Below are 72089 nucleotides of genomic sequence, written 5' to 3'. Positions count from 1 at the left end.
TCATATTCATCAGTAGACAACTCAAGGATAGAGAACTTAGGTGGGCTACTGTTGAAAAGGAGTGTTTTAGCATAGTTTGGAGCCTTAGGCGTTTTAGGCCCTACCTTACGAGGTCTACCTTCAAGGTCCAAACAGATCATAAGCCCCTGAAGTGGCTTATGCAGATGAAGGGTGAGAATCCGAAATTGCTCAGGTGGTCCATTAGCCTGCAAGGGCTAGACTTCACCATAGAGCACAGACCAGGGAAGAGTCACGATAATGCAGATGGCCTTTCCAGAAGGTATGTTGACCGTCTGGATGAGGGTGTCTATCCCGTGGGAGATTAGACACCCTCCACTTCAGTCTGGGGGGGGCGACTGTGATGCTGGAAATGCATCAGAGGGACAGGGCCTCTGAATCCTTGTCCTTTACTGCTTTTTATTGTGTGTTCTGTCGTGTTTTCTGCCCAGGAGTCCATGTGGGACTCCTGGCAGTGCAGCTCTCTCTTTTGGTTTGGTGAACAGACCCATGGGATACCCTTATGGCACCCATGGGTAGGGGTACAACCCTGTGCCCCTAGTGTATGTTTTTGGGCACCTGTGGGTGGCCCACAGAGCAGGGTATGGGCTAGTGGCAGCTCCATGCTGAATTTGACAGGTGCTCTGGGTGTCCTCCATTTTGGGATACCCAGGCCCTGCCATTGGGATCAGTTGATTCCTGAAAGGAAACAAGATGGCCCCTGTGGCCTCTTGCTTTCTATTGCCTGTTACCTTGTTTTCCCAAAGTCCTGGGAAGCCCTGACTCTGTCCCTTCCCCCTGACTGGCTGTTGGGTGGAAGTTCCATATATGGTGTTGTTGTGAAGGCCCAGCTAGACTTACTGGAGCCTTCCCAGTGACTGTATGTTGTGGGTACCTCCTGTGGGTGGGACCTGGGTGAATGGAGTGTGTGACCAATATACACTCCTTGTTGTGGTTGTCTGGTTTCTGGCATGAGAGACAAAGACTGAGACAGCCCTGCCCGAAACTGGCCTGAATGCAGTGTGTAGTGTTGAATGGCTGGGTACTTGTCCCAATCCACATTCCTTGGTGTGAGTATCTGAAAGGGAGGAGTGTGGCCTGAATGCACTGTGTGCCTGATTGGCTGACTGACTGCATGAATGCCCTTCTGTATGATTGGCTGCTGAGTGTGTGCCAGCAGTGTGGATGAGAGACAGAATAGTATATCTGGGGACCTCTCACCACTAGTAATTGTTCAGAAGCGTTCAGAAGCTGAGTCTCCACTCTAATAGTAACTGGAACTGCTGATCCTCGACGCCCAGCTGGAAGAAGACTTGCTGTTGCACTTGCTTCGACCGATCTGAAAGCTGCCGAATTCGTCGAGGACTGACCCGAGAGAGGACCTGGTAAGGCGCCCTCTTCCCGTGCTCCGAGGGATCATCGAGCACCGCTACATCTTCCCCAAAGCGCCCTGGAAGTCAGACCCTCGAAAGGCTGCCGACCCGAGACGGGACCACCGAGGAGATCGAAGTGAAGCACCCGGACATCGCGGCCGTCGAAGTCCATTGCCGTCGACCAGGGTTCGCAGGTCTGTGTAACCGCTGGAGGCCCGTCGAAGTTGTGTTGCCCAGCCGTGGGAGCCACTTGACGCCGTGCCGCCGACAACCGGAGGCGTCCGCTCCTTGCCTAAGAACAGTTGAATCGAAGGACTCCCTCGTCCGCACCGTCGGCCGCTTTATCCTGCCGGAGAAAGTCGAGGACGACCAACGCGCCGAGGAGAAACCTGCCGGTGGGTTTCCCGCCACCCGAAGACCACAAAGACTCGAACGACTCGACGCCCTTGCTGGGCCCCCATCTTCACAATCTTTGCGGTCCAGAACAATTGTCATCGAGGTGCCACGCACGCCTCTGCCTTGCAGGACGCCAACGCTCCGTCGTCGACGAGCACCGCTTGGATCGAAGCTGCCGCCTCATTGACGCCATTCTACCCTGTTTGTTGTCGGACGTTCGACGCCCCGTGTCTCCCGCTTGAAAGGGAAGGCATTCAAGAAGGGCCGTTGATTCCCCGCCGCCGAACGCCGAGTTCCTCGACGCTTCTCGACGCCTCTCGACGATCCGTGACTCCTGCTTGGAAGGGGGTCGCTCAAGAAGGATCTGTCGACGCCTCTTCGAAGAACTCGACTCCACCAGGTACATTGGGGGGTAAAAACATTATAGGAGGGAATAAGACTTGCAGAACAATATATGGACTGGGCTTGTGCTATATCTTTATTTTACAGGTTGCCCAGGTGGGGGGATCTCCACACAGAACTGTGTCTAGTGGTAGGGGCCAGTATTCTGCCTATTGCTAACCATCTTATTTTCTCTCCTCTCTCTATTGCTGGTTTCACTCTATTGATCTGTGTGACATTGTTACAGTATTGTTGATGCACTTTAATGAGATCTAATACAAAGGGTGGTACCACTTTAGAATTGTATATATATTGTATATATTTGCCATTGTTGATTTTCCTAAGTACAAAGTGAGTTATTATGATAAGTGTACATAACCTTGAATATTGATTATATAAAGACTGTGTTCTAACCAATACAGTGTGTGGACATTCCTTTGTGGGGGCTTGGGGACTACACTGTACTTAAGAACCAGCCTGCATCACCTCCTGAGAAGCTAGGCCTTGATTGCTCGACCATAGCTACCGAATAGAGAATCTAGGCTGGGGTCCTCTGTGCCTCCCCTCTACCATATAGAGAGCAGAAGTACAGATCACCCCCTACCAGTCTTTACACCCTCTGCCTTTGATCCCTGAACTCCTTGACCAGGTGAAGGACGCTTGCATATACACCAAGTTAGATCTCCGGGGGGCTTATCATCTGGTACGAGTAAAAGAAGGCGACGAATGGAAAACGGCCTTCCGTACAAAATATGGACTACTCGAATACCAGGTGATGCCTTTCGGGTTGTGCAACGCGCCTGCTGCCTTCCAATTCTTCATGAACGATGTCCTTTGGGAACTCATCGATGTCTGTGTTGTCCTGTATATCGATGACATTCTGGTGTACTCCTCTTCGGAATCTGATCACAGAAAACATGTCAGGGCCATCCTTGAGAAATTGCGCCAGCACAAACTGTTTGCAAAGCTGTAAAAATGTGTTTTCCATACCACCGAGGTTGAGTTTCTTGGATTCATCCTGACACCTAAAGGGGTCCGAATGGACTCACGGAAAGCGGATGCCATCCTCAAATGGCCATCACCTAGTTCGGTGAAAGGTGTCCAAAGCATGCTTGGTTTTGCCAATTTTTATCGCAGGTTAATCCCGGAATTTTCACGGGTGGTGCAACCCATCACTGCACTCTTGCGGAAGAATAAACATTTTGAATGGACCGAGGAAGCTGAACAGGCCTTTCAGGAATTAAAAGCTAAATTTACGTCCGCACCTATTTTGAAACACCCGCGTCCTGATCTCCCATATATAGTCGAAACCGACGCATCCAGTTTAGCCATGGGAGCTGTCCTGTCTCAGAGAGACCCCGAAACCAACCAACTGCACCCCGTAGCATTTTGGTCCAGAAAGTTCTCACCGCCGGAGATAAATTATGCAATCACCGATAAGGAATTATTAGCCATTAAGTCCGCCTTTAAGGCTTGGCGGCATTATCTTCTTGGCGCCAGGCATACCATCACCGTGATCACTGATCACCGAAATTTACAATATTTAAAAACTGCCAAGGCTCAGTCTTCACGACAGCTCCGATGGGCTTTATTCTTTGCTGAGTTCGATTTTGTAATCACCTACCCTCCCGGCTGTAAGAATGGGAAAGCGGACGCGCTATCTCGAATTGGAATGGGAGAAATGGACACAAACTCAGAACCTGTGCCGATAATTCCCGAACAAAGAATCTTGGGGATAACCACTTTACAAACCCTTGAAGACATCCAAACACGGGTAAAACTGTTCCTGGACTCTTCAGCCTTGCAGGATTGGATCAAAAGGGGGTCTGCCTTTTCAATCAACGATGACTTACCTTACTTCGAAGGACGTTTATTTTTGCCAGAAAAGGAATTGCAAGAACTGGTTATTTCCCGTCATCACGATACTCTGATGGAAGGACATCCTGGCATTGCCAAAACAGAGGAAAAAATTAAACGACAATTCTGGTGGCCTTCCTGGCGAAAGGATATTAAATCTTTCGTGATGTCCTGTGTTGTTTGCGCCCAAAACAAAGGTCAAAAAACAAAACCCGCCGGTCTTCTTCAACCCTTAGACATTCCACCAGCACCTTGGCACACCTTGTCACTAGATTTTATCACGGACCTGCCCTCTTGTAATGGATACAATACTATTCTGGTTGTGGTGGATTTATTTTCCAAGATGGCCCATTTTATTCCGTTGAAAGGATTACCTTCAGCTTTTGTTCTTGCCAAGGAATTCCTTGAAAATATCATCCGTTTGCATGGATTCCCGTCCATACTAATCTCCGATCGGGGAAGCCAGTTTATTTCTCATTTTTGGAAAAAGTGTTGTCAACTGGCACAAATCGACGTAAGACTCTCAACCAGCCACCACCCACAGATCGATGGTCAGACGGAGAGAACGAACCAGACCCTTGAACAATATCTACGATGTATGTTGCACCAATCGGAGGGTAATTGGAAGGATATTTTATGGGTGGCTGAATATGCATACAGTAACTTGATACACTCTGGAACTGGTCAGAGCCCCTTTTATACCCTACATGGACATCACCCTCGTACTTCAGACTTGGACTCACCTTTGAGCCTCGAAATGCCCGCAGTGGACCATTTGCATTCTACGATTACTCAAGCCTTCAAGGATGCTACTGCACACTTACAACATGCGAAAGGGAAATACAAAAAGAATGCGGATCTGCATCGAAAGGAGGCGCCTCCATACCAAGTAGGGGATCAAGTATGGTTGGCTACCAAACACTTATCGCTCAAGGGACCTCAGACTTTTAATCCAAGGTATTTAGGCCCTTACACGATCAAAGCTATAATTAACCCAGTGGCAGTTAAGCTAGATCTACCAGCTAACATGCGGATTCACCCCGTTTTTCATGTGTCGCTTTTGAAACCAGTGCAACCAGGAACCAGATTAATAAAGCCACCAGAACCAATCCAGATAGATGGGGAGCCTGAATTCGAGGTGATGAACATTTTGGACTCTAAGATCTCAAAATCAAAACTTTTCTATCTAATCGATTGGAAGGGGTATGGGCCTCAGGAAAGATCTTGGGAACCCAGCGACCACCTACATGCACCTCGGCTAGTAAAAAGGTTCCATCGGAATTTCCCGAACAAACCGAAACCTCCCGGAGAAACGACCTTCGGAGGGGCCTTGGGGGGGAGTGCTGTCATAATGCCTACCCCCGGAGCACCAGGCCAGGCCCAGCACCCCCGGGAGCAGGCATCACGCCCCCGGGTAAAAGCCCAGCGGCCCTTTATAGGGGCTCTTTGGACTCTGTCCTGGCGTCATTGGCGCCAGGCTCATGTTGGACATCAGTCCTGGCGCCATAGGCGCCAGGCTCATAAGGGGAAGTGTTTGGTGCACTTACCTGAAGCAGACCATGCTGCACACTCACCTGATGCAGACCATGCTGCATGAAGAACCAATCCAAATGAGGCTTAGGAGGGACTATTTTTCTGAAGGAACTATTTTGTTACTTGGGTGGGGCTGTGGAAGAATACTCTCCTGGAACTTCTTCCACAGCTATTTAAGCCACGCCCGGACAGCCACACGTGCTTCCCGTTGTTCTGCATCCCAGCAGCTGAACGCTTACCGTGTCTGCTCCTGCACCTGGACTCCAGCCACGCCCGCCTCGAACCTGGAACACCTGTAAGTGAATAAGAGAAGAGAAAGGTGAAAACCAAGAACTATTTCAACCTTCTTACCTGCATCCGGAATCTTCACGCCAGCATTCCTGAAGGAAGACTTCCATTTAAAAGCACTGCGTTGCTCGCTGCAGCGCCGCGCTACAATCACCTGTTCCCGAGACGCCGCCCGGCTCCATCGCGGCTCTCAGCACCGGTCGCCACATCTCTGCACCTAGGGGAGAGAAGAAGAGACAAAAGGTGAGCAAGGGAACACAAGAGGAAAGCCGAATTTTCAGCCATAATACTTACCGGCTTTTCTTGGTGAACCATTCCACATCTCGGGTCGGCGCCGCATCTTTGGCAGGTACCGCACCCCGACCCCTATGGGGAAAGGACAAAAGACATTACTGGGGAATTATAAAGACATTTAGAGGGGTCGCCCTCATAACTATCTCACCTGATTTTACCACCGGCAATTTAACCCCTCAACGCATCGCCTTTGTTCTGCACCTGAAATAAAGGACAGAAAAAACAACATAAAAGGAGGCTCACACTTGAACTTTGCATCTTCATACTTACGGCGTATCACTCAGAAAAGTCAAGTGGATGTGCCAGCGCCATTCTGAAAACCAGTGAAGTAACTGGACGAACGCGCGCCCCTGCACCAGAAGCAGGATGTAGAGTTCATCCTTCCAAACCATAAGGTGAGCTTAAACCGGGGGTTTTGGAGGAAGTCAGAGAAGAACGAAGGGGGGAAGGGGGGAGCAAGCACACTATTCAGCAGACAGTTAATCCCCTTTCTCATCTGCAGAAGGATATTCCTACGGGCCAGACAAGCAAGATTTGGGGGTCCTGTTCAATCGGTGGTCCGAATTCTGCACATCACGCTTGAAGAGGCCCCAGCAACCCATACCAGCGCCTCCGTGGGAGCCAGGTGAGCGTTATAAACTGCATCATTTTGGATGACTTCAAGATTATGAATAAAACATTTGTTAGGGCCACCCAAAAGAGCATTGCAATAGTCTAATCTAGGTAATTTAATGGAACGTGCTACCATAATGCTGTTTTACTCTGAAAGGAAAGGAGTTATTTGCCTAAGGAGTTTGAGAGGATAATGTACGTTATATTTACAAAATTAACCTTAAATTCTGCACCCAGTGTGAAGGCATCATGAAGCAAGACACAGACCACAGACTTAAAGTTCAAATAAAATACTTTATTAAATCAAATGTCAGGATGGTAGAATGCTTAACATGCCCTATGCTAAGGTGGGATTGCCCTGTCTGAACGAAACTAAGGAAAGTCTGAGTCAAAGAGTTCAACTTAAAAGTCTGTCTGTCTCCAAAACCTATAGTTGCCCTCACAACTAATGCTAACCAATGTTTAGGGATGTAAAAACCAAAAGAAATTGTGTTCAACTGAAAGTTCTGAGCTTACTCCAGCTCGCAGCTTTTTCTCAGCTCTCCTTTCCCAATTACAAGAAAGTTCCACGAAAAAGTCTCCAGATGACCTTTCTCCAGTTCAAGGTGACACAGTTCAAAACCAGTCCTCGGGGTTCCCTTCCCCAAGTTCCAAGTAACACAATTCACAGAAAACAAAATGTCTTGGGGCTTTGTTCTCAATACCACACATGTATCTCCTCAAGTCTCAGGGTTCCCTTCCCCAGGACTTCAACTTCATCATCACAATGTCTTTGGGTTTTCAACATTTTGGGCCTCATTACGAGTATGGAGGTAATGAAAAAAGGAAGGCGGAATGGCATTACCGGCATCGTTAAGGGGTCTGGGCCATTACGAGCCGACAACCCGCCAATCCCACCACCGCCCATAACGTGCCCCTTCTTACCGGCATGCGCGCGTACACGCGCCCCTTCACGGCGCCAATAGCGGGATGCCGCTAACAGGAGGACATCACAAGTTATGCGAGCATGCACTTACCGGCATCCCAAAGGCAATAATTAGGGCCTGCACAACGGCGGCAATACAGGCATTGCGTGCCACCCGCTAATAGCAACCTTCAGTGCAGGCAACTGCCACAGGTGCACACAATCACCACAGGTGGAGTCAATGGAGCATGTCCTAGTACAAAAGGAGTACATCCACACACCACACCCCTTCCTACACCAAAATGATCCCACTAGCTGTTGCAATCATGGGGCTGGAGGACATGCCTGTACTGCTACAACAACAGCAACAACAACTACAGCTACAACAACAGGCAGCACAGAGGAGACGCAGGAGGAGAAGGAGGGTGAGACAGGCCCAGCAAGTTCCATCAGTGCAGCCAGTGGTACCACGTAGGCAGCCACCAATCCCTCGCATCAGACCCAGTGCATTTAATCTAACCCCTGAGCAGATCCACACCCTGTACCAGTTGGACCAGGACACCATCACCACCATAGTGGACATGATACACAATGACATTGTCAGCCTGATAGAAATCCGCACTGCCATCCCCCTGAAAGGGGCCCCTAGGGGTCCCTCGCATTATGGAAATAAGGCAAGTCACCACACACGATAGATACGCCAGACACGAGGTTGTATTCCCAAAGCTAGGGTTTATTGCAAAGCAAATAGTCTCAGTTGGCCAACTCGGTCTCATGCCCTGCGATGTGTATCTCTAGACCTCGAGGGACGCAAGAGAGCGAATTACGTACATCAGTTACATATATACAAAATGCATATTATACAATCAGCTGTGACATGTTTAACACCCCCCTTTATTGGGTTTCTTTGAACTTGGTTTGATGATGGACACTTCCGACGAATATGACACCTTCAAATATCTATTCTAGTAACAATATGCAACCTTGCAAGTGCAGAGACATATTTTCTTTGTTGTACAGAACACAGTGCTTCTGTTCTTGTAAGCGAGCTACATACAGGGGAAGAGTCACATTCCAGACCTTGCTATCTATGAGGTGCTATTCGTGTCCTGGGAGCCGACATGCTCTACAGGGCTCGGAAAAGGGGGGCCGTAAGAAGAGCATAATTCAAGCCTTTAGCTGCTTTATTCTAACATATTCTGCCATATAACGAGACTGGCTGGCAGCTGTGAAATGATTAAATGCCCTGCAGCTCTGCTTCAAGGCTACATTCGGGAGGGAGCCGGGCATTCCTCTCCAGAGCTGCCTACGTTGTGTTTCAACAAACTCTTATTAGCCTCGCGGCCTTGCGGCCTTGTCCTTTCACATTCTGACAACAATGTTAACAGTCGGGCAGTGTAAGCAGAAATGTGCTGCGAAGCAATTTGATCAGAAAGCAATGAGAAATCATTAGAAAACAAAATGGCGATCCTTGTTACATCAAAATGGCCGTTCATTGGTCAAACTCGGAAACCTGTATTTCTATCGTTTCGTACATGAGACGGTTGGCCTTCGGCCACCAAAATGCGTTTGCCTTCCATCGTGAGAGGTGTCCATTTTTCCTAGACCGACAAACCTTCCTTTTGGCCGTATGCCAAACGTCTCATTCATTCATGGTATCCTCCTCTGATGACGATAAGTGTGAAGTACTTATGTCTGAATTTTTCATGCTATTATAAGCATCATCATCGTCATTAATATCTATAGCCATTAATTCTTTCAATGTTTTCATTTCATTTGTGTCTCTGTCATCCCGGCCATAAGTTTGTTTTCTTTTTGTTATAATATGCATACATCCCTTAGTACATCCCTCAGTTATCTCAGTGCAAACTATCGGTAGGCAGTGTATGCAACAACAGCACGTTATGAATATTCCAAACACTACTACTAATATCGCAATCAACTTCCATCCCCAAGAACGCAGTGTTCCCCAAAACCAGGACTCTATTCCCCAGCCCCCTTCTTCAGTAGGGAGTTCGGAGCTTAGGACATGCATTTTCTATATTGCTTCAGAAATCGTATGGGAGTAGTCATCTACGAAAACGCAGCACGCTGATCCCACAATCTTGCAAATTCCCCCACGATCCACCAGGATTACATCGAGAGCCAATCTATTTTGCAGCGTCATTAACCTAATTCCTTTTTCTTCCAACGTCATGTTAAATAGTATATCTGTCGTTGTGTTTATGGTATCTTTTAGTATTCTGGACAGCTGCCTTATGTTATAGGAGTTCACTATCTGGGACAAGAATGGAATGAATGATTTTGCTACGTCCTTCGCTATCAAAACACCTTTGCTACTCCTTTGGGTTCTAGATCTGGATAGCCTGGCCATGTCTGCTGTTTCTAAGAGGAACAGTAGACCTAGGTAACATGTACCTCCCCAGTTTCTGGGCAACCAAGGATATGCTTTTTCTCTACATATAAAATAGACTGGATCTCCCACATATACTGTTTCTATTTCCCATTTTAGTATCGCTGTATTCATGCATCCAGTAAATTTTCCTACTGAATAGGAGTCTTTCTTTTTTAGACAAAAAGGGACAGTTCTCGGGTTGTAATTCACTGTGTAAGAAGGGGGAATTGCATCTTTGTTCCCGTCTGTTCTTACACGAAACGTCATCACAGATGTTTTAACTGGTGGGGACAATCTATCTTGTCTATTTTGTCGTGTTATTTTTCGCGTACTTTTTGGCGTAGGTTCTGGGATCATCACTTGTGCTTTATGGAATATGGAACAACCCACAGGCCTCATAATTATTTCCTCAAACTCATTCATGTTTGTTCTATCTAATTGACCCGTACTGCTCTTATTCCACTTCCCATAAAACATTGCACTTAAAGATGCACTGCATGCAGAACTTAATGGCAATGGTTGTACATACCAACTTATTCCTTTCCCCGCATGCTGCGGTAAATGGGCCCATACCCAACAATTATTTTTCTTTAGAATTGCATGCGTCATGTTCATGATGAGTAATAGCGTATTGTTCCCATACCCTTCTCTGTGTCTCTCTTCCATTGGGGACACGGTATAAGTAATCACCTGAACCGGGCTTTCAGTAGTGGATATATTAACTATTGGTAAAAACATTCCCAATGGGTGTATAGATTCCACATACCATAACACAAAGGCTGTCGTTATTGGTGCTACCACACTCATGAAGCACATGATTATTGTCAAAGCCAGCATACAATTTCTTTTACCATGCGTTTTCCCTAAGAACTAACTCATTCTCAGCAGTGCTGCAGGAGGAGGCTGAAACCGGTCCCGCCATTTTTCTCACCGTCCTTCTTCTTCCTGACAAAGTTCGTAGTGGATATCTCTCTTCGTCGCACTTGTCCGGATGTCAATAAGTTCAAAGGAATGGTCAACAGTTTAGTCTGCCAGCCCTTTGCAGCCTGGTTTGCTTATTCGTTCTAGGCAAGATCACTTATCCTCTCTCATACTGCTCAGAGGACTTCTGAACAGTTCTCTATTGCCTTTGTACCATGTGCGCCCAGCTTGTCCGCTCTGGTTCAGGACACATGTACTTTTTATGATCGCACGAGGAGCCACGAGTCTTGAATTGTCCGACTTGCACAATTCTCACGCTTCTCTCCTCTACACCTCTAGTTCCTTCTCCGTCCATGAGCGGAACCAGAGGTTAGCATAAACACCAAAGAACTGTGGATCACTCTGTCTTTCGAGGCCGCAAATCATATCGCCTCACTCCTGGTATTGTGTGATCCGTGAACAGTGCCGGTGCACTTCCAGATCCAGGCTCAGAGTCAGCCTGAGGCGCAATGGCAGATGCTGGTGTGCGCCCTGACAGTGATGCGGATTTGGTCTTTGGCTCTGGCACAATGGCAAGTGCTGGTGGGCGCCAAAGGGGTACACATTTAATATCTGTCGTTATTTGCAATGCAGATTTTGTGTCGGCCAACAGTGATGTAAGTTCTGCTGGGCAACGTTGGGGCACTCTTTGCCCTTCCCCCTTTTTGGCAATCTTTTCAGGCTTTGTTTCGAGTTTCACTTCCCGCTCGGACAGATTTAGCGGCGGTGGACTGGCAGCAGTTTCTTTCGTTTATGGGACCGCTGTCTCTTTCCAGGCGTCCGGATTGGGCAAGTCTTTCAGTGAAGATGGGATCTTTTTGGCATGGGTGGCATGGATCCACGACTTCCTCCCATCCACCCGTATTGCCGTCTGCGTCGCCAGAAGCACTTGATAGGGGCCGCGCCACCTGGGTGCTAACAACGATTTTCTCTTAAAGTTCTTAAGCAGCACCCAGTCTCCTGGCTCCAGCACGTGCCCCGGACCAGTATATCTTACGGGTAGAGCCTCCTGCACCTGCTGATGAATCAAATGCAATTTCTGCATTAAAAGGCCACAATAAGTGCTAAGTACAGGATGTTCCACTTCACTCAGTCGCTTTGGCTGAGGTGCGCACCAAACATTCGCCGGCCTCCCCATCACAATCTCATACGGGAAGAGCCCAGTTCTAGCCTGTACAGATGTACCCATGCACAATAGAGCTATCGGTAATGCATCCACCCAACTCAACTTGCTCCCTGCACATATCTTGCTAATTTTTGACTTGAGGATTCCGTTGTGCCTCTCAACAAGACCGGCCGAACTCGGATGCCTCGAACTATGAAATCTCTTATCAATCTGAAGACCTGCACATATCTGTAATACCACTGCGCCCACAAAATGTGGACCGTTATCTGACCATATGACACGGGGCAAGCCAAAACAGGAAAAGTATTCTTTAAGCATTACTTTTGCTGTACTCATTGCTGTGCAGTCTTTTAAGGGATATGCCTCCACCCACTTGCTGAATGCACAGATCACCACTAAGACATATTTCAAGTTTTGGCACCTCTCCATCTCTATGAAATCAAAATGGATTACCTCAAAAGGCATAGAGGGCGGGCCAAAACTGCCTATCGGAGTCACTGTTCCCTTTCCTACATTTTGTTGTAAACCCGTAATGCAGTTCTGCACCAACCTCTCAGCATTCTTCTTTATGTTTACATTCTGCCATACCGTAGATAGGTGCTGTATTATTTTTTTTGCATAGATGTGGGTAGGGCTGTGAGCCTTTGTGACCATTGCAGTCACATAAGAATTTGGCAACATCCAGTTTTTAGTTCCCTTGTTCACCCAACAACCCTCTAAATCTAACTCAGCAGAGCCCTCTGCACACCCTTGTATCTCATCGGCCGTGGCTTTGGCCTGCATCTCTTTGACAGTGGCAATTCCATCTTCTATCATACAGGGTACTTCCTCAGTCTGGACTGTCATCATTTTATTATTCAAATCAGTGGCAGTTTGTTTCACAATTCTGTCTGCAAATGCGTTTCCCTCTCCCACTTTGCATGTTATCTTTTTATGTGCCCCGCATTTCACTATTGCTAGGCGCTTTGGAAACATGAGTGCAGACAGCAATCGTACAATCAAAGGGCCATGTTGAATTCTGGCCCCATGCGATGTCAAGAAACTCCTCTCAGCCCAGAGTTGACCAAAGTTATGAACCACCCCAAAAGCATACTGACTATCAGTATAGATATTCACGTTCAAACTTTCAGAAATCTCACAGGCTCTGGTCAATGCTATTATTCCTGCGGCTTGTGCCAAGTTGTGGGGGATTCTTTTGCTTTCTACAACGCTCTCTAAGGTAGTGATAGCGTAAGCGGCAGTTGACGTGCCATCAGGTAGTTTAAAACAAGAGCCGTCACAAAATAACTCTCCATCTGGCTCCTTTTGTGGGATGTCACTTAAATCAACTCTCCCCTTCGTTTCTTCCTCAGTGACCATTAAGCAATCATGGGGTGGTGATTCGTTGTCACCAATTTCTTTTATGGGCAGTGCCATTAATTCTGCAGGATTCAAAGCGCTACACCTCATAATTTGGATATGGGGCGCGAATAAGATAATTTCTTATCTTGTCAGTCTAGCAGAGGTGAGGTGTTGCGTCTGTGTCCTATTTAATAGGACATCTATGGCATGTGGTACCATCAGAATTAAAGTATGCCCCAATACCATCCCTTCCGTTTGTTTCACCGATGCAGCAGCCGCCGCGACAGATCGCAAACATTGTGGTAGTGCACGCGCTACAGGGTCCAGCGGAGAAGAAAAATAGCCCCACGGCCTATTTCTTCCACCTTGTTCCTGTGTCAAAACAGCTAATGCGCATCCTTCATTCTCGCATACAAATAATCTAAAAACGTTTTCATAATTTGGCGTGCCCAGAACTGGAGCAGAACATAATGCAGTTTTCAATTGATCAAACGCTCTCTGACATTCTTCATTCCACTGCAAAGGCATCACCGCATCCTTCTTAGTTAATATCACCAATGGCTTCACAATTAATGCAAAATTACCGATCCACTGCCGGCAATAAGAAGCCATGCCTATTATGTCTCTGACTCCTTTCTGTGTCTTTGGAATAGGCATACAAGAAATACCTTCTATGCATTCTGGCGTTAGCCTTCTCCCTTCTTTCGAAAGTAGGTAGCCCAAATAAGCTACCTCCTTTCGATTGTATTGAAACTTCTTCAAACTAGCTTTATGGCCATGTGCCGCTAGGTGTGACAGTAGTAATACGGTGCTCTTTTTACAAAACTCTTCTGTATCAGCAGCGATCAACAGATCATCTATGTATTGCAATAGTACACACCCCACTGGTAATTATAGCATGTCTAGCTGCTCTTTTAACGCTCTACTGTAAATGCTCAGACTTTCCGTATATCCTTGTGGAATGCGCGTGAATGTAAATGATCGTCCCCCTAATGTGAACGAGAACAAGTATCTACTGTCCTTGTCCACCGGAATGCTAAAGAAAGCGTTTTTTAGATCAATTACGCTAAAGTATTCTGCTGAGGCAGGTATCATTGTCAATATTGTAGTGACGTCTGGGATCAGAGGAAATTGTGGATCTACTACTTTGTTTAGCGCCCCCAAATCAATTATGAAACGATATGGTACTTCATTGCCTCCTTTCTTAAACACTGGAAGAATCGGGCTGTTACATGTACTGCCTGTAATTTCTTCAATTACCCCTAATTTCACCAAATCTGAAACAATACTTTTCAATCCTTTCTCTCCGTTTTCCGAAATTTTATACTGGGGAATTCTCGGCAGTGTAACTCCTTCTTTCAAAATGATCCTCACTGGCTCTATCTTCAAGCATCCTACATCGTTGTCATGCATTGCCCATATACAGGTTGGCACTTTTCTTAACTATCCTGGCAAGGTTTCAGACATGAATTCTGACACAGGGGCATCTTGTGGCCAAATCGTCAGAAACACCCTGTCTGACGTACAATGTATAATCGCACCTAGCTTTTTCAACAAGTTCAATCCCAACAAGTTCTCCCCACAATTTTCTGTTAGGAGAAAGGGACAATGTTCAGTGAATGGTCCTATAGTAACTGGGAGTGGTTGGGACACTGGGTTTATGACTGGTTTACCTGCAAACCCTACGGAAACATTCTTTTGCCCTGACAGTGGTATATCCGGAACCAAGTGATGGTCTATTGAACACTTTTGCGCTCCTGTATCTACACGGAAGCGGTGCTCCTTATTCCCGACTCCCATTTCTACGTAGGGTCCTCTCTGATTCACGGGAATAGACACTGGTTCCGGCCCTGGGCTGTCCTATTGGGGAAATAATACATCATCCGATGTGTAGTCACCACTATTACTGTAATACGTATTTGGCTGCGTATTGAAAATGTTCCCATTCTTTCCTCTATTTCCCCCACTTTGATTCCCATACTGTTGGTTTTGCTGACCCTGACTCTGGTTAGGAGCACTTTGGTTTTGGGCTTGGTTTTGATTACCTTCATTATTGTGGTGCTGCTGCATACTATTCCTATTTGGTCCATTCGCTCCTTGGTGCCCTCTGTGCTGTCTTCTCTGACCAGGTCTATTCTGTAAATGTGGACATTGCGCTCGCCAGTGTCCTTCCTCCTTACAGTATGCACACTGATTTGGTCCAAATGGCCCCCCATGCATATTCAAATTACTTCTCCTTTGTGCATTCCCTCTTCCTCTATTATGTCCTGCTACTTGCTGCAGTAACACCCTTGTTTTCAGATTTACTCTATCTTTCTCCTCCTGGTCCTTTCCCGCATTCACTCTCGTCTCATAACATTGGGCCATGTGCAATACTTCACCCAGCTTTTTTGCTTGCCATGCACTTTCTGATGTCATTATTAGGTTCTGAATTGGAAGTCTCAACCCCCTCACATATTTATCAACAAATAGCCTCTTCCCCGCTTCCGAACTCACATCCTTCCCACTGAAGTCTGCGAATACTTCTTCGAATTTATTGGAATAATCTGTTGCTAACTCATCCTTGTCTTGCACACATGCAGTCAACTTGTCCCATTGAATTCTTTTCTCTGGGACAATTTCTTTTAATTTCTGTATTATGCGTGCTGGTAATGCTACCATGTTCGCTCCTGGTGTCCCTCCAACCGCTTTATTCCTGTCTTCTATTATCAAGTCCGCCCATGTGGCGCCATAGGCCGTTACGTCATCCATCTTTCTTATATGCTTCCATATGTCTGTTGGCAGGATCACTGGGAATATTAGGTCTATGTCACCCATGGTAAGCACGGATGATTGCAGGCAGGACTCTACTTCCTTGTAAAATCCTGCAGTATTCTTTCTTATATCGGGAATCGTCTGCTTTATGTTGTTCACCTCCTGTCTGGAAAAGGGGACATGTACATACTGGGCGGTATAATGGGCTGGCGTTACCTGCGCCGCTACGGTGCCCGTTGCAGGAACCTCTGTTTTTGGCACAAAGGTAGGTGGGACCTCCCTCATAGGGAATGCCCCACTTACTGTCCCTCCCCCTTCTCTCATGTGTAATAATATTCCCAGATCAAGCGATAGGGCTGTTTCTCCTGTCCCTCGCTCTAGTGCTCTCTTATATACTGCCATTATTTCGGATGGGCTGGCCTTGCCGTTTTTGATATCTTTGTCTATTAAATGTTCAGCCATCGACTGCAGTGCTTTTCTTTTCATTGGCATGGAATATTCATCAAATATCTCATGTATCTTCATTGTGGGGATACTGGGATCCGACATCCATCTGAACGCCTTTCGTATACATACTTTCAATTTGTCGCCCCTATGTACTGACGACATTGAATGTCGTCGCTGTATATATGGCTCTACCGCTTCCTTCCTATCTCTCCCGATATCCTTACCCCTGTACCCAGGTGGAGTAAACATTTCAGCATAATCATTATCCAATTCATTTTTAAGCTCAAAAAGTCCATAACATGTTCCCTCACTTCTTCATCTCTTTGTCTACAGCGTGCTAATGCATTTAAGTCTAACAATCGCTGCGGTGGCAATTTCCCAACACTACCTGTCTTTCGTTGCTTCTTCGGAAGTCATACATCGAAGTCAATGCTGCCGTCCCATCATTCCCGTCTATATACATTTCTGCCTGTTGCTGCAATTCCACCTTCCTTTCTTTGCTGATCACACTGCGAGTTACCCTCGTGCATCCACTTTGTTCAGTCCCGCCTCTTGCCCCCGTGGTTTCAACTTCAACCCCTGGAGGGACGGACAGTCCGAGTCTGTATCTAAGGCGGGAGGTGCGGATGGGACAATAGGAACGGGGAGTGTCTGCTGTGGGCCTGGTTGGCTAATAGGAAGTGTTACGTGAGCGGTATGTGGCTGTGGGAGGGCTTGAGCTATGGGAGGGAGAGATTGAGCTACGGGAGGGGCTTGAGCAATAGTTACTGGCGTGTTTGGCCTCACTTCTGATCTTGGGCCTTGTTTTGTATGGATCAATATGTTTTCCATAACTTCATCTGCTATGTTCAATTCTCGTTGTGGGTATATTTATTCTATATTCAACTGGTCACGTCTACCTGACCTCCTTAGACACTCAGTCCACTCCTCCTCCTCCTCCTTTTCTTCCGCTACTTCACCTTTCGATTTATGCCTGCGCGCATGCTTCGCTCTACTTCTAAATCGGAGCATTGCTTCCCTCCTCCAGTCCTTAACGATATCAAATGCTGCGGGACGTGCTTTCTTTCTTATCAACACCCTTTCCAAATTATCTATTCTCACTATCTCAAAACTACCATTTATCTGCCACTGATGGTCTTGTTGCTTTCTGGTTTGCCTATGCCAAGTCTCACAGAATATTATCGCTCCGACACCATACTTCACATACATCTCATACGCCGGCGTTCCCCCAGGTGGTGCAATTTGGCCATCTTCCAAAGATTGTCTACCGCAGCAGAAAAACCCTGCTACGGTGGACAATACCCCAGGCATGTTTCAACCTTCCCCCTGGTTAATCAACCTTACCTAGGGCGTTTGATTTTGGAAAGTCAACTCTCAACCAATATCAGGATTATTTTGAATCGGGGTATGACTCACCTGATAAATCAATTTGTCCTCCAGGACACAATTCATCTGTATACTGACGCAACCAATGACGTCGTGTCTGCGTTTCTTGGCTTCTGCCTCGTTTCGGGACCCTCGCCTCCTTGTTCTCTAGCCAGATACGTCGATCAGGGATCAGATGTGTGCAGATCTGCAAAGGAATCTCTCATCACTTCTACAGGGCGCCCCGAACACCTCTTGATCCCAGCTCGATCGTCCCGTCCTCGTCGTTCTCCGCCTTTACTCAATTACAACGTAAACGATGGAACAAGTGGGGGAGGGTCCTTGTTCGGGCGCCATCTTGAAAGGGGCCCCTAGGGGTCCCTTGATTATGGAAACAAGGCAAATCACCACACACGATAGATATGCCAGACACGAGGTTGTATTCCCAAAGCTAGGGTTTATTGCAAAGCAAAAAGTCTCAGTTGGCCAACTCGGTCTCACGCCCCGCGACGTGTATCTCTAGACCTCGAGGGACGCAAGAGAGCGAATTACGTACATCAGTTACATATATACAAAATGCATATCATACAATCACCTGTGACATGTTTAACACCCCCCTTTATTGGGTTTCTTTGAACTCGGTTTGATGATGGACACTTCCGACGAATATGACACCTTCAAATATATATTCTAGTAACAATATGCAACCTTGCAAGTGCAGAGACATCTTTTCTTTATTGAACAGAACACAGTGCTTCTGTTCTTGTAAGCGAGCTACATACGGGGGAAGAGTCACATTCCAGACCTTGCTATCTATGAGGTGCTATTCGTGTCCTGGGAGCCAACACGCTCTACAGGGCTCGGAAAAGGGGGGCCGTAAGAAGAGTATAATTCAAGCCTTTAGCTGCTTTATTCTAACATATTCTACCATATAACGAGACTGGCTGGCAGCTGTGAAATGATTAAATGCCCTGCGGCTCTGCTTCAAGGCTACATTCGGGAGGGAGCCGGGCATTCCTCTCTGGAGCTGCCTACGTTGTGTTTCACCAAACTCTTATTAGCCTCGGGGCCTTGCGGCCTTGTCCTTTCACGTTCAGACAACAATGTTAACAGTCGAGCAGTGTAAGCAGAAATGTGCATGCGAAGCAATTTGAACAGAAAGCAATGAGCAATCGTTAGAAAACAAAATGGCGATCCTTGTTACATCAAAATGGCCGTTCATTGGTCAAACTCGGAAACCTGTATTTCTATCGTTTCGTACATGAGATGGTTGGCCTTCGGCCACCAAAATGCGTTTGCCCTCCATCGTGAGAGGTGTCCATTTTTCCTAGACCGACACCCCCTCTACTAAAGGTGGTGTCTGTGCTCCACTTCCTGGCCACAGGCACCTACCAGCACACAGTGGGGCAGCTGCATGGCATATCACAACCACTCCTGTCCTGCATGCTGACCCAAGTGCTTGATGCCCTCCTGAAGCATGCAAGCATCCACATTTCCTTACCAGGGACTGGCCAGGAGCTCGCTGACACCAAAGTAGGCTTCCATGCACTGGCAGGCATGCCCAATTGCGTTGGTGCCCTCGACTGCACCCATGTAGAATTGGTGGCCCCTCATGCTAATGAGGTGGTGTACAGCAATCGCAAGCAATACCACTCCATCAATGTGCAGATGGTATGTGACTCCAGCAAGATCATCACACATTGTTGCACCCGATATCCCGGATCTACACATGATGCCATGGTGCTGCGTAACTCCACGCTACCCTGTTACATGGAGCGACATGCTGGACGACGTGCCTGGCTGCTCGGTAAGTTGCCTGACTGGGCCATGGCAGTGCCTCAGGGTTGTGAGGTGGGGGGGATGCATACTCCACCTGGGTGGGATGGGGGGTGCATACTCCACCTGGGTGGTGAGTGGACAATGTACTCAGAGCTAAACACTGTTGTCCTGAACATCCCACCCTGACCATGACACATCAATGCCTTACATAAGACCAATGCTGTACATCAATGACAACATGCAAGACGCACAAGCAGGCCACCATGGGTATGTCAAGCGATGTATGACTAAACATGATTACAACTGTGCTGCTAGTGTGAATAGGTACAGAGTAGCATACACTGCAATTATGGTTGGCAAGACATCGTTCTGCATCCACAGTACATCCGCATTAGCATGCAAGTGAACACCCTGCATCATCTGTACAACCCAATCCACACTAGCAGACCATAGTGCAGTACACAATCCATCAAAATAACCTGTCTGCATACATCCAGGGACATGTGCATGTCGACACCAAATAGCTGCAGCCATGGCCGTGAATCCTAAAGGTGTCAGCACCTCTTGGTGCTCCCATGCAGGTGATGGAGGCTATCCCTTGAAGCCGTGGCTACTTACCCCTGTGCAGAACCCGTGGAACAGGCATGAAGAGGAGTACAATCGAGTGTTGAAGGTACGGTTCCGCTGCCTAAGCAGGTCTGGTGGAGCACTCCTTTATGGGCCTGAGAAAGTGGCAAAGATCACCATGGTCTGTGTCATGCTGCACAACATGTGCATCGAGAGAAATGTACCACTGCCACCTTACATTGACATGCATGCACCGGGTGAGGATGAGGATGGAGGAGAAGAAGCACCCCTGCCAGTACGTGAATCACAAGATGGCCGTGCTGTACGCCAATCACTGATTGACGATTACTTCTGAACCACAGGGATGTTGATGGTTATGTGTCAGTGCTACACTGCGCACTGGGACCGTGTGAACATGGACACAGGGTGTGTGGGGAGTTGGGCACTGTGCGCTGTCATGAATAGAATGAACACGCACGAAATGAACAATGTCCAGGCATTAAATGATTTTGAACACAATGGGTGTATTAAGAAAAATGACAACATAGTGCTTCCTCCCTCCAGCACTCACACGCCCTTCCCCTACCCCCAAAACACCCAAACACCCCATACCCCCCAAACACCCCATACCTCCCAATAAACACCCCACACCTCCCAATAAACACCCCATACCCCCAATTAACACCCCCTTAATCCCCTCAACACCACCTCCCACCTCACCCATTGTCATCCCACACTATTTCCAGACTTTTTGTGTGTCCGGGGGCAGCATTTCTGTCTGCCTTGCACTGCGCCTCGTCATCCGCACAGGGCTTGAGGGAGTGGAGCTTGCAGGTGTGGACGATGGGGTGGATGCGGATAGGATTTGCACCGCCGGTGCAGGTTGTTGGCGCTGCATGTCTTCGAACATGCTGTTTAGGACCTGCGTGACGGCCCCCAAACTGTCACAGATTATAATGGCACTTGAATTGATGGCCGCAATGGTCCCAGCATTGGCCTCCCGGATCTCACAGCGTGTTTCCTCGCCCTCGGCCACATACTGGCGCAACAACTCGATCATCGAGTCCTGCCGGGCCTCTACCCTTGACAGGCGTGCCTCCATGTCAGTGGGGGCAGTGGAGGTAGAGGGTGCTGCGGTTGGGTGGGCCATTGCAGGGCTGGCCTCTGGGGTGCTTGTGAGATGCGGACTGTGCAGTTGAACCGCAGAATCCTGCATGGGGCTGGACGGTGTGCCCTGAGTGGTGTGTTGGGGGGTAGACGGGGGGCTTGGAGTGTGGGGACATTCCACATGGATTGTGCCATCAATGTCCTCGTACTCCTCCGCTTCCCCATCCACATCGCTGAGTGGGGCTGTGGCTGCTGCCTCACCCACTGAACTGGTGGCAGCGGACTGCGTGCCATCAGCCTCCCCTTCAGCTGTTGTTGCCAGCTCTGTATTCGCACTTCCGTCTGCTGCTGTTGTCTCCTCATCAGCCTGCCTGGCCTGTACAGGTGCCCTCGGTAGCAATCTGGGCCGTGGTGCAGTCGCGGAGGTGGAATGCCCAGTGCCCTGTGGTCTTGCCCTGGATGTAGATGCCCTTGGGACAGGGTCCTGACTTTCACCTTCTGCATCAGTGCCTGTGGGGGAACAAGAGATGCAGGGCATCAGTGATGGTGTTACATGCAAGATGCATGAGTTGGTGCTGTACAGTATTTCATTTCTCATGCATTGCAATCTTATAGGTGTGTCACACAGGGTACTTTCAAGTGGGGGGGTCATATTGGCATAAGCCGTGGCGTCTCCATTCGGCACTGATGCGTACCAGGTGGCATACCATTGTATTGAGGTTTGTGTGATGTATGACATGCAAATGGTCCCTGTGTGTTGGGCGTCTGTTGGTAATGGGATTGGCACACAGCATGCATTTCATTGTGTCAGGCTTTGTGCCTCCATATGGACATGGATCTGTATATGTGTGTATGATGGGCCATGCTTTGGCTTGGCTCACTTTCACATCAGTTGTACTATGTCATGGTTTGGCCTACTGGGGTTTGCAGGGTCACTCACCTCCATCTCCAGATGTCACGGCACCCGTCTCCATTTCGCCAAAGCCCTCTATGGACTCCGTTTGTATGGTCATACTGCAGGTCTCTTCCCAGTGCATCAGTTTCACTGGTGAGTGGGCACCCCTGCCTGTGGCCATGACCTCCCTGTGATTGCTGGACAGGATGTTACGGACCCGGAGACGTAGGTCGTCCCATCTTTTTTTACAGTCTTTGGGCCCCATTACACGGATGGCGCTAAGGGATTACCGGCACCGGTAAGGGCACCGATGCCGGTAATCCCTTAGCGCCATACTACGAGGTCCCTCAGTGGGTCCCGTCCTTAACTGTGATCAGACCACACGTTAAGGAAGAGACCCGCTGAGGGACTTCAGAGCAAATAACGGTAAAGCTAATAGCCCCTATGGGGGCTCAAATGGGAATGGGGAAGGGCCATGGTGAATGGGGAATTACCGCCCCCTTACACCTTGTAATGGGGCGGTAAGTCCGCCATCCACCATGGCGGACACAGTAAAATACCGGTGGCAACCATGGCGCTATTAGCGCCATGGTTACCGCCTACCGTGTAATGAGGCCCTTTGACTGTGCGGGGGGTGGTGCCAACCGCTGCACCTTGCGCGCAACCTCCTCCCGGATTTCTTTCTCAGCTGAACTTCCCTTTTGAGGTTGTTAGCAAAAACCTCATCTGCATGGGCTGCAAGGGTATCAGCCAGCATGTTTAGCTCCTCATGGGAGAAGCGCTTCTTGCGCAGGCGGGGGGTAGTTTTGCGGGTAGCCTTCGACATGCTGGATGCTATGGCCCTGCTCTCTCCTCTGTAGCACTGCTGGATTGAGAGGATTGCAATGGATTGTGTTTTTAAAGATGGCCGCCGGTGCATTTCCCGTTCCGACGCATGACGTTACTTCCGGATCCGGTATTACGACCCCAGTATTAGCATGTTGTTATAACCGGCTCATTATAAAGGTGTGGTATCGGCAGAGGCGGTATCGGCAGGTCCCGTGATGGCGCTATCGGGGGGTTGGAGGGCCTTTAGCGGCATGGCGGTGCAGCCAATACCGGTATGGGGGTTCGCTCATGCTCGCGCACTCGTAATCAGCTGCTATTAGCGGCGTCAAGGGTGCACGGACGCGCTTTTACCTCCATGCCAGTAATGACTCTGTTTTTAGCGGGAATCTCGTAATGAGGCCCTTAGAGTTCACTGGTCTAGACGAAGTTGTCAGACCAAACGGTCCACCCATCACAGGTCACGCAACCAGCATCCCTGACTCTCGGCCTCTTGGCTTTGATGTGCAGATTTAAAATCTTCTGGCTTTTCCTGCTCAGCCTCTTGGCTCTGCCATCACTTGTTACACATCCTTTCCAGTCTTTGGCCTTGCCACACTGCATTTCCTCATAGAAGTTCAGTTTAAGGGTGTTTTGCTCACATCTATCTTCTTATGACTCTTATTTATTTATTCAGATTTGTATAGCGCGCAACAGCATTGTGGAGATTGTTACATTGAGGGGTGACAACTTAGTTACATAGGTAGCAGAAGAGAGAGGTCACATCTTAGTTACATAGGTAGCAGAACAGAGAGGTCACATCTTAGTTGCATAGATAGCAAACATGCAGACATAATGTGCTCATGGTGGAACAGTTACACTTCTGCCATTTTCTGTAATTCGTTTTCACCTGGGCATTTGGCTTATTCACTTTATTTGCTTGGCCCATGAAGTTTTTTTTCCTCCATTCAACACGTAGAATGCTTAGTTTCAGGGTTTCATTTAATTCAGTATTCAATAAGCATTCATGCCGCTTAATGTAAAGTTCCATTCGGTTCAGTATTCAATCTGTATTGTTTTGCTGTATTTTAAAGTTCCAATCAGTTCAATATTCAATAAGTATTGGTTTTGCTTGATTTTAAAATTCCATTCGATGCAGTATTTAATAAGCAAGAGTTTTGCTTAATTTTGAAAAAAAATCTTAAGCATTTTTGAGGTAAACAAGGTGCATAAACATACAAGCAATTTTTAAAACACCCCTTCCCCCCTTACGTGTATGAACTTAGATATTTCTCCACAATTATCACCTTGGGTCCGGGCAAGTCTGTTTCCACTAAGTTACCTCTTTGTCCCCTCCCCCCGCTCTCCTGGGACCAGATGGGTTGACTCAGTATCGACCGGGACACGTTGTGGCAATGGATGGGGCTATGGACCTCCTTCGAAATGGTATCACTGTACACATTGAGCAAGGGCAGCCATTACATTTCTCTAGCCAGAGTTAGGTAGTGGAGGCTCCCTGTGATGTTTTCCATTTCGTAGATCTCTTTGGCTTTCTGAGACCACATTCTTTCTTGCATGAACACCTCTGTTTTCCATCTTATTGTGAGGCATACTCTTGCGGTCAGCAGCAGGTAATTCGGCATGTGGGGGAGCCGCACCCACCGGTCCTCTGGCTTCTCCAGCCCAAACAAGACCAGGCAGGGGTCAGGGCTACGCATCACCCATTCTACATTCTTAATCCTGCAAAGCCTTGTCCAGAAATCTTTTTGGATTGGACCACCCAGGTCCTTTTCCCATCTCTTTCTGGGCGGTTCATTAGCGTCGGATGCCTTGCCCAGGAGCATTTGGTATAACTGTGAGATAAGGCCCCTGGATGAGGTGGTCTCACTGAGTATTTGTTACAGTGGTCGCAGGTTTCTCTGTAACATGTCTTTCCAGTCTGTGGACACGAGTACCCTGTTTAGCTGCAGGAACTGCAAGATCGGGATGGGTTTGAGCTTCAGACCTTCCTCGAGCTGTTGAGGGGAGAAGTATGTTTCTGTCATGATGCCTACCTCTAAGGAGCCAGGCCGGGCCCAGCAACCCCAGAGGCAGACATCATTTTCCCCAGGGAAGTCTCAGCGGGCCCAAGTCGGGGCCCTTTGGACTCAGTCCTGGCGCCTTAGGCGCAAGGCTCATAGCGGACCCCAGTCCTGGCGCCTTAGGCGCCAGGCTCATAGAAGAGGATATGTGTTTAAGTGCTTGGGTGCACACTTACCTGATGCAGACCTTGCTGCTTCATCCAGGCCCTCTTGAGGCCTGAATGGGACTATTTAACCTGTAGGACTACTTCACCACCCGGGTGTGGTCGGGGAAGGATACATACCTGATTGGTGGAAGGATACATACCAGGAACTTCTTCCAAGGCTATTTAAACCCCACCCGAACAGCCACACATGCTTCGCGTTGTTCTGCACCTAGCAGCTGGACGCTCACCGTGTCAGCTCCTGCATCCTGACTTCAGCCACGCCTGCCAGCACCCTGGAACACCTGCAAGGGGAGAAAGGAAGAGAATAGGAGAAGAAAAGCCCTTACCTGCTAAATCTGCATCCCAGAGTCATTTCTCCAACGGCCCTGAAAAGGAAGACATCATTTTAAAGGCATTTCGTTTCGATCGCTGCAGCGCTGCATTTTACTCACCTTTGCAAGGCGCTTCCATCTTCAGCAGCGATCTTCCGGATTCAGCTACGCCCCGGCGCCTAGAGGAAAGAAGACAAGAACAAAGGTGAGAGGGAGAAAAGGAATAAGGAAAGCTCAGTTTCCTTTTGAGTCTTACCTGTTGGATTATTCCCACTGCATTTCGGGTCCTGCCGCTTCCTGGCATCTCCGGACCCCGGCCCCTATGGGGAAAAAAGACAAAGACATTGAATGAGCGAATGCAAAGACATTACCTGAGCGCTCATCCAGAACTGTTTCACTTCGGGTCGGCGCCATATCTCCGGCACTCCGAACCCCGGCCCCTAAGGGGAAAAAGACATAAGCATTAGCGCTTGCTGCAATTAGACAACGAACATTATTATTAAGCTTGAACTTTTGAACAGAACTTTTACAGCGCCTTACCTGAACAGTCAAGCTTACCTGAACTCCCATCAATCCTCAATCCAGTGAAGTAACTGGGTTTCAACGCGCCCCTGCATCAGAAGCAGGATGGAGAGCTCATCCTTCCAAACCCTAAGGTGAGGCTTCACGGGGAATCGTGGAGGAGGTATCGTGGAGGGTTGGAAGGGAGTGGGAGGCTTGAGCATTGTTCCACAGTTGGTAATACTCCCTTTTCACGTACAGGAGGGTATCCAACGAGCCAGGGAAGCCAGAATAGAGGGGCCCTTCCTGTCCATCCTCAGAGTTCTGCGCCTTCGACGCCGCGCCTCCGTGGGAACCAGGTGAGCGTTACAGAACGCGAAGCCTTACCACAATTTCCCACCTGGGCGCTATGGAGACTTCCGAGACAGATCAGCTGGCCCATCTTTTAGGGGAATTACGGGCAGAAGTGCACTCAGCCCGCCAGGAGACTAATGCTCTCAGAAGGGAACTAATCCTATCCAAGGAAAGAACTGATGATCTGGCCAAAAGGTTATTGCAGGGCCAGGCAGAGCACACTCCTTTACCTGTTTCCGGAGATATTTCTACAACAATGGGTTCGAATAACCCGGTACAAATCAATCTACCTGGACACATGCCTTTGGCCCCGCCGGAACGTTTTGCGGGGGATCCCAAGAAATATGCCGTTTTTATGAACCAATGCCGTTTACACTTTTTATGCAGGCCCGGGGCCTTCCCCAACGACCAGACCAAAGTAGCCTTTGTACTATCTTACCTCAGTGGCTGTGCTGCCGATTGGTCTATTCCATTGGTAAATCAGGATGATCCCATTCTCCGGGATTTTCAGGGCTTCCAGGCCAGCATGGAAAGATTGTTCGCTCGACACTCGCAGGGACAGGCCCTTGACAACGAACTGCTATCCTTACGACAAGGTAATCAGGATCTTTTGTCCTATATTGCCACCTTTAATAGACTAGTTGTGGAAACCGGATGGCCTGAAAACAAAAGGATCACATTGTTTCTTCGAGGCCTGCGCGGAGAGCTTAAAGATGTTATAGCTCAGATAGTAGATCCACCGCAGGCCTGCGCAGACTACATAGACTTAGTGGTTCAACTTGATCACAGACTTCAAAATAGAAAAGCAGATCGGCTCAAGTATGAAACCAGAGTACCTATCAAGACCCACGATAACTCCAAGAGTACTGACGTTTCCGAACCTTTGCAAATTGGCAGTGTTAAAGGACCATTAACGCAGAAGGAACGAGAGAGAAGGCGACAAATGCAACTTTGTCTGTATTGCGGAACTTCCGGTCACTTTCTTCAAAGTTGTCCAGTTAAACCACCCAAGAAGGTGGTTGGAGCCACTGATAACGAGTTATTGACACCTGGTTCGGGAAACGACCTAGCCCGACAAGCGTAGGGGTCCGCTTGCCGAGCTTGAAAACAAACTCTTTGACCTCGCATTTTGTCATGCCAATGGTGCTTGTGAACCCAAAACAGCCTCAGCAGTTGCATGCTATAAAAGCATACATAGACAGTGGAGCTATTGGAAATTACATAGACCGTGAATTGGCTTCCAGGATTAAGCTTCCTCTCCGCCCGAAAGTAACCCAAGATGTAATTACTACAGTTGATGGAACCGAAATAGCCTCAGGGCCTGTAACGCATTCCACAGTTGAAATCACTCTGGTGGGTCAGGACGGACATCGGGAAGCAATCGTGTTTGATGTGATCAAGGCCCCACAATTTCAAGTACTTCTTGGAATCCCTTGGTTAGAAACACATAATCCGAGAATAGACTGGCGAGCAAAGAAGATAACTTTTCCTGATTGTGAACCAACCTGTTACCCAAGGAATCCAGCTATGGGTCTAGCCTCTGTAACTTCCACCCCTGTACAGCTACCATCTGAATACCAAGAATTCCAAGACGTTTTTCAGAAAGAGCAGGCTAACACCTTACCTCCCCATCGATCTTACGATTGCCAAATCGACTTGGTACCCAATGCACAACTACCTTGTAGTAGGATTTATGCTCTTACTGAACCTGAGAACCTGCATTTGCGCCAGTATTTGGATCAATACCTGGCCAATGGTTTCATTCGCCCATCAAAGTCACCAGTCTCTTCCGCTTTGTTCTTCGTACCTAAAAAGGAAGGAGACCTTAGGGCCTGTATTGACTACCGCGCCCTAAATCAGATAACGATTAAGAATCGTTACCCTTTGCCCCTGATACCTGAGCTTATCGACCAAGTAAAAGATGCTCGTGTGTACACCAAGCTAGATCTCCGAGGAGCTTACCACCTGGTACGTATAAAAGAGGGCGACGAGTGGAAGACTGCATTCCGCACCAAATTTGGGCTCTTCGAATATCAAGTAATGCCCTTCGGTTTGTGCAACGCACCTGCCGCCTTTCAGTACTTCATGAATGATGTTCTTCGGGAACTTATCGATGTTTGTGTCATCGTTTATATTGACGACATCCTGGTGTATTCCTCCTCAGAATCTGATCACAGAAACCATGTTAGGGCAGTTCTTGAGAAATTGCGCCAGCACAAATTATTTGCCAAGCTCGAAAAATGCGTTTTTCATACCACAGAAGTGGAGTTTCTCGGATTCATCCTGACACCTCAAGGAATCCGAATGGACTCGCGGAAAGTGGACGCCATTCTCAAATGGCCATCTCCTAGCTCTGTGAAGGGAGTGCAAAGCATGCTTGGCTTTGCCAATTTCTATCGAAGGTTCATCCCGGAATTTTCTCGAACTGTTCAACCCATCACAGCTCTCCTAAAGAAAAACAAACGCTTTAAATGGACTCTTGAGGCTGAACAAGCCTTTCAGGACCTGAAAACCAAATTCACCTCTGCACCTGTATTGAAGCACCCGCGCCCAGATCTCCCTTACATCGTGGAAACCGATGCATCCAGTTCGGCCATGGGAGCTGTCCTGTCGCAAAGAGACCCAGAAACTAACCAACTACACCCTGTAGCCTTTTGGTCCAGAAAATTCTCTCCACCTGAACTCAATTACGCAATTACCGACAAAGAACTACTGGCTATTAAATCAGCTTTCAAGGCTTGGCGTCACTATCTTCTCGGTGCAAGACACACCATCACCGTAATTACGGACCACAGAAATTTGCAGTATTTAAAGACGGCCAAAGCTCAATCTTCGCTACAACTCCGATGGGCTTTATTCTTTGCGGAATTTGATTTTGTAATTACCTATCGCCCTGGCTGCAAGAATGGTAAGGCAGATGCCTTATCCCGGATAGGCATGGAAGAACCCAATTCGAGTTTAGAACCTGTGCCAATCATACCGGAACAAAGAATTCTGGGCTTGACTTCACTGCAAACCATTGAGGACATCCAAGCTCAAGTAAAACAGCTTTTTGACTCTTCTGCCTTACTGGAATGGAGTCAAAAGGGTCCTCACTACACCGTTAAGGATGATTTACCCTACTTCCAAGAGCGGTTATTTCTGCCAAGTAAAGAATTGCAGGAACTTGTCATTACCCGTCATCATGAATCATTAATGGAAGGACACCCCGGTATCGCGAAAACAGAAGAAAAGATCAAACGCCACTTCTGGTGGCCTTCTTGGAGAAAAGACATAAAGTCATTTGTGTTGTCTTGCGGAATCTGTGCCCAAAATAAGAGTCAAAAGAAAAGGCCAGCCGGCCTACTTCAACCTTTGGACATTCCACCAGCACCTTGGCACACCTTGTCAATGGACTTTATAACTGACCTGCCTCCTTGTGGTGGTTACAACACGATTCTCGTAATAGTGGATCTATTCTCCAAAATGGCCCATTTTATCCCTTTAAAAGGATTGCCATCAGCTTCCACCTTGGCCAAGGAATTTATGGAAAATATAGTGCGGTTACATGGTTTCCCTTCCATATTAGTCTCAGACCGTGGAAGTCAATTTATCTCCCACTTTTGGAAGAAATGTTGCCAACTAGCACAAATAGACGTACGGTTATCCACCAGCCACCACCCCCAGACCGACGGACAAACCGAGAGAACCAATCAGACTCTCGAGCAATATCTGCGGTGCATGTTACACCAATCCGAGTTGAATTGGAAGGACATCCTTTGGATTGCAGAATATGCATACAACAATTCAGTGCATTCTGGAACCGGACAGACTCCTTTTTATACCCTGTATGGTCACCATCCTCGGACCTCTGACCTAGATCCACCTCTGACCCTGGAGATGCCTGCAGTAAATCACAAACATTCCACAATAACCCAAGCCTTCAAAGAAGCTACAACCCACTTACAGCAAGCCAAGAAAAAGTATAAAGAAAACGCTGATTTGCACCGAAGTAAAACTCCTCCTTACCAAGTAGGAGATCAGGTATGGCTAGCAACTAAACATCTACCCCTCAAGGGTCAGCGAACTTTTAATCCCAGATTCATTGGGCCTTACCCCATCAAAGCTATTATCAACCCAGTGGCCTTTAAACTCGATTTACCATCCAACATGCGGATTCATCCCGTTTTTCACGCATCTCTTCTAAAACCAGTACAACCTGGAACCAGACTGTCTGAGCCCCCAGGCCCTGTCCAAATTGATGGAGAATTAGAATTCGAAGTGAAAGACATTTTAGATTCCAAGATAGTTAAGTCGAAACTCTTCTATCTTGTTGATTGGAAATGATATGGACCTCAGGAAAGATCTTGGGAACCCAGTAACTATGTTCACGCACCACGATTAATTCAAAGATTCCATCGAAGATTCCCGCACAAACCAAAACCCCCGGAGGAAAAGACCTTGGGAGGGGCCTTGAGGGGGGGTACTGTCATGATGCCTACCTCTAAGGAGCCAGGCCGGGCCCAGCAACCCCAGAGGCAGACATCATTTTCCCCAGGGAAGTCTCAGCGGGCCCAAGTCGGGGCCCTTTGGACTCAGTCCTGACGCCTTAGGCGCCAGGCTCATAGCGGACCCCAGTCCTGGCACCTTAGGCGCCAGGCTCATAGAAGAGGATATGTGTTTAAGTGTTTGGGTGCACACTTACCTGATGCAGACCTTGCTGCTTCATCCAGGCCCTCTTGAGGCCTGAATGGGACTATTTAACCTGTAGGACTACTTCACCACCCGGGTGTGGTCGGGGAAGGATACATACCTGATTGGTGGAAGGATACATACCAGGAACTTCTTCCAAGGCTATTTAAACCCCACCCGAACAGCCACACATGCTTCGCGTTGTTCTGCACCTAGCAGCTGGACGCTCACCGTGTCAGCTCCTGCATCCTGACTTCAGCCACGCCTGCCAGCACCCTGGAACACCTGCAAGGGGAGAAAGGAAGAGAATAGGAGAAGAAAAGCCCTTACCTGCTAAATCTGCATCCCAGAGTCATTTCTCCAACGGCCCTGAAAAGGAAGACATCATTTTAAAGGCATTTCGTTTCGATCGCTGCAGCGCTGCATTTTACTCACCTTTGCAAGGCGCTTCCATCTTCAGCAGCGATCTTCCGGATTCAGCTACGCCCCGGCGCCTAGAGGAAAGAAGACAAGAACAAAGGTGAGAGGGAGAAAAGGAATAAGGAAAGCTCAGTTTCCTTTTGAGTCTTACCTGTTGGATTATTCCCACTGCATTTCGGGTCCTGCCGCTTCCTGGCATCTCCGGACCCCGGCCCCTATGGGGAAAAAAGACAAAGACATTGAATGAGCGAATGCAAAGACATTACCTGAGCGCTCATCCAGAACTGTTTCACTTCGGGTCGGCGCCATATCTCCGGCACTCCGAACCCCGGCCCCTAAGGGGAAAAAGACATAAGCATTAGCGCTTGCTGCAATTAGACAACGAACATTATTATTAAGCTTGAACTTTTGAACAGAACTTTTACAGCGCCTTACCTGAACAGTCAAGCTTACCTGAACTCCCATCAATCCTCAATCCAGTGAAGTAACTGGGTTTCAACGCGCCCCTGCATCAGAAGCAGGATGGAGAGCTCATCCTTCCAAACCCTAAGGTGAGGCTTCACGGGGAATCGTGGAGGAGGTATCGTGGAGGGTTGGAAGGGAGTGGGAGGCTTGAGCATTGTTCCACAGTTGGTAATACTCCCTTTTCACGTACAGGAGGGTATCCAACGAGCCAGGGAAGCCAGAATAGAGGGGCCCTTCCTGTCCATCTTCAGAGTTCTGCGCCTTCGACGCCGCGCCTCCGTGGGAACCAGGTGAGCGTTACAGTTTCCCCTTTTATGATCTGACAGACTCTTTCAAGGCCTGCCTCATACCATTGTTGGAAGCGTTGCGGCTCGAGGATTCTGGTTCTGATTAGTGGGCCCAGATGGATTAAACTGGGCAGGATTTCCTCCATTCGTGTGGCTAGCAATCTCGTGTAGACCTTCGCATCTGTATTTAGGAGGGAAATTGGGCGATACGATTTGCAATTGGTGGGGTCCTTACCGCTTTTAGGAATGACCCCTATGTGTGCTTTGGTGAATGAGGGGGGGTGTCCCGACTCCCGTATGGAATTTAACAGTTTGGTCATATGTGGGACTAGTGTTTCTGCAAATGTCTTATAGAATCCCATCGTATACCCGTCTTCCCCTAGGGCTCCTCCCGGGATCTGCGTGATTTTTCCGTCACGGAAAAGTCAGTGATGGAAGAGTTTGCATGGGAAATGTAAGCACCACCAAAGGTTTGTGCATTTCCCATGTGAACAAACACTGCAAATCACTACATACCCACACCCACAGCACCCCCCCACCCACACCCTAAACACCCCCCACCCACACCCCCCAACATAAACAAACCCTACTTACCTTTTCTTCACGCTGTGTCCCTGCAGCGCAAGTTGCCTTTCACTTCTGTGATCGGGAACCGGTGCCGCAGGGTCCTTTACTTTTGAAATTTATTTTACGGGCTGCTGCAGGGGTTTCCCCCGCAACCCCCGCTCACTATACTATAAAGTATAGTGAGTGGGGTGTTGCGGGGGTCACCCCCGCAGCCCCTGTTTTTTTTTCTTCTTTTTTTCTCGGTGTGCTGCGGGGCTGTCCCCTGCAACACCCCGCTCACTATACTAAACAGTGCAGGGGACACCTCCGCAGCCCCTGTTTTTTAAAAAAAATGTTTTTTACTTACCTACAATGAGTGCCACCAAAGGTCCGAACTTTTGGTGTTCGGCCCTTTGGGTATGCATTTTCAGACTTTTTGTACAGTCAGACCTTTTTTTTCGGTCCGATCGTACAATTCCTTCTCCCAAGGGAGATCTTTTTATTGCTGTTTTTATTTCTTCAGGGGTAAATGGGGCCTCCAGGATGTCTCTTTCCTCTTGGGTGAGGCGTGTTTACCCTGCACCCTCAATATATTTGCCCATCGCTGGCCTCGTTCCCGCCTCTTCACTCTGGTACAGCTTTTCATAATATTGGGCAAAGCGGTTTGCTATTTCCGTTTGAGTGGAAGCACTTCGACCATCCTCCCCTCGGAGTTGGTCAACCCATCTCTCTGCTCTTTGCGCCCTTAACCTGTTGGCTAGCATCCTGTTGGCTTTGTCTCCCTTTTCATAGAACTTTTGCTTTAGGAATTTAAATTTTCATACTGTGTCCCCTATTCCCAAAATTTTCAATTCTTCCCTTTTCTGTTTTAGCACCCTCAGCTCTACGTCGCAATATACCCCATTGGAATGTAATTTGCTCTCTAACTGCTTAATTTCTATGTCCAGCTTTTCTTCCTGTAGCCTGCGCTCTCTTCTGCCTTTCTTCTGTGCCCCTTCTCTCATTAAGGCCCCTCTCCATGTTGCTTTTCCCGCCTCCCAAAGTGTGGTTTCTTCTACCTCCCTGTTGTCATTGTACTGAAAATATTCTTCTATCTCTTTAGTGAGTTCCTGGGCAAAGATCTTGGGCGTCATTCCGAGGCTGGCGCAAAGGGATACCGGGCACCGGTAAGGACACCGGTGCCGGTAATCCCTTTGCGCCCTATTCTGAGGTCGCTTTGCGGGTCCCGCTAAGGCCGCCTGGTTTTACCAGGCGGCCTTAGCAGGACCCGCAAAGGGTACAGGGAGCAAATAACGGTACCGCAAATTGCGGTACCGTTATTTGCACCTTCCCCATTCCCATTGAGCCCTATGGGGGCTCAAATGGGAATTGGGAATGGTATTTTCAATGGGGATTTACCGGTCCCGCAAAGGTCAGACTAGACCGGTAAGTCCCCATTGAACGAGGGCGGACTCGGTACCGATATTGGAGGTAGTCATGGCGCTAATAGCCATGGTTCATGCCGGTAATTTACCGGTACCGCCTTGGAGAAAGGGGAATTACCGCCCTATTCCAAGGTTGGGAAGGCGGTAATTCCTCCTTCCTCCATTGCCCTTCCCCATTCCCATTTTTGCCCCATAGGGTACCGTAATTAGCACCCTGGTCCCTTTGCGGGTTCGTTAAAAGCAGGCGGTAATGTACCAACCCGCAAAAGGACCTCGTAGTAAGGCGGTAAGGGTTTAGCGGTACCGGTAAAATACCGCTACCGGTAAACCCTTACCACCTACCGTGTAATGAGGCCCCATGTCTTGAAGTCCCCCCCCACTATGAGTAGCCCCTTACTCCTAGCTAATCTGGTGGCGAGGCCTTCTTCGTTAAAGGCATCTTGGCCTTGGTTGGGGGAGTATAATCCCGTCATGGTGATTTCGATCCCTTCCCATTTCCCCTGGACCATCAGGAGCCTACCTTCCATCAGCGGGTAAACTCTGGGATCTGTCAGTCGGACCCTCTTGTGTAACAACAGGCCCACTCCTCCTCTTTTCTGAGTAGCCGACGCCCAGTAGGTCCGTCCCACCCCTTTCCCTCTCAGGGGCCTCTCCTCTCCGGCTTTTAGTTTTGTCTCTTGGATAAAGAGGATGTCAAGTGCGGCTCTCTCAAACTCGTGTGCTGCTAGGGACATTTTGGCGGGCGAGTTGAAACCCTTGACGTTTAACGTTCCAACCTTTAGGAGGCTGCTTCCCTTTCCCCTAGTTTTCCTTCAATTCTAGGGTCTCTGCTTCCCGTTTACACTTTTGTCTTTCAAGTCCCTCGTTTCTCAACCCATGTTTCTCCCTCTTGTTTATTCCCCCTTGTCTCAAACCCATATGTGCCCCTGCTTCCCCCCCTAGTGAACGATAACACTTCTCAAACATATGAGTACCTGTAGAGCAGTACCTTATAAGGAGACACCCTCCTTCAATTGAGGGCCTCCAGAGTGGGAATTCCCCTTTGCCGGAGGTCTATTCTTCTGTTCACGTAGGTTGTCCTGGTTATGTTGTTGGAATGCCCTTTGGTGCGGGCTGATTCAGAGTCCATCCCCGAGTTACGGCGGCTTCAATGGTGAAGGGGAGTTTAACTTCATGTATTTCCTTCCGGCCTTGCTTCTTTTGCGTCTTTGAGGTTGTAAGTCTATTTGTGTTGATCTTGGGGAGTGAGTCCCCTGCTGGCCCTTGAGGGTTCTAGTCTCTGCATTTCCCATCAGATGCTGCAAGATTTGTTTTGCTTCCGCCGCTGTGGTTGCTCTATATTCTTCACCTTGCACCTCGAATGACCGTGCAAAGGGGTAGTCCTATCGATATCGCAACCCATTTTCTTTAAGCCATGTAGTAAGCGGCCTGCATAGTTTCCAGTCCTCTTGTGTGGGGGGAGGGGAGTTCCTTGCATCGGTTGCCCTTCTCCTTTTGTGTCTCTATGGTGGGGCCCTGCTTACGGCTCTCCTGGCGATCCACGCTGTGTTAATGGGAGCTCTCTGGGGCTTTGCAGCTTTATGTGAGCCCTTGCTTACTTCCAGGTCGTGTGGCTAACGTTCTTCAGTTGGCGTGTGTCACCCCTCACTTAGCGCAGGCTCCTGTTGATCCTACCCTTGGCGGAGCCCTTCAGTTGCAGCTCCACCCTATGTGTTAGTGGCCTTGTTCGGGGCGTGGCCGGTGCGTGGGTGAGCTCTCACTCACTGGCATGCGGGTGCGCCGTGTGGGGACCATCCGTGGGCAGCGCCTCTTCCTCCTGCGTGCTCTACCTCTCCTTCGTTTATCTTCACCTCTCCTTTGTTATTGCTCAGGCCTGTGGATTCCCCAGTGCGCCTTCCCCAGGCTTTTCAAAGCTTTGGGGGTGCTGAGGGTGCGGCATTCAGTGCCTTCACCCTCCTCCTCACTGCTGTATGGACTTTTGGATTGCCTTCTCTCGCAGTGCTCTGCGAGGCCAGACCTTCTTGTTGTGTTTGGGGCTGGGGAGGCACTGCTTCTGGGTTGTGGGGTGGCCTCTGGGGTTGTGCCTCCCCTTGTGGTGGCCTAATTCATCTTGTTTCGCCCTTCTCAACTCACTGTGTCTTATGGCCTTTTTATTTGTTGGGGGAATGACGTTGCAGCCAGTGTGCCTCTGTCTGTGTTGCGCCACTTTTCCCGAGCCCTTACAAAGGTGAGGGGGCAGGCCACAGCCAGGTTCTCCCCCCGCTGGCCTATACTGTGTGTCCCATGGTTTGGGGCCCTGGGGTAGCCTCACATTTAGTGTGTGCGTGGAGCACTGCGTTGTTCGTTCCTCCCGGGCTTCTCTCCAGCAGCCTGTCAGTGCTTGACTCTCGTCAGCACTGGGTGGTTGATGCCGGCGGTATCTTCTGCTCCTCACTGCAATGGAGCTTGCCACTATCCGACACCCAATTGGTGTCGGTGGGGCCACCCGCCGGGCCTGGCTTCTCGGGCTCCCTCTCAGTTGGGCCGTCTGTCCCCGCTGGGTCGGATCAGTGTTCGGCCCGCCCTCTTTCTCTTTCTTCCCTGCTGCATCCACCCGTATAGCACCTTCTGCCCTCCCCGCGGCTACGCTGCACTCTGCATTCCGCCCTCTCTCAGTGTGGGTTTGGAGCTCCTCATGGGGCTATGGTATAGCCCGGCCCGCATGGATCTTCGTGTTGTGGCCGTAATTGGTGCCCCTCCCCACCGTCTCCTGGGTTCCCGCTCTCGGGAGATTGTTACTGCCGGCCAGGCGCTGAGTGGGATCCAATCTCGCGGCTGTTTGCTGGGTTCTGCGATGGGACGCATCATATTCGGTGGCTCCTCCTGCTTGCCCAGCCTTTTATGGATCTATTCCACCCGTGCCGCTATGAATCGGGTTCTGGATCTGCTATTTTTCCTCTCTTCTTCTCCCCCGGCTGGAGGAGCGACACGTTAGGCAGCCATTGCCTTCCGTGTCCCCTAGTGGTCTCCATTTTGCTTAATTTTAAAGTTCCATTTAATATGGCATTCAATAAGTATTGTTTTTGCTTAATCTTAAAGTTCCATTCACTTTGGTATTCACTATGTATTTGTAGGAGCGCCTCGGTGTGCGAGCGTTCACCCTGACACTCACCGGCTTGTGGTGTCTCCTTCTGGTGGTTCCCTCTCCTTCTCCTTCGCCGGTGAAGCCAGGAATCCCCACTGGTGCTGCGCTCGCCTGCCAAGTGTCTCTCTCTGCGCACCGGCTAGAGGAATGTTTCTTTCTGGACGCGGACGGCGTCCTTTCCTGTTGGTGCTTACTCGCAGCTCCTGCTGCTGATACTCTGTAACGGAGGCCCCCAGACTGGCAATACGTACAGAGCTACAAGCTAAGCATGTTTTCTGGGAAGTTTGCCGACGTCCTGGCCCCTCGTCCAGTCCCATGACAGCTGCCTCCTCTGAAGCAAGGTCCCCTGCTGGTCCCTCCCACACAGGCCTCCCTGTTGCTCTTTGCTCTGCTCCACTGGTCTCTCTTTATGCACCTGCAGCCCGTTGACAGGCTGCAGGTGTGGTTCTCTAATGAGACTTGCCTGACCATAATTAAAGGGACATGCCTGACCTTCATGGCTCCTTGTATGCATCTTCCTCGTCGCAGTAATAGAGTGGTGAAAGGAGTTAATGTGCATTACTCTTAGTTGTTTCTTCTACGTCCCAGTACTGTCAGGTGTCATATGTGGGGAAATGAGGGGAACAGCTTTAAATTAACCCATAAAGTTCGGGGAAGGGTTTGGTCTGATTCTCAACAGGACAAGGGGGATACCATGTCTCTCCTACCCCAGTCCCCAAGGACCCTCCACGCAGATGATCCTCAGGGTCGGGATCAAAGAGCGATGGCCTTTCCCTGAGAAGAGGATCCAGGGGTCGTAGGAGTGAGGATGCCCTCAGGTTTGTCACACCAGGGAAGCTTCCAAGGAAAATCCCAATGTTTTTACTTTATCGAGGACTGGAATTAAAAGGTTCTCAATAGGGAAATTCAAGTAACTAGTGGAGAGTTTCGACCTAGATTGGGGTGACCCGAATATCAAAAATCTCAGTTTTATTACTGTTAAGGCACATCCAATGAGATGACATCCAATGTTTGATGGTTTGGTAGATAGTATTAAATTTGTCAACATCTGTCTTTTATGTCCTATCCAGCTCAAATAGCAGCTGAGTATCATAGGCATAATTGAATTGTACACCCATGTTGGTCAAAATATCAGAGTGGGTTGATGCATGTATTAAACAATGCCAGCGATAAACATGCACCCTGTGGGACCCCATAGGGTGTCAGGCTGAGGCAGATGTTGCATTGCCCCAATGTACATAGGCCCTCCTGTTACTTAAAACGGTCTTTATCCATTTAGAGGCATTGTTCGAGCAATTACCCACTATAGCCAAGGTGTTTATACATGGCTGACTTTTTCTAAACAAGATTTTTTCTAAACAGCGTTCTGATTTGTTCTAAATAGCATTCTGAGCGATGAGGACACAAATGGCTACAGTGTCTTTCCTAACCACTACCTATGTGTCGGCGCCTTTAAAATTTAAATTTAAATACACGGCTAACTTCTTTTGAATAGTATTCAGAGCCATGAGGACACTAATTGCCACAGTGTTTCCTCTTTCTTTCTTTCTTTCTTTCTTTCTTTCTTTCTTTCTTTCTTTCTTTCTTTCTTTCTTTCTTTCTTTCTTTCTTTCTTTCTTTCTTTCTTTCTTTCTTTCTTTCTTTCTTTCTTTCTTTCCCATACAAGTGGTGTTTATGTACCTAATGCCCTGTGGTCTTTAACATCCAATGCCTTTCACTTCAATTCTTAATGCAGATATTCTGTCAACTGGGACAATGAAGTTGTCAGACTCATTGAAATGTATATGCGAGGCCATGCTGTGTTTGGCATAATTTCGCTTGACCGTTCTCTTTTCCTCATATAGAGACGTAGCACATCTGTGTTGCCCTGAGATCATCTCTTCCGAACCTTTATGAGACCACTACGATGGACCCTAAAACCATTGCAGGAACCATTACGTTCTCCTATTCATTGTGCCATTGACCTGACACATTGGGTAAGATCATCTAAAATTCTGTTCACTTGTGATTAGGCTTTACATGAGTTTCTAAACTTGTGCCAGTGTATTCCAGATTGGAGCTCCATGCTAGTGCAGCAACCGTCTGTGCAGGCAGAATTACCTGGACGCTGTTAACTTGAACGACAGAAGTTTTAGTATATCACAAAAGGGGATTGCTTTCCTCCTTTTGTGTCAAGGTTAGTTTTCTTTTCTTGACAATTTGGGCCTGATTATGTGCCATTCTAATTAGTCATCTAGAGAGAGCTCACAACTTGGGCCCCTTTCTCCTCTTTTCACTGTATAGGGCTAGTAATGGCCTGTTCCTTTTCATGCACAGGCACTTTTTGGGATTTAACACTGATAGAGAATTGGCTCTACTGGCCTCTTCTGATTGTCTAAGGTGAGTCCTAGCCCCCTGCTTGTAATGCACTATGCACTTTAATGTATTGGTATCTCTTTCGACCATGACCTGTTCTTACTGCACTTTAGGACACCAATTTATGATGGTAGCACTTTCTGTCTAACACCCATGGTCCACCCTTGAGATATACACTCGGGGTGGGAGCAGTATGTTATTTCTGTTTTCATTTGGTTTTTAATGATGATGTATTTGTTGTTAATTTAGGGGTTTATCTCCCCCCTGTGTTGTTGTAATTCAAGAATAGGGGGCTCATGAGTTTATGTCTCCCTCTTCTTTTTAGAGTGTAATTTCTATCTCCTGATGAAGACGTTACTTAAATGACGTAGATACGTCGAAACCGGTTGAGAGGTCAACCTTGGACACTTCTGGGACCCATCTCAATCTATTATTACAGTATTACCCACCTGTATAATCTATTGTGGCCATGTATATTAACTGTACATTCTTTTTCTATAACCATTAAATTGATGAATTGTATGTTATGACTTTTATAGGTTTTATCTTACATATAGTGTTGTGTAGTATGAGTGTATCAATGTATGACGGACGCATGTGGATGAATGAATAAACGATTGAATGGTATCTTGTTTTTTATTGAACTTGTGTGTTCTTAATTTTACTGCTATGTAAATTACTACTTTAAGTGCTGATTAAATCATGATTCAACTCATATATTAGAAAATGTATCAGGTCTAATAAAATCCTTTGATACTTGGTCTTTAAATTTGATCCTCTAGACTTTCTTTCCGAGATTAGTTGTGACACTAATACCCTAACCCAGAGTGTGGGGTCTCCTGTGACTTTCAGAGATATATAAGGCAGTTGTGGTCAAGGAGGTCAAATGCCGCCGACAAGTCAAACAGTATCAAGCGGCTGAATTTCCCTCAATCCAATATGTTCAACATGTTAGATTGTAAATCCAGCAAGGTGTTCTCTGAGCCGTGATTCGGACGGTAGCCTAATTGTCTAGGATTTGGGATGCTGGCAGTTTCTAAGTGTACTTGGAATTGCATGCTAGCAATCTTGTCAACCATTTTCAGTGAAAAGTAGGAAATTAGTGATTGGGCTGAGATTGGTTGGTTCTCTCAGATTGAGCCCTATTTTATTCACCAATGCGGTTGCAGTACCCTCCTTGATGATGTCAGGAACACTATTATGGGCAAAAGAAGAGTTAACAAATCTAGTAAGAAAAGGAGCAAATATATTGAGTGGGGGCTGGCAGCCTCTCAGCAAATGAGGAGGTTCGGAACAGGGGAATACCAGCGGTAATCCCCCCTACTCAGAGCCGCCTCACGGCTGGAGGCCTCCATCTTCCCCCGGCAGGGAATGAGGTCAGTGTTCCTGTGCTCCCCTTTCCTTCCCCCTCCTCCCCCCTCCACAGATGTCCCCCCCCCCTTCCTTTCCCTCCACTAACCTTCTTTTTTGCTCCTCATCAGGAGCGGATGCGCTGGAAACACTTCTGTCTTCAGCGCGTCTGCTCCCGATCTGAGACCAGTCGACATGGAAAGGAAAAAGAGACTACATGTTATCCCTTCTTTCAGTTTCATGGCAGTGATTTCTTTTGTTTGCTTGTTTTCCTATTGTTTGAATGGCCACCATGGAAAGGGAGAAGGGACTATGTGTACTCACTTCTTCCTTTTCCATGGCGCCCATTTGTTTGCTTACTTTTTAAAATTGTTTTCAATGGCTGCCATGGGAAGGGAAAACGGACTTCATTTTCCCTTCCCTGGTGGCCATTTTTTAAACTTTTATTTTCCTTTTCTGAAACGCTGAAGCGTTTCGGAGCAGAAATAAATGCTTTTAATACCCCGGTCTTACGGGCTTCAGTTGTGAGAAACCTGAGGGTGTTCTTCCAAGCCGACCTTGAGAATCCCTTATTCAGGTGACCTGCGAAGGACCGACGCTTTCAGACCACAACTCTAGGGGTGGACGAGGTAGAGAGGATCACCTGGATATGGGAGCCCAGGGTTATGCTCGGGGAAATGCCCCAGGTGAGACACAGTACTATACCAAGGAAGAAGGAGAGGAGGATGAGATCCCTGAGGCCTTTGTGAGCTGTGCGGCATCTGCCTCCTTTCCTACCATTGAATCTCTCCTGCCCAGATCCAACGACCCCTCCGTATATAACCAAACCCCTAGGACTCCAAACACTGTAGCACCCAAGAATTATCTCCCCCAATCCTGTTTTTTCTGTCTTCTATCCGAATATTTCCCATCGTTCTTCTCCCCATCCCTCTGGTTATTCTTTCCCGAACACTATGACAAAACACTACCGCTGCCACAACTACCCCTGTTCATTTCATGATAATAATCCTGGTAATTTCCATTTGTTTCACAAACCCTACCAATCTCACCCTTCTGAACTTACCAAAACCCTTAGGACGGGTGAGACGCTGTATACCCCTTTTTATACCTTTTCCCCATCCTACATCGTAGGATACTCAAAAACTCTACCCCCCTTTTTGGACAGAAACACTTTCACCTATTGCGAAAGACGACGGACAAACACCAAAGCCATTTATCTGACATGTCCCAACACCAGGGACAGGCAAAGTCAAGCAATTGACCAGAATCACACACACCTGATGGCCCGTTCCCTTCCCCACATGGATAAAAGGAGGAGCCAGAGAGCACAATACGAGCAAGGCAGACCACAGAACGAGAGCTAACTCAGCACAGCAGTTCAAACGGAGGAGAAAGGCGGTGCAAGCTGAGGGGGCGACAATGAGAGAAGCGACCTTGCCCTTTCCACGCCAGGCCCGTGAAACCTCCACAGAAGGAAACGTAAGACCGCGAACAATAGCCAGCGTGTGTTGCAGCAGATGTCAATGGTATACAAGGCCCTCCTCCGCTGATAACCAAGTCGAGGGGAGACGCTTGCCACTGTGGTACCGGCCTTGACTCCAGAGAAGAGAAAAGCTGAGCGGTTCATCACAGCCGGTGAGTTGAGGGGAGAACCGATAAGAAACCGAATTGTGTTTGAACAAAAGTAGCAAAACGGCTAATTGAAGAAAGTACAAAGAACTGTTATTTTGATACAAGAGGGGAAAGCCAGCTACAGGGGAGTTAGGCACCACGCAGGTGCTTGCTTGAGAAACTCTGGGCGAATACCCTATGGTTGAAACTACCGTTACCAGAAGGCCTAGGGAACGACGCAAGAGACTTGGGTCGAAGTGATCATACGGGGGTCTTGCAAAATCCTCCGTACAGTCGAAAGTCTTTGACCGGCAAATGAAGGTGAAGCTAAGAGAAGTGAATCCCACATTTTGTGAATTGCAAACGTTGGCAAGAGTGAACCCGACGGAGGGATGCCGATGAATAGGGGGCAAAGTCTCAAGTCCTTACAAACAGTGTTGACAAGAGTGAACATGGCAGAGGGGGTCCACAGTGAACTTTTTAAAAAGACATTAAGATTTGTGAATGGCACAGATGAGATTGTGTTGAAAGCCGTAGTGAACCCGTCGGAGGGAGGCTGACATTCGAGAGGGGTCTGAGCCCGGAAGAGGGGGACTTAAGGTTGAATAACCATCACTCTAAAGACAGGTAGAAAATAACTTTTGTTTTGCTCTTTTGAATATATCAGGCCTTCGGAAACAAGAGATTGAAAACCACAGGTCCCGATATCGATAGGAACTTTCTGGGGATCTGAGCCCGGAAGAGGGGGATCCAGGGGTGAAAAGGCATCACCCAACGTGCAAGCAGAAAGGAACTTTTTGTTTATTATTTTTGGAACACAGATCCTAGGAGGAAAGAGACTTTTTGTGGAAAAAGAGACTTAACCACCGAAGGCCCTGATAGTTGAAAGCGGAACTGTTAGCTCGTGCTGGGAAAGCTTGAGCGTGTGCTGTGCTCTGGAATCCTACCTTGTCCCATGCACAAAACGTGGGGAAGGGAGACTGTAAAGACTGGAGGGGGGTCTGTATATGGTAGAGGAGAGGCACAGAGGACCCCAGCCAAGATTCTCTATTGTTGGTAGCAATGGACGAGCAATCAAGGCCTAGCTTCTCAGGAGGTGATGCAGGCTGGTTCTTAAGTACAGTGTAGTCCCCAAGACCCCACAAAGGAATGTCCGCACACTGTATTAGTTAAAACACAGTCTTTATATAATTAAGTTCAAGGTTATGTACACTATCACAATAACTCACTTTGTGCTCAGTAAATCTACAATGGCAAATATATACAGTTCTAAGTGGTACCACAATTATTATTAGATTCCATTAAAGTGCATCAACTGTACTCTGGTTAAATGTCACACAAATCACGTAATAAAGGTAACCAACAGTAAACAGAGGAGGAAAGCAGTTGGTTACAACAATTGGCAGAATACTGGCCTCTACCGTTAAACACAGTTCTGTGTGGAGATCCCCCCACCTGGGCAACCTGTAAAGTAAAGATATATCACAAGCCCAGTCCATATATTGTTCTATAAGTCTTATTTCCTTCTATAATGTTTCTACCACCCCAATGTACCTGGAATAGTAGAGTTCGACGACGAGTCATCGACGGATCCTTCTTGAGCGGCTCCCTTTAAAGCAGGAGCCACGGATCGTCGAGATCCCTCAAAGAAAGTGAACTCTGTGTTGAGGCAGCAGCTTCGGTCTCATCGGTGCTCGTCGACGGCGGAGCGTAGGCGTCTTGCAAGGAAGAGGCGTGCGGGGCACCTCGATGTCGATAGTTCAGGACCGCAAAGAGTTTGTGAAGAACTCTGGCTCAGCAAGGGCGTCGAGTCGTCCAGCGTCTCTACGGTCTTTGGGTTAGCGGAAAACCCACCGGCGGATGCTCCTCGGCAGATCGACGGCCTGGCCTTCTCCGGCGGGATAAGGCGGGCGGCGGTGCAGACGAGCGCATCCGTGAATCAAAAGTCTTAGGCAAAGGAACGTTCGGCTCCGGTCGGCGGCGGCACCACGTCAAGCGGTCCCCTCTTCTGGGCAACCCGGCTTCGACGGGCCTCCAGCGGTTGCAGCAAATTTGCGAACCCTGGTCGACGACGGTGGACGGAATGTCCGGTGTTGGTCTTCGTTCTTCTCGGCAGTCCCAGTCTCCGGTCGGCAGCCTTTCGAGGGTCTAACTTCCAGGGCGCTTCAGCGAAGGTTAGCAGTGCTCGATGGTCCCTCGGAGCATGGGAAGAGGGTGCCTAACCAGGTCCTCTCTTGGATCAGGCTCGACGGCTTTTGGATTTCGGCGAAAGGAGACAGCAGTCAACCTTCTTCTTCAGGCTCGGCTTCGAGATTAAGCATCAGTTTCAACTTCAGCTTCTGAACTATTTCTAGCAGTGAGAGGCCCCCAGATATACTAGTTGATCTCTCATTCATTCTGCTGGGTCACACTCAGGCAACCAATCCCTCAGAAGGGCATTCGACAGTCAGTCAGCCAATCAGGCATACAGTGCATTCAGGCCATTCTCCTCCCTCTCAGACACTCGCAAAAAGGAATGTGTATTGGGACAAGTACCCAGCCATTCAACACTACACACTGCATTCATACCAGTTTCGGGCAGGGCTGTCTCAGTCATTGTGTCAAACAACAGAAACCAGACATCCACAACAAGAGGTGCATATTGGTCACACACTCCATTCACCCAGGTCCCACCCACAGGGTGTACCCACAACATACAGTCACTGGGAAGGCTCCAGCCAGTCTGGCCTGGACTTCAGAACAACACCATATATGGAATTTCCACCCGACAGCCAATCAGGGGGAAGGGACAGAGTCAGGACTTCCCAGGACTTTGGGAAAACAAGGTAACAGGCAATAGAAAGCAAGAGGCCATAGTGGCCGTCTTGTTTTCTTTCAGGAATCAACTGATTCCAATGGCAGGGCCTGGGTATCCCAAAATGGAGGATACTCAGATCACCTTTCAAATTCAGCATGGAGCTGCCACCAGCCAATACCCTGCTCTGTGGGTTACACACACGGTGCCCAAAAACATACACTAGGGGCACAGGGTTGTACCCCCGCCCATGGGTGCCATAAGGGTATCCCATGGGTCTGTACACCAAACCAAAAACAGGAAGAGCTGCACTGACAGGAGTCCCACATGGACTCCTGGGCAGACAACAATACAGAACACAAATGAAAAAGGACTACAGGACAAGGACAGGGAGTCCCTGTCCCTCCAATGCATTTCCAGCATCACAGGCCCCCCCCAGACTGAGGTTAGGATGCCTAATCTCCCAGCGATAGACACCCTCATCCACACAGTCAACATACCTTCTGGAAAGGCCATCTGCATTATCGTGACTCTTCCCTGGTCTATGCTCTATGGTGAAGTCTAGCCTTTGCAGGCTAATGGACCACCTGAGCAGTCTCGGGTTCTCACCCTTCATCTGCATAAGCCACTTCAGGGGCTTATGATCTGTTTGGACCTTGAAGGTAGACCCCGTAAGGTAGGGCCTAAAACGCCTACGGCTCCAAAATATACTGACACACTTTTTTTCAACAGTAGCCCGCCTAAGTTCTCTACCCTTGAGTTGTCTACTGATGAATATGATCGGGTGTTCCCTCCCTTTGTCATCTAACTAGGACAAGACAGTTCCAATTCCGGCGTCGCAGGCATCCGTCTGGACGATAAAGGGTTTGCTGTAGCTGGGCGCACACAACACAGGTGCCCTATGCAGACTTTCTTTCAAGCCATTAAAGGCCATCTGACAGTCTTCAGTTCAATTAACCTTCCTTGACTGTTTGGGTGAAGTCAGAGCTGTCAGTGGTGCAGCTATGGTTCCATAGTCTGCCATGAAATTGTGATAATACCCAGAGAGGCTCAAAAAAGGCTCTCACCTGGGTTTGAGTAGTGGGAGTCATGTAATCCTGTACTTTACTAGGGAGAGGTTGGATTTGACCCCCTCCTACCTCATGACCAAGATACGTGACTTTCCCCTGAGCTATATGGCACTTGCTGGCCTTGATAGTGAGGTTAGCCCTTTTCAAGGCCTGCAACACCTTATCCAGATGTGTCAAATGCTCTTCCCAGGTGGAACTGTAGACAGCAATGTCGTCTAAGTAGGCCACACAAAAGGCCTCCAGCCCACTAAGTGCATGATTGACCAATCTCTGGAAGGTGGCAGGGGCATTCTTCAACCCAAAAGGCATGACCCTAAACTGGTAGAGTCCCTCGGGTGTTAAGAACGCCGTCTTTTCCTTGGCATGGTCCGTCAGAGCTATTTGCCAATAGCCTGTAGTAAGGTCAAAGGTGCTCACAAATTTGACAGCACCTATGGTGTCCACAAGCTCATATGCCCTGGGCAATGGGTGCGCGTCAGTTTTAGTGACAGCATTGACTCCTTGGTAGCCCACGCAGAACCTCCAATCCTTGTTACCTGCCTGGGAACTTGACTTGGCGACAAGGACCACGGGACTGGACCAGGGACTTGTTGAGGGTTCAATAACACCCAGATCCAACATCTTGGCAACCTCAGCCTGGATGTGGTTCATAACGGTATCTGACATATGGTAGCACCTGCTTTCGACAGGCACACTGTCACCAGTGTCACTTTCGTGCCTACACCACAGTGTAAGGCCTGGTGTCAGTGAAAACAGAGAGGCATAATGCCGGAGCAAAGCCCTGCAGGCTTTCTGCTGCTCTGTTGTCAGATCGGGAGAGAGATGTACTCTCTTCACTGAGCCACCCTGAGGGTTGCTATGCAGCAAATCAGGAAGGGGCTCACTCTCATCCTCTTCTTGCTCTGAAGCTAGCAAGAGACATGAGACTTTTGCTCGCCTGTGGAAAGGCTTGAGCCTGTTAACATGGAATACCTGAGGGGCTACCCCAGGGACTCCCATGTCGACCAGATAATTGATTTCGCCCATCTTGGAGATGATCCTGAAGGGTCCAGTCCACTTGTCTGCCAAAGCTCTAGGCTTGGTAGGTTCCATCACAAGGATTTCCTGTCCCGGAGTCCAATCCACTTGCGAGGCTTTAAGGTCATGCCAGTACTTATACAGTTCCTGTCTGGCTGGCCTTGAGATTTGCGGTCGCCTGACCCATCATCTGTGTCATCCTCCGCTGAGGCCTAACACGTAGTCCCCCACTTGCCTGGCGGGACCTGGAGGGGTATGCCTCCCAACCTTCTCTGATCAAGGCAAGGGGCCCCCTTACGGGATGTCCAAAGAGTAACTCAAAGGGGCTGAGGGAAGTGTTGAGCAAGTGTGAGCCTCAGATGCTGGGAGATACGCTGCTGGAACGTTGGAAACCAGCTGTCTTCATATTCATCTGAATTGCGGTCCTGCCGCTTTAAGGAACGTGCTGTAAACATTTGCCAGGCTACGTAAAGCGTAGCGGAAGTGTTGAGCAAGTGTTTGGCAACGTATTTGGGCAACAGCGGGGGCTCGGATCCTTGTGTCCTGCTTGTTGACTGGAAGTCGCAGGAGACACTGAAGTTATTGGAGCTGCTGGTCCCTCACATCGGTAACGTGGTAGAATCAGATTTGGTTTTACTTTAATTTATCAAGCACTATACTAAATCTAACATCAAGTTTGACGGTGTTAAAGGCAAGTACTGTGAACAGTGCACTGTGAACTGATGAATTTAAGCTCGCCATCGTCTCTCCAGGCCGGGTTGGGGGAGAGACGGACTCTGGCGGCTCCTCGAGCTGTCAGGCGTTCCCTGTGCCTGAGAGAGTCCACTCAGCTATCCAGTATTTGTTGAACTGCAACGCGCGTAGGCTCATTGTTACACAAACGCTAAGTTGCTTTATAGGTGTTGGGGTTGCGAGTAATTCTCTTCCCCATTCCTGCAGCTGTGGCCGAGATTGAGAAGTTTGGGTTCGGTAATTTACGACAATTGTTATATTTATTGCCCACGTCGTCATAAAACCGGGGATTGGGGCTGCGAGCAAGTCTCTCCTCATTCTTACGGTTGCAGCTTAAATTGACAGAGCCACTTTAGAAAAAACATAACACGATAACTGTCATACCTACTGCCTGTGTTGCCACAAAACAGGGTTTAGGGTGGTGAGGAAGTCCCTCCTCATTTTTGTGGCTGTCGTTTAGATTGAAATATCTGTTCTTGAAAATAAACATTACGACTTCTGCTATATTTATTACTTGTGTTATCACAGCCCTGGACGGGGGCAGAGAGTGAGTCTCTTCCTATTTTCTGTGGCTGGAGCACAGGTAGAAAGAGTTATTACGTCTCCCGCTACACACACACTGCCTGAGCTATAATCTAATATTCCTTACAACAGCGGTGGCCTGGTTTCCTTTCATTTATTTATTTTTTGGTATTGTGCCCCGTGTTAACTAACTTTATAACTGAGCACGGGTGTTAGTAATTTTAATCATTGGGCAGCGAGTGTGGTGTTGGTGACTGGGTGTAACGCTCACCTGATTCCCGTAGAGGCGCCGGTCTTGACTGGGCGTATACCGTATCTTCAAAGGTGATGTGTAACACACGGCTGGCTCTTTGGGCTGGACCTCTGTGCACTGTATGTTTGACTCGAAGGGTAAGATGTCTTAGGTAAGTGAACGCCGTGCTCTCCATCTGCCTCAGGGCAGGGTGCTGTAACCAGTTTCTTCACTGGATAAGGGGAGCAGGCCTCTTGACTTCAGAGGACTGCTGTCCGTCGTTTACTGCACGAACGGTAAGTTTTGAGTAATTCTAATGTCTTTAAAGTCTTTAGTAATGATGTTTCTTGTTTTGCAGGGTTCCGGCGATGGCGGATGACGGGCTGAAGTGAGTTGAAGATGGAGCCCGTGTGATGAATAGAAGCGCCTGGAAGCACGTAAGTAAGCGCTAGTTGCCTGCTTCATGATGCGCTCTAACTGTCTTTTTATTTTGCAGGTACAAGTTCGGAGCGGCTGCAGGGTGCCGGAATACCCACTGGGTTAGATGTGGAAAGGAGTAATGGCACGTGAGTATTAAAGTTCCCCAATGTCTTTAAACGCACCTTGTTTTGTCTTTCAGATGTGGGATGCAGCGCCGAAGGCCTCCGGAGCGTGCAAAGAGTTGGTAAGCTTTTGTCTTTCAGATGCCGGAATGCAGTGTGAAGACCTCCGGAGCGCACGAAGAGTAGGTAAGCCTTTGTCTTTCAGATGCCGGAATGCAGCGCGAGGCGTTGGTGACAGCCGATGGACCAGGTAAGTGAAGAGCTGTCACTGAAGACCGTAATGCTAACCTGTTCTTTCTTGTCTTTATAGGTGTTGCTGAAGACTGGATTCAGGATGGTAAGCATTTTTCCTTAGGCCCAGGATCAGATGCAGAAGACACGATGAGCGTTCTGCTGCAGAGGATGCAGAATAACGCAAAGCAAGATTCATCCATCGGGTGTGGTTTAAATAGCCTCCTGTAGTGCTTAGATGTCTCCTTCCACAGCCACGCCTAGGTAAGAAAAGAGTTCCTGCTTTCCAGAAGAGTTCCAGTGTTCTGAATCTAGGGAGTGGCTCCTGCCCCACCCAACAGGAAAAGTAGTTCCAAACAGAAGAGGATCAGAGGCTCAACTGGCAGGCAAGTAAGCAGCATGGTCTGCTGCAGGTAAGTCCACCCAAGCATTATGAGCCCGGCGCTTCCAGCGCTGGGACTGGGCATATTTATGAGCCTGGTGCCACTGGTGCCAGGACTGGGTCCAAAAGGTCCCAATTGGGACTGGTTGGCACTCGGAACCTGGGTTATGGATCTGCTTCCAAGGGAGTTGGGAAAACCCTGACCTTTTGGAAGCAGAGATCATGACACTGGGGTTGCGAGCACGTCTCCCCCCGGTATTTACACTGCCTAAGGACACATTTGTATACCTTTTATAGGTCATCTAAAGACCTTTTTACATATTTACAGTTTTAAATTGAGTAAGGTTTAAATAAAATTATTTTATTTGCAGCGCTCTTGGGCAAATTATTGGAGGTGATTAATTGCTAGATCTAACCCAATAAATGGGAGTCACACTTAGAAGTATGGGTGGCTTGCCAGAGGAGGCCCCACAGCAGGGGGTTGGGGGTCCTCCTCAGGTAGTAATCGCTCTCCCGCTGTCTCCCCAATTGCTCCCAATGGGCGATGGAGGTGTACCATAAACGACAGCAGAAGATATTCTGCCGAGAACTCCATCCAGAGCGTCTAAGTTAGAGAATGAGGTTCTGGAGGATGCCACGCAGGGCTATACAAAGCAAGTGCATTTGATGGCTGAGGTTGTGGGGGACATAAACCGGCTCCTCTCAAATATTGAATTAAACGTGAATTCTATGGTGACACAGGCAGGGATGGGGGAGAATGACCAAGTTTCAGACAATTCAATTCTGGCCCCTTTGCTTTCACTTGAGTTAGCCAGAAAGGCTCATGGGTTATTGGATTTTAAATCCAAAGAATGGTTAATTCTGGAATCCCCACTACGAGAAAGGGGCTGTAGAGAGAGCCCACCTTATCAGCAATTTATCAGCAAACAAGCTAAGGGTGGCGGCTTAATGGGCTATGGTTTCCCAAGGGGAGATGGGGATTGCCAAGGAGGTATGGGAACAAAATCAAATATAAATAGTATGGGAATAGGTCCTGACGTAGAGATAGTAGGGCTAGAGGGCATAAAAGATGGCCCCCTTGAGGAGCAGTTGCCTCTAATTGATGAACTGTCATTTCCAATTCTGTCCAGAATCATGGATTCTATGGATAGAGGTTACGACACACTAAATATTTTAATCCGGGACCTTAGGAAATCAGTGTAGGAAGTCCTGAACAAGGTGCATTTACTAGAGGGCTATATAATGGCAGTGTCAGTCTTCAACACTCTGCATTTAAAAGGGAATGGTTTGGCAGGGGTTGGTTTGCCAGAGCAAGGGGGGGGGTGCCCATAAATACGCAAGCCCTGGTACCAAATGAGGGCTCTGGGGGGGGAGGTGAGTGCCCCAGTAGAGGAAGTACATCAATCTGTTATAGCCCCTCCATCGGTGTCATGCCTTGGTCTGGCACTAGATCAGAGAAACAAGCCCTTGAGTAGTAGCCCTAAGGGTAAGATACTTGGTAATGGGAACAGTTCAGGGCAAAAACAAAAAAAGTCAAAAAATTGCAAGCTCCCTTCTACCCAACAAAATAAGGGGTCAAGGAAATTCTTGCGAAACTTAAGGATGGAAGTGGACAAACATATGCAGGCCGACAGGGATGCGTTGGAGAGGGAAAAAAGAGACTTCTTTAAAACTAAGAAAGGAGTAGTTAATAAAGAAAGGGCAGCGATTGTTGAAGTTGGTAAGGCCGCATTATGTGTAGATAACATGCATGAGGAGGACAGTCCCTTTTTTGATTTAAGTAAAATCTCAGTATACCCGGTGGATGGGGATGGTTCAGACTGTGAGAAAGTTGTGGGTATTGAGGATTTGTCCAACATTGATTATGGTGAGGGGAAGGGTTCAGGGAAGTGTTGTTTACTAAGGGAGGGTAGGGTGGCCCCCCTGCACGGCCCACAAGATATGCACGGTGGAAAATCACTTGAAGGGGGCCCAAAGAGCCAGCCCCCAAAGGTGGAGAAACTTTACGCTGTATTTGCTAAACCGGTGGTGGTTAAGGATTTACCAGGGGAGTTGCCCCTGATAAAGGTCCATTTGACCATGGCAGCACCACCATCGAGGATAGTGGAAGAAGTAGGTTCGGGTGACCCAAAAAGCAAGCTTGCAGAAGTTTTTAGGGGGTCTGGAATCAGGGAGGAGACGCAGAGAAGGTCTCCGAAAAATGGTTGCGGCAACAGCAGGCTAATCCTCCACAAAAAGTGGTACTGGAGGATGACTATGGCCCTCATTACGACCCTGGCGGAATTCGGAAAACGATGGCGGAAATGCAATACCGCCATCGAATAGCGCTCGGTGCGACTATGACCCGTCACCGCAAAGTACGATGCCATTAGCGACACCGTAGTGAACGCCAACGCTAACTGCACCAAGCACGCGCGCGCGCGCCATGCCAAACCGTAAACACCACCATGGCGCAACGGTACGCCAATTCCGACCCCAGCGGACATGTACCTAACGCCATCAAGCATGGCGGAATGCACCATTCCGCCATGGTGAGAAGTACGGCATCGCGAATCAACCGTAAACGGCCCCACTGACTGCCCGTACACCGCTCCCTGCCCACAAAGTACAACTCCCCGTAGGTGCAACGAAGCCACAATGCAACCATTGAAATGCACAAGTCACCCATGCATGCCAACGAACAAATGAACCTCAAGAGGGGCCAATGGGAGCTGCAGGGCACAGATGGCACGAATACAGAAGCCATCCCAATGGGCATGACCACAGTCCCCCACCAAGAAACGCACGCAAACACAGGCACCTGTGACCAGCAATATTCAGAAAATCACAACATTCCACCAGTCCACCTGGCTGACCGGCATCTGTCACACAAAACCCAATCCCCCGCCCCTGAGCATGACAACATTCAAACTGTCATATTGGCAGCCCCCATCCCTGACCTCACGGGCTTCGTAGGCAAACGCGCCCAGTACAGGACCACGCAACAAAACTCCGAAGCTGGAACCCAATGCAGATCCCCTCACAATACATCGCTCCCCAAATAGGAATATGCCACATCACTTGCAAAGAAGAACGCTACACGGCCCATATCAGAATAGAATTTTAATGCACATCAATATCACCAAGCCCATACAGCCATCAGGCCATGAACTCCAAAACACATTTCACCATTGTGGGCTGCATCCGCAAGAAATGACCAGCCACTACTTGTGTGACGCCCTGTTCCCTCATGGTACACAGAGCCACATTCACGTACGAAAAGGCAACATGGAAGCGCACAGAACCGCAGGGCCGCCCCAATGGGGAGGCACTAGTCCAGCTGAAAGGCCGAAATGTTGCTCCGAGCCACCAGTACTCCGTAAGGGCATGTGGCCCATTGGCGATCGTCCCATAAGATCGTAATGCTGCTCCACTGATTAACACGAAGCAGCAGGTGTCGGGAGTAAAACCCATCTGCAGGAGTGGCATACAGATGGCAGTGGCAAAAGGGGAGGAGATACCTGTCAACCAAAAGAAAAGAAACAGAATAGAATGGCCATCAGAACTACATTCGAACAACTCACTTCAATGATCACACTAGATCCACAGCCATATGCATGCAAGCCCACTCCAAAGGATCATCACCACCCCAAAACCACTTGCGAATCATAACTATCTATATCGAGGTGAAAACACCATCACAAACGAGTGTACCTGTGCATGCGTCTGTGAAAACAGAATCCTTCAGATGGGATTGGTAACGTGCATGGACACAAGTGTCTGAAGGCGCGTCGAGACAGGGAGGGCTCAACAAGGCCAGATAGACGATGGTCCCACTATGGCAGCCCTGCATCACATAGCGCAGGGGGGGCGGACAGATCCCAAGAAGCCCTGTACATGGCAAACTCTGTATCAAATCACCTGCCCATGCATCCATTCATCATTCCCTCATCCCGTAATGAAAACGCCTGAATATTTACTCACATAACATTAGAAATATCCATTGAGTCTGTGCGTTATGCAGCCTGCAAAATCCACAGTGCCCCAGCACGTAATTCCAGTCTAGTGAAGTAACATGTATTTGGGAACGTCCTGCCTTATCGTCCACTACGCAATTGCGCATCCCATACTATTCATATCAATCATAGCATTCTCGCCATGGCCCCTGTCCCAAGGACATTGAACAATAGAACGTTATATTTGCAGTCAGACCTGTGGGCATCTCCTCGCCGCTAGCTGAAAACCGAAAGCGCCGCCCTTCGAATTCCTCATTTGCAACATCACGTCGAAGAGGCATCTGTGGCCGTTTGAAAACACTAATCAATCCATTGAGTGCGGCTGTGTGTGAAAATGGCAACTGCCTTCACCCACGAATGGGACGCCCCGCCCGTCGTTGCAACTCGGTACAGTGATGAATGAGGGCCCACCGTTACTCGAGTACTACGTTCCACTGACCCTTCACAACTCTGTTCGCGACTGCACAGATAGTATGTGAAACAATGGGACCACAGCAGAATGAACATATCAACCAATGTTACACGGCCATCGGGTACAAATACAAGATTGCAATAGCAAGATGCCATCCCACGAATTGCAGCGTTGTGCGCGGGACGTGCTCGGCCAAAGGGGAGAGCAGTTTGCACAGGTGGAATGAATCACCACAGGTGGAGGCCATTCAGCCTGGAAACACATAAATTGCACAGCCAGTCTCCTCCCACAACCACACCGAAATGCTACCGGCAGGACTCGCGATGTTGGCCCTGGGGGACCTGATAGCACTGCAAGTACTCCAACTCCAAGAAGAAGACGAACACCAACTACAACCGGCCGCACGGAGGAGACGCAGGAGGAGGAGGAGGCCAAGGCAGGGCCAGCAAGGGCCGCCAGCACAGCCACTACCACCACGCAGGCAGCCCGCAATCCCACGCCTCCGAGCACATCCGTTCAACCTCACTGATGAGCAGATCCACACCCTCTACCGTTTGGACCGGGACACCATAGCCGCCATTGTGGACATGACACAGGCTGACCTTGTCAGCATGATAGATAGCCCAACCGCCATCCCACCCCTACTGAAGGTGGTGTCTGTACTACACTTCCTGGCCACAGGCACCTACCAGCACACAGTCGGACAGTTGCATGGCATTTCTCAGCCACTGTTCTCACGGACACTATTGCAAGTACTCGATGCCCTCCTGAAGCACGCAGACGACTACATCTCCCTACCACGCTCGGAGCTGGAAATTACCAACACAAAAGTGGGATTCCATGCACTTGCCGGCATACCGGGTTGCATTGGTGCCATCGACTGCACCCATGTGGAATTGGTCGTCCCACATGCCATGGAGGCCCAGTACCGCAACCGAAAACAATTTCATTCTCTGAATGTACAAATGGTGTGTGACTCCAACAGGATCATTACACATTGTTGTGCCCGATTCCCTGGATCAACCCATGATTCTATGGTCTTGAGGAACTCTACAATACCACGCTACATGGAGCGACACGCAGGGAACAGATCCTGGCTACTCGGTGAGTCTCATTTCATGCATGATGATGTGGGGTATGTGATTCGGCAATGACCTGGCAGGAAGGGGGCGCGGGGGGGTGTGCGTACGTAGCAATGGCATTCCACATCATACGTTTATCGTCCACATACAGGTGATGCTGGATATCCACTGAAGAGATGGCTCCTCACACCAGTCCGGAACCCACGGGACCAGCATGAGGAGGACTACAACCATGCCCACTCACGTACCCGTGTAGTCATTGAACAGGCATTCGGCCTACTGAAGGGTCGTTTCCGCTGCCTCAGCAGGTCTGGCGGGGCACTCCTGTACCGCCATGTGAAGGTTGCAAAGATGGTGATGGCATGTGTCATGCTCCACAACATGTGCGTACGTAGAAATGTGCCCATGCCCCCTGACGCAGAACTGCAAGCACCTGAAGATGGTCATGATGAGGGTGGGGATGTGGCAGCACCTCAAGGAGTCTGCGAGGCACCGGAGGCCCGTGACATTCGTCAGCATCTCATTGATGTATGCTTCTAGCACTCACGCCTGGTGGCTGATACATGGACACGGGACTCGTGGCACTGTGTGTGTCTGGGACATGCACAATATGGACTGTACGCCTATGATGGCCTAGTACACAAAGATCAATGTCCACACATCTCATTGGTTGATCGTGCACTTTTTATGGCATATGTGATATCATGTTGTACACCCTATCGACCCGCCACCCAAGTGAGCCCAACACACCCCCTCCACCCTCCCACCTCCCCCCCGAACACCAGTGTCCAAAGATGCTCATCGTCAGTGGGCAGTCGCTATTGCAAGCCCCCTCTGCGGGTATCAGGGGCACCCCTGCCTGTGGAGCGCAGGTTCCTCCCAGATCTACGTTGGGGGCTGCCCTGGACGGAACTTGCAACGGATGATGTCTCTGCCTGCTCACGTCCATGCATGTCCCTAAGGGTTTGCGAGAGCTCAGTGAGCACACGGCGCACTGCGGCAAGTTCACCACATACGTCTTTGGACGTCGCATGCAGTTCCCCCCTCAGGCTCTCGGTGCTTCTCTCCATTTGGACTCTCAGGCTCTCGGTGCTACTCTCCATTTGTGCCCTTAGTGTCTCTGTACCTCTCTCCATTTCTGCCCTAAGTGTCTCAGTTGATGTTTCTATGTCTGCCTTAGTGCCCCCACATTCATCGGCATGGTCCTTGAGGAGCGTGGCCAGTTGCTGCTGTTGCACTATTAACTGGTCGAGGGACTGTTGCCTCTGCTGGGCCATGGCCATTTGCGGGGGTGTCACAGAGGGGCTGTTGTCCTCATGTTGCCCTGCCACAGGGCTTGTGGGGGATGGCCAGTCGTCGTCTTGTGGGTGCCCCTGCGTGGTATCCTCATGTAGTACGGGATGGAACAGACAGGGGGATTGGGACAGGTCATGGATGGATCTGACTTCGACATCCCCGTCTTCTGTGTCGGAGCATGCTGCCATCAATGGGGTGTCACCTATGGTGCTGCTGTCACCGGAGGCAGTGCCTTCTGTGGCATCCGTTGGGGGGACCTGTGGTGGTGGTGTTGTGGGCATGCTGGCTGCTGGGGTGCCTGTTGATGTTCCCTCCTCTGTGCTGCCACCTGATTTGTGCTGCTGCCGTGTCTTGATGCGTGCAGCTGAGGTCGAGGGTCTTTGGCCGTTGGTCTTGGCCCTCTTTGCAGGTGTGCTGGGAGGGGTGTCCTGCAGCTCGTCGTTTGGATCGGACCCTGTGGTGGAGTAAAGGAGGGCGAGGGTTATTGGTGGGTCTGTGGGAATTGGAATGGCATTGTATCACATGCATTGGGGTGGTACCTGAGGGTGATTTGGGTCGGGGCCTTGGAGGTGCTTCCATTTGTGTGTGGAGTGAGGGTGCAGTTGTTTGGCAGCCTGCAGTTAGGGTGTGCCTGCTGCACGTGTAGTGCGTGTTTTAGGGGTTTTTAATTATTTATGTATTTATTGTGGGTTTTAACGTGCGCTATCAGGACGATGTGTCCTCTCCTGGACATGTGTTTCTGTTGCACTATGGGGACACATTGTGCTTCACATGGATGGACTTTGTGGTTTTGGCATTGTTTCATTAGGCCCACCTACCTGATTCTTCGGATGTCTGCACTCCTTTCTCCATCCCTCCGACTCCCTCTATGCTCTCCATTCCGATGGTGGAGGCACAGATTTCTTCCCAGGGGGTCAGCTTGATGGGTGATTCCGACCCTCCCCCGGTGGCTGTGGCAATGTTGCGGTTGGCAGAGAGTATGCTGCGGACGCGTATCCGCAGGTCGTCCCATCGCTTACGGCATTGCTGTGGGGTGCGGGGTGCGGTCCCCACCGCACTTACCCGCTGTGCCACCAGAGCCCATATGGCCTTCTTGTTTGCGAGTGCCGTCCTGGTCATTTGCGTGGAGAAGACGACGGCAGCATTCTCCTGGAGGGTCTCTGTTAGCACGGTGAGTTCCTCACGGGAGAAGTGGACCTGCCGCTTGCGGTCGCACGCTTTCTTCGCTACTTTTCCCATTTTTCTTGGTTTCGCTAGGGTGGATGACGGGTTGGGTTGTGTCTCAGGGTAGTGATTTTAGTGGTTGTGTGGTTTTAGTGGTTTTATAGGTGTACGGCGGGTTGTTTCCCGTTCCGGGCCCGTGTTTTAACTTCCGTTTCCGTATATTTCCGGTCACCGTACTTTACGGTAGGCGCACACTGCGGTGTCCGCTGTGATGGGTGGCGGTATTGCACCTAGGGCGCCGTACGGCGGCGGTGTGGGCCGTTTTGGGTTCATTTCCGCCATCGCGGACTTTGCACTTCCGCCATGCCGTGGTGCTCGTGCCCGATGGGTCGGAATGGGCCGCACTTTGCTCCTTCTTGCAATGGCGGAAACGCTATTACGCGGTGGCGGTCCGGTCAGTCACTTTCCGCCAGGGTCGTAATGAGGGCCTATGTATTTTCTTGATTCGGCTCCTTGAGAGTTCTAATAGGTACCCTTTGAACAGGCACTACATTTTGGCTTTAATGCATGAAATCCCTAATTTGATAATGTTGTCAACAGTGGACATTAGAACCATTGAATTTGTGTATGATGACTGTTTGGACACAGTAAATATCCATTTGAGGTCACCCTTAACAAAGGAAATTATTATGGTTGAGAAAAGTGTTTCTTGCATTAGGTTTTTTAGGTAACTGATACAGGACCCTCGATATTGTCAAGTTTGGCGCCAATCTATCAAGATAAGAAGTGTCAGACGCAAGAATCAAGAGACACCTACAACAAGGAGATTTTTAGCTCAAGAGGCTATACTCAAGACCCGATGGAAAGTAGAGGGGAGGGCTCATGGGAGGGGGGTAGACATTCACAATATACATGATGGTCCAACTGGTCACTTATCACATGGAATTCTAGAGGCTACATGAACATTATGAATAATTACAACCTATTTGTATCATTTGAAATAATTTGTTTACAGGAAACATTTTTGCAGGACACACCAATAATTGATGGATTTTATGTCGTATACATCAAGACCATTCGGGGAGTGAGGGGAAGGCTGTATGGGGGACTAATAACAGCTATTAAGCGGTCTTTGGGAGTTAGTATGCAGAAATTTTAACCAGATAGGCCAGATATCCTAGTGGTGTTGTTGGAATGGGAAGAGACTATGGGGGGGGGGGCGCCTCTAAGTAAATGCTTCCTGGTAAATGTTTATTTTAGTCCCATAAAGGATCAGTTGGAGGAGGCACTGACAGTTTTGTCCTTTACACTATTGGGTGAGTTTCTCGTCTACGGGGCCCTCGGTGATAATTGTTGGAGATTTCAATGCTGAATGTTTAGTGGATGAGTGGTACCTGGATCAAAATAGGAAAACTGTGGGCAAAAAAGCTCGGGAGATGGGTAGAAGAATTAGGTTAGAATTTGAGGCATGGAATCTAGTAATTGTGAATGGTGATATACAAATGAACAGCCCCCCTGCTTTTACATGGAAAAACGGGCTATGGAAGACGACACTGGACTACGTTTTTGTATCACAAGATTTAGTTGAAAGAGGGGACACCTTGGAAATTACATCAATGTCCTGGAGTGATCGCTCTTTGCTGGTATATAGATTACTTGGCCCTGTGAAGATTAGGGAGCCCACATTGTTGACAGTGGTAATAAATTCAGGAAAGAATGAGGTAAAATGGTTCCCAAGAATAGTAAAAGCCTTCCTTGGAGAGATAGTAAACCTCTCTGCAGATAAAATGGCATTTTTATGCACGGCAGAGGGTTTCCCAGAGATAATCAGGGAGTTGTTGGGTAGGTTAACTACAGACAGAGGTTTAAACCTGGGGCAGAAAAGGCTGAAAGGCTTTCATTCCTTCGATCTAGAGATCCAGGAACATAAAAAACAATTGCATAGAGAGGTAAGGTACCTCAAGAGGTCTTCGTTGGAAGGTTATAGGTATGGAGATTAAGACACATTTATAGGAACTGGGTGAAAGGAAGGAAATTTGTGCTGTATATTAAAGATGCCGAGAGAATGTTGGCATGTATATCAGGAAACAAGACAGAACATTTTTGGGAATTAATAAACCCAGGACTTTCTGCAAGCCCAGGCGGTTAGTGATATAGCCTGGCTTAAGCACTTTTCTGACTTGTACAGCGGAGAAGGGTTCGAAAGTCCAGTGGTCTGGTCCCAGGCAGATCGGTGTGAGGCTATGGTTTGGGTCCTGGAGGATGTTACCTATTTGATAAAGAGAACCAAGCTGTCAAATGCGCCGGGGCCAGACGGCCTATCAAACCTGACTTACAAAGATAGCTTGGCAGTTTGGTCAAAAGTGCTCTCAGACCTATTTAGCACCATTCTCGCAAATAAAATGTTTCCTAGGACTTGGTCCGCGGCCACAATAATATTGATATTTAAAGGTGGAGACAGGTCCTCGCCTTTGTACTACAGACCAATATCCCTGTTAGATGCTTTAAATAAGATTTTTGCGAAAATGCTATTGAAAGTTCTGCAAAAATGGGCATTGGAATCCAAGTCTCTTGATGTTTTCCAGTCAGGTTTTCGCCAGGGCTTTAGTACTGCCACACATTGCTTTGTTTTAGATCTATTAGCACATCAAGACAAGACCCAATCTCGGCCTGTCTTTATTGCTTTTTTAGATATCAGTAAAGCCTTTGATTTGGTGAATAGGGCTCTTTTGTGGAAAAAGTTACATGAGCGAGGGTGTCCGGCTGCTTTGATGGGAATCTTGGAGGCCTTGCATACAGACACAAAGATTAGGGTCAGGCTCGATGCCTTCGGCAGCTACACTCCCTGGATACAGACTAACACGGGCTTAAGGCAGGGGTGTGTATTGTCCCTGTTCCTTTTCTGTTTTTATCTGCTGGGGTTGGGAGGTCATCTAGGAACATTCAACACCTTCCCCTCCAGATTGAGCTTCCTGGTAATCCAATATTTACTGTATGTGGACAATATCGTTTTATGTGACTTAACAGCTATCGGTCTGCAGAGAGCACTAACAGCAGTAGAAAGATTTCTGGGAGTCTGGCTCTATCATTAAACACAACAAAATCAAAGGTGCTTGTCCTAAAAGGGGGGGGGGAGTTGTAAAACACTACCCTGGTTTTTGGAAAATGGTAAACTTGAAGTAGTGAATAAGTTTGTTGACCTGGGCCTTGCATTGTATGACAAGGTCACAGGGTCAGAGCCGCAAGAAGATCTGAAGGCTAAATTCCTTGGGCACTTGTGAATCTCTGATTCTTTGAAGACAAATTTGGTAGATATTCACTTTTACCAGCTCTGAAATTGTACAAGCAGCAATTTGTTCCGAAACTAATCTATGGTGCCCAAGCTAGGAGTCAGTTCATAGACTGGCCAAAATCGGAGGGTGCTTTGTGGAGAGCTCTTTTGCAATTGCCACACTCAGTTCCCCTTGCAGGGATTTTGTTTGAGCTGGGACAACTCCCTATCCATACTATGGTGGACTGGGGGAAACTCCAGCTCTTTATAAACATTCTTAATTCTCCCATGGCCTTGGTTCTTGAGCAGCTTAACCTTGTAAGGATACAGGGTGGCTGTAGGGTTCTTACAAACTGGGCCCTGAGTTGTGAATCAATGTTCCGATGTGCAGACATATCGGTCGAAGAACTAGGCCTTACACCAAAAGTAGCCAAGTTAAGATGGTGTAGATACATGTGGACAAATGTGAGATCAATGATTATGGATGCTAAATGTTTTGGTGATCACTTTGTGTGGACTTGCAAAAGTTTCAATGTACTAGCTCCTTATTTGAAAAAACACCCTTCGAGGAGCTTTAGGTCTCAACTACTAAGAGTTCGGGTGAATCTGGTCTCAACCAATGAAATACTGGGCCGGCGTCTTAACATTCCACAAGTCCAGAAACTGTGCCGTCATTGCAAGACTGAGATTGAGACTCTAAAGCATCTATGTGTCTGGTGCCCCAATTTGGAAACTTTGAGAATTCAATCCCTATCTGGGAGAGGGTACTCCTCTGAAGAAGAGCTGTGGAGGAGGATTTTAAATTGTAATGAATTGAGTCTGAGTATCCATGTCTTAGAGTTTTTAAAGAACGTTGCAATACTTTTTTAAGACTGTGCATTTTTGTGGACATTTTCTTTTCTTGTGGTTGTATTGTATGATATGGGAATTTGGTACTGTATTTGTAAGATTTAATCATGTGTCATTGGTTTTACACTTTTTTTAATATACTGTGTTAAAAGTACCTTTGTACTGTGGGACATAATAAAATAAATAAAAATAAATTAAATAAAATAAAAAGGGGCTAAAACCAACACCCTCTTGAGGTACCTCTCTGTAAGCGAACAGAAGGCATGGCAGGAGGAGATCCCATTTCCTCCGTAGAGGCTCTTCCAAAGCGCCTAGCATGCCCTTGAGAGTTTTGTTAAATCTCTCAATCAGACCATTGGTCTGGGAATGGTAAGAGGTGGAGAACTTGTAGGTTACCCCGCACTCTTTCCACATGGTCTTCATGTAACTAGACATGAAGTTGGATCCTCTGTCTGAGACAAACTCCTTAGGGAATCCAACACAGGTGAAAATGCCCAGGAGAGCCCTGGCAACCACCTTGGCAGTTACTGTCCAAAGGGTATAGCTTCAGGGTACCTGGTTGCATGATCAACCAAGACCAGGATGAACCGATGTCCACCTGAAGTGGGAGGGTGAAGGGGACCGACAATGTCGATGCCCACCCTCTCAAACCATGTGCCAACCAGTGGCAACGGCTGCAGTGGGGCAATGTCACGGCCTACAGTCTTGCCAGACAACTGACAAGTTGGGCAGGTCCTGCAGTGGGACTCCACTTCTACTCCCATCCGGGGCCAGTAGAAATGAGCAGAGAGCCTCTGCTTAGTCTTCTTGGTACCAAGATGACCAGGTAAGGGCACCTCATGCGCCAACTGCAGCAGGAAGGGCCTGTAAACCTGGGGTACCACCAACCTCTTCAGGGCACCAGGTTCAGGCTTAGTGGGCTCACTAACAAGGAGCTCACCCTGACAATAGATCTGGAATGTACTAGGTACTTCTCCTTGTGCCTGGGACAGGGCCTGTCTCCTCAGATCCTCGAGATAGTGGCACTCTCTCTGTCCCTTACAGAGGTCCGCCCGGGAGGGTCCCCCTTCAGCCAACAGGCATTGAAGGTAGGGGCGGTCCTCCGGGTTGAGAACCTCTCCCACAGGAGAGTCTTCTGTCTCTTCTCCCTCAGGAGTTGAGTTTGGGTTTTCCACTGGACCCAGCCCGTCCGGAGCATGGATCCCAATGAGTGCTGTAGGAACAGCAGGAAGAGAAGGAGCCCCCTTCACATAGGTGGCCTTCTTGTTCTTCCTTCTTCTGGCCTTAGGCCTCGCCTTTGGCTTGGGTACCTGAATCACAGCCAGACCCTGTGTCACCTGTGACCTAGTGATCAACCCCAACTCTACTAGATCATTTACTAATAGAATGTTAGCAGGGACATTGTCCTGATCCAGGACAGGAAGCTCTACTGTCTTGTCTCCAATCATGAGTGTGACTAAGGCTACAGGCGATAATTTAGGAGGCCCACCAGCTAATCTGTTGGTACTAAGAGGAGCACCTACATAGTCCCCTGGCTTGAGCAGGGTCCTGTCCACCACTGTCATGCTCGCCCCAGTGTCTCTCAAGCCAGTAGAAGGCTGGCCATTCAAGAGGACACTTCTCAAAAACCTACGGGTGTTCCGTGGGATAGTCACCAGTACTTCTGCGTACTGGTCCCAGGCCCCAACGAACACTAGGGAAATCTCTACAGGAGTACAAAATGTGATCCCTGTAGAGGAGGGGAGGACAGTGGACTCCACCTCAGACATAGAGTAAGGGTAGTTCAGGCTTACAGCCTGTACTCCAAGTGCCTTACCTTTACACTTGGAGTCACTCCTTCTGTGATCCAGAGCCCCACATTCCCAACAGGTGCCAGAAATGCAGAGCACGGTACTGGAACCACTGGGAGCCTGCTTTGCAGCAGGTGGACCACTACTCTTATTCCCACCCACAGATGACTTATCCCCACTAGATGTTTGGGTCTTAGGAGAGGAAGGTTTTGGTTTATTCGACTGTGATTGCTTCTGGGACTCCTCAGCTTTCTGAGAGATCCCCTTTTCTTTGTCCTTGTCCTTCCCACTGGAGTCCTTAGGGGACACCCGGTGGGAGACCCACTTGTCAGCCAACCTAGCCAGCTTAAAGGGATCCAAAATGTCCTGGTCAGCAACATATTGATGCAGCTCTGGTGAACAGGCTTCAGAAAAATGCTCAAAAAACAACAGGTGGGACAATTCAACAACCGTTTTCACTTTGTAACCATCAATCCACCCCATCATGTTCATGTGCGCTTCACTCACCCAGTCAACCCAAGACACATTCTCTCTTTTCTTAAAATCCCTGAACCTTTTAAGGTATTGGGTAGGTGTCTTGCCAAACTTGGCAATCAAAGCAGACTTCATGCACTCATACTGACCCCTTTCTTCCACACTCAGTTTCAGAATACAGTCATATCCAGTCTGAGGCACTCTGCTTAACAAACACTTAGCCCAATTTTTCTTATCAACATCATGAATTGCACAAGCCATTTCAAATGCTTCAATCCATTGGAGGATATCAGAACCCTCCAAAAGCACACCAACCAAATCTTTCATAAACCTGGTGGCTGGGGACCTGCCACTCTCGACTGGTTTTGCTGAAGTCTCCACTCGAGCTTTCTCTAGCTGGATTCTCTGGTGCTCAGTGTCCCTATCTTTGAGTATCACTCGCTGTGCCAACTCCTCTTTCTTCAACTAAGCTTCTGTTTTCAACTTTTTGTATTGAAAGGCTAACTGTTCCCATTGTAGCTCCAATTTTAAAAGTTCAATCTTCAGGGCTTCCCCCTGAAGAGCAGTGCTGGGGTTTGGAACAGAGGCAGCAGGAATGGTGGCATTCCCAGAATCAGATTCCGCAACAACCCCAGGGGCAGAGTCCTCATTGGTTGCATCCCCCCTTCAAGAGTTTCACCATCAGTCTGGTAGTCCACCAGGGTAACTATCAGCTCAGCCCTAGACATATCAACAAAGTCTAACTCCCTGGCTTCACAAGCACTCTGTAGAGCCTCCAAGCTCATCCTAGTCAATTTACCATTTGCAATAGACTCCATTGCTTGTAATGCAGTTATCTTGTACACAACTAAACCTCAATTTAACAAAGTGCAGATATTTTGTAAGTGGCACGGTTATACACTGATTCTTAAAACCATAAGCATCCCACCGCTGCCACCAGTGTAAAGACTAGAGGGGGGTCTGTACTTCTGGTCTCTATATGGTAGACGAGAGGCACAGAGGACCCCAGCCAAGATTCTCTATTGCTGGTAGCAATGGACGCACAATCAAGGCCTAGCTTCTCAGGAGGTGATGCAGGCTGATTCTTAAGTACAGTGTAGTCCTCAAGCCCCACAAAGGAATGTCCGCACACTGTATTAGTTAAAACACAGTCTTTATATAATAAAGTTCAAGGTTATGTACACTATTACAATAACTCACTTTGTGCTCAGTAAATCTACAATGGCAAATATATACAGTTCTAAGTGGTACCACAATTATTATTAGATTCCATTAAAGTGCATCAACTGTACTCTGGTTAAATGTCACACAAATCACTTAATAAAGGTAACCAACAATAGACATAGGAGGAAAGCAGTTGGTTAGAACAATTGGCAGAATAGGGGCCTCTACCGTTAAACACAGTTCTGTGTGGAGATCCCCCCACCTGGGCAACCTGTAAAGTAAAGATATATCACAAGCCCAGTCCATATATTGTTCTATAAGTCTTATTTCTTTCTATAATGTTTCTACCACCCCAAAGTACCTGGAATAGCATTGTTCGACGACGAGTCGTCGACGGATCCTTCTTGAGCGGCTCCCTTTAAAGCAGGAGCCACTGATCGTCGAGATCCCTCGAAGAAAGTGAACTCGGCGTCGAGGCGGCAGCTTCGGTCCCAGCGGTGCTCATCGACGGCGGAGCATAGGTATCCTGCAAGGAAGAGGCGTATGGGGCACCTCGATGTCGATAGTTCAGGACCGCAAAGAGTTTGTGAAGAACTGTGGCCCAGCAAGGGTGTCGAGTCGTCTGGCGTCTCTACGGTCGTTGGGTGGCGGGAAACGCACCGGCGGATGCTCCTCTGCGCGTCGACGGCCTGGCCTTCTCCGGCGGAATAAGGAGGGCGGTGGTGCGGATGAGCGCATCCGTGAATCAAAAGTCTTAGGCAAAGGAGCGTTTGTCTCCGGTCGTCGGTCGCACGACGTCAAGCGGTCCCCTCTTCTGGGCAACCCGGCTTCGACAGGCATCCACCGGTTACAGCAAACTTGGAAACCCTGGTCGACGATGGTGGACGGAATGTATGATGCTGGTCTTCGTTCTTCTCGGAGGTCCCAGTCTCCGGTCGTCAGCCTTTCGAGGGTCTGACTTCCAGGGCGCTTCGGCGAAGGTTAGCGGTGCTCGATGGTCCTTCGGAGCACGCGAAGAGGGCGCCTAACCAGGTCCTCTCTTGGATCAGTCTCTGCGGCTTGCGGATTTCGGCGAAGGGAGACAGCAGTCAACCTTCTTCTTCAGGCTCGGCTTTGAGATTAAGCGTCAGTTTCAACTTCAGCTTCTGAACGATTTCTAGCAGTGAGAGGCCCCCAGATATACTAGTTGATCTCTCATTCATTCTGCTGGGTCACACTCAGACAACCAATCACTCAGAAGGGCATTCAGAAGTCAGTCAGCCAATCAGGCATACAGTGCATTCAGGCCATTCTCCTCCCTCTCAGACACTCACAACAAGGGATGTGTATTGGGACAAGTACCCAGCCATTCAACACTACACACTGCATTTATACCAGTTTCGGGCAGGGCTGTCTCAGTCATTGTGTTAAACACCAGAAACCAGACATCCACAACAAGAAGTGCATATTGGTCACACACATTCACCCAGGTCCCACCCACAGGGTGTACCCACAACATACAGTCACTGGGAAGGCGCCAGCCAGTCTGGCCTGGACTTCACAACAATACCATACATGGAATTTCCACCCAACAGCCAGTCAGGGGGAAGGGACAGAGTCAGGGCTTCCCAGGACTTTGGGAAAACAAGGTAACAGGCAATAGAAAGCAAGAGGCCACAGGGGCCATCTTGTTTCTTATCAGGAATCAACTAATTCCAATGGCAGGGCCTGGATATCCCAAAATGGAGGATACTCAGAGCACCTGGCAAATTCAGCATGGAGCTGCCACCAGCCAATACCCTGCTCTGTGGGTCACACACAGGTGCCCAGAAACATACACTAGGGACACAGGGTTGTACCTCCACCCATGGGTGCCATAAAGGTGTCCTATGGGTCTGTACACCAAATCAAAAACAGGAAGAGCTGCACTGCCAGGAGTCCCACATTCGCTCCTGGGCAGAAAACAATACAAAACACAAATGAAAAGGGACTACAGGACAAGGACAGGGAGTCCCTGTCCATCCAATGCATTTACAGCATCACAGAGACCCCGACTACTGTATTATGACTTATTATTATTTGTGAACACTTCTTTCTTTCCTGTGAACCTTATCCCATACTCATTGTTTGTATTTAGTGTAAGGATTGGCAATAGTTTTTTTTTTTGCTATAGGCCCCTTTTATTTGACAAGACGCCACAAGGACTGCCTTATTATTATTTGATGGTCGTAGCTTGCTCCCATCTTAGATTTAGGTTTAGATTAGGCATTTTTCCAACCCGCATATAGTGTTAAATAAACACCCTTGAACTGTGATCACTTGTGCCCGTCTTTACTGTTGCCACCATGAGTTCCTTACAGGGTACTAACAGAAATAAGCCCCTCGAAGTGGGGGGCATTACCACTTCAGGTAATGCACCCGGGGCTTTCGTTAAGGCCGAGCGAACTATGGACCCTAGGGCATTACCTGAATTGGTAATGTCCCCCCACCCCCTGCTTGGGGCTAATTGCTTAATTAGCTACCGCTACCAGTTTTTCCTGACTAATGGTAATCAGGTCAGCATGCAATTTATCGGTATTAGTACCTTAATTAATGTCCAGGTCCCCTTTTTTCTCAAGCATTAGTAATTTTCATGGGAGCTTGGGCCTCGGCTTCGCCAGGATCTTAGAATGTGGAAACGTTTTTTTTGAGTTGTTGACTGCATTCTTTATCCGAACTGTAAAGTAATTTTCTTTAGTCTCCAAAATGGCTAACATTTAGCAATACCATTCCAAGTTGTTTTGTTTGTTTCTGATTTAGATTTTTGCCAGACCCTTTCAGCCGGTCTCTTTTCTTTTTTAACGACTCCAAGACCTGGGGTAAACCAGGAATTGTGACAAATCACATCTCTGATAGTTCTCCACCTCATAGGTGCTATCTGGTTCAACATATTGGTCACAGTTCTTCTGTATAAAGTAACAAGAGTGCCTGGGGGTTCTAAGTTCATGGTAGATTCCATGATTTCATTAAGGCATCCTGAGTTTCACACTCACCTGGGTCTCTGCGGGAGCGATGAAGTCTTCCGGACCCTTTCCCAGGAGTAGTGGAGTGGTGCTACAGGTATCTTTTGAGAGAGATGCTTAGTTTACCTGGATATGGGCCCCAATCCCCTTTCTCCCTCCTCCCCGTGTGTGTGCTGTTATGGAAGTGTAGGAGTATGACTCACCTTTAAGATAGATTGGGCGAACTCTCCATCCTGAACTAGGCAGGGGCGCTGTATCTCTGAGACCCTTGGAACTTCCTTAGGCCCTGGTTAAGTCTTTGTTCTGCCACTCACTCTTTTTCATCACCCAGTGATGAGTTCTAGTTCCAATTGCTTCAATGGTTCAAATGAACTTTCAGGTGTGTTCTAGTGCCAGATTGCAGGTAAGTTCTAGTTTCCAGTTGCTTCACTGGTTCGGATTACTTGCAGGTGAGTTCTAGTTCCAGTTTGCAGGTAGGTTCTAGTTCCCGTTACTTCACCGGATCGGATATATTTGCAGGTAAGTTTCTAGACCCTGTTTGCGGGGTGGTTCTGGTTATTCTGCATGTCACTAAGGGACCCTGCTATGCGGCGAGTTCTGCACGCGGTAGACAACTGTGATAACCAGTATTAATCCTGTTCTTTCTTTCTCCACAGGTGATTCTCGGAGGGATCCGCCGAAAAATACGTGCGCAAGAACTCTGAACGCTACCTCCAAGAAAATGCGGGTAGTGATGCTGCTAACTGCGCGCGCACTTGCTAAAGAAGTTGGATTGCAGTGAAGGCGCTTGCAGGTACTGTTTTTCTAATGCCTTTTTTCTCTTCCAGATGCTGAGATCCAGGGTCGGCGCGCGGATGAAGCCGAGGACGGAACAAGTCGAGGATTGCGGTAAGCGTGTTGCTCGAAGCCACAGTTGCAACACGAAGCACGGGTCTGCCCTTGGGCGTGGCTTATATAGCCAACCACGCCCAAAGGCTCGAACGTGCCCCTGCATACTCAGGATTCACAGGAAGTCTACCAGGGGCCATCCTGAGTGTATAGGAAGTGTGCCTGAGCCAATCAGATCCCCAAAAGGGGGCCTGGGCTAACTGTGAAATGCACCTGATTGCACGAGTATGGTAAATGGATGTTGGATGCTTGCAAGGCGTGTTTAATCTGCCAGGCTCTAACCCATCTTGCCCCTGCCTGTTCTCCAGCATATATGACACTGAGAGATAATTTACTTTCATTGCAATGTTAAGTTTTGTTACCTGTTCAGTAAGGTGCTGAATGTGGAATTCTAAAATGAATGATCTGACCAGATACATTGTTTCGTATTGACATTGATATTCTTGAGATTCTGAGACGCAACCCAATCTAGTATGCTCACTTTGATGTGGGTTTCTTCATTGTTAAGAACTGTGAATTCAGTGTTATTTAAGTTGGATTCTAAGGACACTGCTTTTTTGTCAATGGTGTCCCCTCGCCAATGATTTAAGTTGCCCATCAAAACAGTAGAGGCTTATTTAGTGGTTCCAATATTTTATTTGAATAATATCATTATTGAAACTGGACATGTCTTTAGGCAGACGGTACAAACAAATAAAATATATACATGTTTTGTGATTGGGAGTGACCTTCAGATGTAAAATGTCACAGTCATTACAAGTGCAAGTTTTCTCAAAGAGATGGAGAGTTTTCCTAACAATAGAGGCAACTCCTCCTCCATTCCCTTGAGTCCGATTTTGCGAAAAGAATTTGTACCCCAGGGGAGCAGCTAAATTGATTGTAGGCCCGTTGCAATCCTTGAGCCAAGTTTGAGACAACTGACTTGTCTCCCAGTATCTGTTGTCTTCCTTTACACTCACCTCATGACTGACCCCCTCAGACCACTGAGGACACAAGGTGTACAATGACCACTGGAGGCCCTCTAACCATCTAACCATCCCAGGAGATGACGCAGCCAAAACACAAACAACGAGGAGCCACAACGGTCCCTGAGGGCCGGACCACTGCCAGGACACAGAAGGTGCGAATTCAATATAACTCCCCTGAGACTGTGAGTGACTTTGTTGAACCTTGCCCTGAGAGTGACCCCCACACCCCCCGGAACACTGTCTAGAATAGCACTTATGCATTTTGGTATGAGGACAATATGCCCTTTTAGAGTAGGAAATACACTATTTTGTTTCATTCATCCTGACAACTATTTGATGATCGAAAAGCTTTCTACGAGGACACCAGGGAGCGCACAGCTGATGTCAGCCTAAATGCTGCAGCTCCAGACTCAATGGGCATAAAAAGGGATCTTAGCCTGCCCCACCAGATCCCCTGTTGACGGATCAGACCCCACAGTGCAGTTCCAATAGGTTCACAGAGTGTCCGGTCCAAGTCTGGGCCGAATTGGTGGAGTGGTGCCGGAGTCATAGGAGACAACGGCTCTGACAATCTGCAGCGTTCTCCTTGCTCTGAAAGGGAGTCTCCAGTGGCGGTTACATGAGCCCACGGGGTGAGGGCCACAACGTGGCCTATCGTAGCCAGGCGCACACCCTTCATGACTGCAGGGTAAATGGCGGGGACCCCACCAGTTGGTGCCCTCCTAACTCTGAAGTGCAGGATTTGGGGCTGCCACTGATCTGTGGGCCCTCCTGGATGCAGTGAGAGTGTTTGGGCAGGTGCAGGGTGGAGCGGCTTGGACTGTGGGCAACAGTCAGTTTGTTTATTAAGTGGCACGATTCCACAGACCATTGAGGGGGTTGTTCCAGAGTTTTGATACCTCTGACCTTCCCTCTTACAAGGTGATTTGCATTTCCAGGGATGCTTCCACAATAGATAGGGATCATCGAAGGGACCCCAGATCTGTGCTACCTCGCTTCCATTATTTTGAGGAGAAGAGGACATTTTTAGATAAGGCGAGGAAAAGGGCCCGGTCCTGGTTGGTGCCTCCAAGATTACAATCTTCCAGGACCTTTTGGCATCTAAGGAGAATGTGCAGCCCTCTCACTTAGTGGCTTATGGTTAAGGGGTTTCGTTTTCATTGGGGGTTTGTGTTTTCTATCTCATTCGAGTATGAGAGCCATCTATATAAATTGATCAAAGAGGATGACATTCAGAGGGTGAGAGTGAGCTCATGGGGGCTCCGGAAGAGTTGGCTGTGAAGGGTGAGGATTCTCAGAGTGATGGGTTCCAGAGGGTCAAAGGGAGCAGGAGACATCAAGTGCCAGGCTTGCAGAAGTATGAGAAACTGAACACCCCCCTAAAGGGAGTT

General features: G+C 48.5%; 1 long non-coding RNA gene across 1 annotated transcript; it reads left to right on the top strand.

The window, feature by feature from the left end:
- The first annotated feature begins 39376 nt into the window (after positions 1-39376).
- Positions 39377-40569, top strand: LOC138566013 (uncharacterized). The gene is made up of 3 exons (XR_011301781.1): positions 39377-39502; positions 39579-39702; positions 40207-40569. It is a non-coding gene; the product is annotated as an uncharacterized lncRNA (long non-coding RNA).
- Positions 40570-72089: the final 31520 nt, after the last annotated feature.

Source organism: Ambystoma mexicanum, chromosome 2p, assembly GCF_040938575.1.
Source record: "Ambystoma mexicanum isolate Mex_15411 chromosome 2p, UKY_AmexF1_1, whole genome shotgun sequence".
NCBI lineage: Eukaryota > Metazoa > Chordata > Amphibia > Caudata > Ambystomatidae > Ambystoma > Ambystoma mexicanum.
The sequence above is the reverse complement of the archived record's forward strand: the minus strand, read 5'-3'. Positions and strand labels throughout refer to the sequence as shown.